At 37.8% G+C, this 72,089-nt stretch overlaps 1 protein-coding gene across 2 annotated transcripts; it reads right to left on the bottom strand.

Annotated features, from left to right (window-relative positions):
- Nucleotides 1–26,762: 26,762 nt before the first annotated feature.
- On the bottom strand, nt 26,763–44,492 carry LOC122023552 (PTI1-like tyrosine-protein kinase 3). Of its 2 annotated transcripts, none has more exons than XM_042581704.1 (9): nt 44,224–44,492; nt 43,361–43,489; nt 42,550–42,794; nt 42,328–42,454; nt 41,940–42,213; nt 34,381–34,513; nt 27,470–27,556; nt 27,102–27,254; nt 26,763–26,993 (listed from the first exon to the last, which is right to left on the bottom strand). In XM_042581704.1, the coding sequence occupies exons 1-8, from the start codon at nt 44,240–44,242 to the stop codon at nt 27,105–27,107; spliced, it is 1,164 nt and encodes a 387-aa protein (XP_042437638.1). In that variant the 5' UTR covers nt 44,243–44,492; the 3' UTR covers nt 26,763–26,993; nt 27,102–27,104. The 2 variants fall into 2 exon arrangements, with proteins under 2 accessions (XP_042437638.1, XP_042437639.1); XM_042581705.1 differs by having other exon boundaries at nt 44,294–44,491.
- Nucleotides 44,493–72,089: the final 27,597 nt, after the last annotated feature.

Genomic DNA, 72,089 nt, shown 5'->3' with positions numbered 1-72,089 from the left:
ATACCTTATACGCTAACTAGTACATCGTCCTGAAGAGACGAACCAATTATCAAAATTGTTAGATGAGGTTGGTTGAATTGATGGATCAATTTAGTATATCAAGCAAATTTAGTCTGACAAATAATAAGAGTTAGGCAAGATGAGCATGTTGGTGGTAAAAGCACTAGATAATTAGATCTAGTTTTGATATTGGCAAAGAGTTTAAAGTTAAGTTGTGTTATGATCTAACGAACTTGACTAAGTGTGTAGGAAATGTTGGTACCCCAAGGTAGTTTTGATGTGATCAAACAAGTTAAGTTAGGTCTTGTTATGTTTAACCCTGTGTCTAAGTGTGCAAGAACTTAGGAGAACACGGAGTCGAGCAAAAGACGCAACTAGCGAGAAGGACGACATGGAAGAGATTCGACTGGCTTTGTGCGTCTCAGGGATGAGGTGCTGCGGAAGAGTACACTGACGGACGAGAAGGGGGCGTGTGGTGTTTCCGAGGGACGAGAAGCCGGAGTGGAAGATTGCTCGAGCAGCAAAAGACGCAGTTAGCGAGAAGGTTGGCATAGGAGAAGTCGACAGGTTCGGTGTGTCCGAGGGACGAAGAGCTGCGGAAGAGTATGCTGGCGGACGAGAAGGAAGCATGCGACGATTTCAAAGGACGAGAAGCCGGAGCGGAAGCTTGCTCGAGAAGACCGAAAGTTGAGTTCGGGTGAGTCATATTCCGGATGTCGAAATCACCCAAGCGAGCGGAGATGAAGCGGAAGACCCGAACCGAAGCAAGTGGAGCCGAAGTTAGAGGCCCGGATTGGAGAAAATCAACTTGGTTGACTTTCCTAGTTCGAGCGCCCAGAACAGGATTTTATCCAGATCGCGTTTGACCGTGATGCGTTGCGAAGGGGATATTGTATTATCTCCCTCTAGGCACTTGAAACCCTTCCAGGCGCCCCGAGCAGGGCTATATAAGCAGCTCTGCTCCTAGAAGCTAAAAAAATACAAGAAATTGTGAAACAATACTTGTACACATCCACTGTTCTATTTTAGCTTTCTATTTCTACGCTTCCATTGCTATAAAGAGGCTTCTCCGTCTGAAGGAGAATTTTAGTGCGCCTTAACTTCCTTTGACAAACAATCTCCCTGGTTGTAACCAAGTAAATCTGTGAGCCTCGTCTTTTTTACTTTATCTCTTATTTTGTTTATGCAAGTGTTTAATTTAATTAAGTTATAAGTCCGAGGAAGGTTGATTTGTGCAAGTGCTATTCACCCCTTCTCTAGCCGACCATCAAAGGGTCCCAACAAGTAGTATCAGAGCGAGGATGTCTCAGAAGGATTAACCACCGACTAAAGCAACTAGATGGTCGGAGCTAACATCTACCCACCAACGTTCGAGGGGGAGTTCGCATTTTGGAAGTGACAAATGGAGGTATTTCTTAAAACAGATTTTAATATTTTATTAATAATGAAATATGGTTATGAAGCACCAAAGAACACAAACGGAGAAGAAATTGAAAAACACCTCTGGATCAAAAAGCAGTGTGACGACTTTACGTCAAACGGTAAGGCTGAATATCATCTAATAAGCGTATTACCGATGGAGGATCACGACAGAATCGACAACTATCAAACTGTGAAAGAACTTTGGGAAAAGTTCTTGAAACTCTATGAAGAACCAATTGAAGCCGAATCCAACTCCTCGATTGACACCGAGCCATCTTCAGAAGAATCCAAGATCGAGGAAATTGCCGGGACAACCCTAATAGCCGAATTCCTTCCTAAGAACACAGAAAGCTCATCGCAGATGAGCATCAATGAAGGTGGAGAGACTTCAGAAGAAAACAACAGTTCAGGGGGAGCTACAGATAATGAAATCGACAAGGTAAGTCAGGTGCGATTTCTTCCTCCCGATAAGTTATTTAAATTTGTGAAATTATTATCTAATGACTGTTGCAAACTAAAAAAAATAAAGAATTAAAGTTAATTCTAGCCAAATCTTATCTATTAGAAGATTTTGAAAAATTAATATTAGAAAATGATAAATTGAAAATACAAGTAGAAGACTTGAAAAATCATGCATGCTTAAATGTTAAAAATCAAAACAATAAGAGATATAATAATTTGAACTAGTATTTTAAATACCATAAGGGGTAAATTAAGTAAATCTCACAAAAATATGCTCCCAAAAGTTTCTTGATTAATTCAATTGGAAGGAATCTATATTAGGTTCCAAAATATTGTCTAAATTAAAATTTAATTGGACTTAGGGCTTTCAGAGAGTAGATTAAATGTTTAATTTCCTTAAAAGGCTTTGTCTAGAAAGTGATTGTTGCTCCAATAACCAAGAAGGCCAAGTGTCTCGCTACAGCTTAGAAGCCGATTAATGAAATAAAATATTTAATTGACTAACTAATAAAGTATTTAAGTGTGATTAAATAATACTTTAAATAGTTACTCAAACATTTTTTGCAGTCTTTTTAACTTAGATTTTTTTTTGCAAATTTATTTTTACTTAGACATTTTTTGCAAAACTTAGAGTTTCTAAAAATATTTAGGTTGTTATTTTTAAAGTGATATCAAAATTATTTTTAAATTTTTTCAAAATTATTTTCAAAAAATTTGATAAGCTCTTCAAAATTGTTGGAAAATCAGAGTTTTTTTTTTAACTTTCCTATATTTTGAAAAGTTACCTTTAGATTTTTTTTTACTACCCCATTTTTTATGTGATCAAAGGGGGAGAAGGGGAAGATTAAGTCTAGACGGAGGTAGCTTATTTTTTTACTTTTTGCACTTTATTGTAAAATTTATTTCCTTCACTTTTATGTTGGTTTACCTTAACTTAACTTGAGTTGCTCACATCAAAAAGGGGAAGATTGTTGGTACCACAAGGTAGTTTTGATGTGATCAAATAAGTTAAATTAGGTCTTATTGTATTTAACCCTGTGTCTAAGTGTGTAGGAACTTAGGAGCACAGAGAGTCGAGCAAAAGACGCAACTAGCGAGAAGGATGACACGGAAGAGAGTTGACTGGTTCGGTGCGTCTGAGGGACGAGGTGCTGCGAAGAGTACACTGGCGGACTAGAAGGGAGCGTGCGGTGTTTCCAAAGGACAAGAAGCCACAGCAGAAGATTGCTCGAGGAGTAAAAGACGTAGCTAGCGAGAAGGTCAGCACGAGAGAAAGCCGACGGGCTCGGTGCATCCGAGGGACGAAGAGCTGTGGAACAGTACGTTGGCGGACGAGAAGGAAGCACGCGACGATTTCGAGGGATGAGAAGTCGGAGCGGAAGCTTGCTCAAGAAGGCCGAAAGTTGGGTTCGAGTGAGCCCTATTCTGAATGTCGAAATCACCTAAGCGAGCGGAGCCGGAGCGGAAGACCCGGACCGAAGCAAGCGGAGCCGAAGTTGGGGGCCCGGACTGGAAAGGGTCAACTTGGTTGACGTTCCTTGTCCGAGCGCATGGAATAGGATTTTATCTGGATCACGTTTGACCGCGATCCGTTGCAAGGGGATAAAATTTTATCTCCCTCCAGGCGCCTGTAGGTGCCCCGAGCAGGGCTATATAAGCAGCTCTGCTCCCAGAAGCTAAAAAAATACAAGAAATTGTGAAACAACACTTATACACATCCACTGTTCTATTTTAGCTTTCTATTTCTACGCTTCCATTGCTTTAAAGAGGCTTCTCCGCTTGAAGGAGAATTTTAGTGTGCCTTAACTTCCTTAGATTAACAACCTCCCCGGTTGTAATCAAGTAAATATATGAGTCTCATCTTTTTAGTTTATCTCTTATTTTGTTTATGCAAGTGTATTAAGTTATAAGTTCGAGGAAGGTTAATTTGTACAGGGGCTATTCACCCCCCCCCTTCCCCCCGCCTCTAGCCGGCCGCCAAAGGGTCCCAACAGGAAAGTCCTAGTTGAGACTAGGCAAAGAAGTCCTGGTCGAGTGGACTGGGTAAAGAAGTCCTGATTGAGTAAATTGGATAAAGAAGTTCTGGTCGAGTGAACTGGATAGAAATCTTGGCATATCGAGGATATCGGGCAGAAGTCCTAAGGGTTGAGGACACTAGGTAAGAAGCCCTAGGGTCACGGAAAATGGGCATAAGTTTAGGCGGGTCAAGGACCAAATAGAGGGAAGTCCCGAAGGCTAGAAAGGATGCTGAGCAAAAATCTAAATAAGTCAGGAGGACCATATGTTTGGTAATAATTAAACTCTCCTGAGAGGAGTAGGTGATGACGCGTCCCCGTTGAGGGAATAATAAGCGTCAGTCTGATCTAAGGTTTCAATGAAATATGAAAGTTAGGACCGAACAGTCCTAAGACCATCAAACTATTGTATTTTATATTATTATTATTATATTTTTTGTACTAACTTTGTGATATAGAAATCAAAAAGCTTGGAAATATTGATCTAGGTGCTTGGAAGGGATCTAGACACCCTAATCATCTCAGCTTGCAGCAAGATGAGGTGCCATACTCTAAATGGTCGGCACACATCGGCATCCAAGCGCTTGGAAGGGATCCAGGCGTGTGGGACGGAATAAACTAGACTAGGATAATGCTTAGACAAGGTGTCACCAAGTTAGCGGCCCAGGAGCCCAAGACCAGTTCTAGACGCCTAGAAGTGGATAAGTTGGCGACGAAGGTGGATCAGAAAGGCCTCAATGGAGGTGCTTGGAAGGGATTTAGGCGCCTAGACTAGCCTATAAAAGCAGCCTTGACCAGCAGCATCCAAAACCATTATTCTATGATCAAACGACTTCCAAGCTATTCTGAAACGCTATTACGACACCGAAACACTACTTTGACGGCTACACTCAAGGTTCTATTCTAAGTTGTCAGTATACTTGTTTCATTTAATTGTACTTTGAATTTTATATCTCTCTATAACCTTCATGCTATTAGTTAATTGTCCAACGAAAGCACCCAACAAGTGCATGCCCTCGACTAGCAGTCATCGAATTGTGAATCAAGTAAAAAAGAAACGGTGTTAGCTTTGTGTTTGTTTACGCTCTTTTCTGCTACATCATCTCTTGTGTTTTATGAAAAAGTAAAACAGTGACACCCACTATAGACCCCATCCTCCCCTCTAGGGTTTCTTTTGATCATTCAGAGCGAATTAGGCAAGTTAGATCTTTACATTGAATGGATTATTTGAATCAAATAGATTATATGAGTCATTGAAATGAAAATTAATTGAACGTAATTAGAGGGTTGTCAACCATATTAAATGGTCCGTGTTAGTCCCTTTCATTCTAACATATGGGTCCTAGTTCTATACGGTTTCATTTATTTAAAAATAAAATTGGTGATTCTACAAGTATAACATACGTTAAACTTGCTTAAAACTTGTTCTTAGGCTCTTGATATATTAAAAATAAATATTATGAAATAGAAACAAAATTCTCTACCTACATCAAAATTTTGTATACAAATAATACTCTTATGTACAATGGAATTTTAACCTCTCTTTCACCGGTCAACGTATGACCTTTTACCTAAACAAGTCATAATTCACCAAATCAAATGTGCATATTATATATACCTCTCAACAAAATTATGGAGCCTAAGAATCCACATCTATTCAATAAAAAAAATCCATGGGCTATTATATCTTTTCTATATATATATATACTAAACGACGCTTTGTGCGCGATCGTGAGCAATGACCAGACGTGGTGTTGCCAGCTCGATTTCTTTGCAAAAAAAAAATATTCCATTTATTCTCTCTCCTCTTCGATCGGCCTTCTTTTCAAAACATCACCGAGCAAAATTTCCCAATTTCTAAATTTCACTCGCCGCTCTCTCTCTCTCTCTCTCGCTCCTTCTTTCCGTCTTCTATCGCAGCTGACTGAAGGCCCCCAAATTACGCGTCAAACACAAAGGAAACCCTGGTGTAAAAGCCCCCCTTTCTCCATTCTCGATCGTAAGCCTTTCCCCTCCACTGTATGTTTTTCAGCTCTATACAATTTCTTTTTTTGCACCATATATATATCCTATCAAGCACAAGCCCTAACTGCTATGCTATCAGTTTTTCGCTAATATAATTTGTAGGAAACTTGCTTATATAGTTTTTTGTATTATCAGAAGAAAATATTTCACTTTGTAGCAGCTACTTGGTAAATCATTTCATTTTTCAAAATATTGTAGCTGCTACTTGGAATCATAGCTACTACATAGCTATAGCAGCTAACCATCGAGGTAGCTGCTACAACATTGTAGCAATTACTTGGAATATTAGCTGCTACAACGTTGTAGTAGCTACTTGGAATATAGCTGCTACAATGCTGTAGCGACTAACTTGATGGTTAGCTATACATTGTAGCGACTACTTCAACAATTAATTGCTACACCTTGTAGCAGTTAACTATCCATGTAGCTACTACAACGTATAGCGGCTAACTGTCCAAATAACTGCTACAACGTTATAGCAGCTCTTACGTAAGTCGTTTCATTTTAAATTATAATTTCCTCTCCTCTATTCATATTATATACCGTATAGCGGCTTAGTGACTAGGTCGGCTAAGCGTCCGGGCGGGGGAAGCCTAGAAATCGGTCAGGCGAGTGAACTGAGGAAATCGAGGAGCCTCTTTCCTCTCCACCTTTTCTCCATTCACATATATTCAACAGAAGATTTGACATCTATAGTTGATACTTTCAAAGTTTTATTTCACTTTAATACTGGATCTTGATAAATATAGCTGCTATAATTATCTTTGTTTTTGTAGGTTCTAACAACATTCCCTTTGAGTAATGAAACTAGGTTTACCAAACTCTCAGCTAGCGATAATTTTCTTTCTACTCTGATTCTTATGATGTTAGTTCATTAATCATCTGAAAAGTATTACATAAAGCCTCCCCGTGTGTAGTAACAAATTCATTAATCCATTAATCTTGCTTTCATCCCCGATACCTAATTCTTCCATTAATGAATTGACGAGTCTCCAAAAATCTATTAATTTCAAATTATATAAGTGACCATTGAATAATTAATAGGGATTGGGGCTTGTTAGCTGCATCGGCAATAGAACATATACACATTATAGCACCTCACATCTCTAGAGTTGCTACTACAATGTGTAGCAGTTAATCCACACTAACTGTTACACAGTGTAGCAACTACTTATAAGAAGTTGCTACACATTGTAACAACTCGCTTTAATACTGAATCTTGATAAAGTTCAACTTATAATTATCTTTGTTATATTGGATCTTGATAGATAGCTGCTACAACATGAAGTTTGTGCTGTAACAGTTACGGACCAGCAACTGCTACAACATCAACTTGATTAAAATTGAATTTCACCGACTCCTTCCGTTGCATTTAATGTGTTATCTAAAAATGATTTTTCAGTTGCTACAATGGTGTTTATGACTACCACACACTAGCTGCTACAACGTGGACCTCACGTTCTTTGTTCGTGAGCTTGATCAAGACTCATGAGTCCTCTTTAATTTACCACATCATGATATGACAACATACTTAAGAAATAAAATAGGAATAATATATACAAAAATAATTTTATTGGGTGATTAAAAATATTGGAGAACAAATTCAAGCACTGTGTTTAACATCTACCCACAAATAATCTCAACAGCTAGTTGACAGTAGCTACTACATCATGTAGCATCTACTCAAGAGTAAGAAAAGGTGTACCAACTATAAAATACATTTATACCTTTCTTGATAAAATATTGTTAATAAATTTACATTTCGATTACATCATAAGTTTAATATTGAACACAGTGTTCAGAACCCACATGAGCGCTCACATTGTTGTCATAAGTTGTACAACATCATTTTCATATTGGTCGAGATGCGTCCACAGTCTTTTCCATGAGCGACCACCCTTAATTAGCGTACAGAGTGTTGTGAACACCAAACAACTTCTATTATTTTCCATGTCCCTCGCATCCTTTGGTCGTGGCTGGAAAAAGTTCTTCGAGGTGATCATCCTCTCCCTAATTCAGGAGCATTCCTCAAGGCATTGCTGAGGCTCTTCGTCGACAACACGGAATGTAAAATACCGGAAATAGGCAAATATTAATAAGGGAATTTTTGGAAAAATTTTTGGAAATTTTTCGGAGCTCGTACGGACGAGTTAACGGGGATAAAAACGGGGTCCGGAAAAGCCTGTTGAGGCTACCCCATTTAAGTGAGGAAAAGTTTATATATTTAATTCTTTTTCGTTTTCCTTATTTTTCTTTCTCGTTTTCTTTTTCCCTCCCGCGAGCCCGAGCCATCCCCGACGCCTTCCCCTCGGACCCGACGACTGTGCCCTAACCGCTCGGCGCCGGTTGTTTCCTCCCCGTGTACAAAAGCAGTCGGCCAAGGAAGGCTTGTTTCCTTCCGCTCTGACGAACCCGAGCCCTAGATCTTCACCGGGAAATCAAACGTTGATCGTTGTTGTCTCCACTCGACCCGAGCCACTGCCGGAACCGATTTCCCAGCGCCGGGTGTCGTCGCCTGTGCCCTAGCATCGCCAGGAATCTGATCTCTGCCCACTGACGCCGGCTATCTTCCTCTTCATTTCTCCTTCCCGAGCCGAAACCCTCCTCTGCCTACCAATTCCTTCCTCCTCCTCTGGTCCAACGAGACACCGCCGGCAGCCTGAGTTCCTGCCACCAGACGCCGAACTCGTGTGCCCTAGATGTTTGGGTTCACAGTAACGCGCCGATTCTTCTCTGTGCCCGGCCTCTCCACCGCCGCACACCGCTGAGAGCCGACTCTCCTCCCTGTGTTCACGACCGCCGCACATCTGCACAGTGCCCACGTCGCTGCCCTAGTGTCTCTGCTCTTGATCAAATCCACGGTGAGGTTTAGTTTTGGTTGGAAATTCTGTAGGTTCAAGGATCATGATGAATTGTTGAATTGGCTTGTTTGTTTTGTTCCAACATCAATCAATTTGTGCTGGCAGCCACAGTCCTGGTGTGGATCAACAAACACGGCTACGAGTTAGCAATTTATTGTGTTGCTAGCAGCGACAAGTCGATCTCCAGTTGTGCTGTTGACAGAAGCTTTAGAGTTGTGAGGTAAGGATTAGATGTATTTGAATACTTGTTGTAGATCATGTTCCGAATTGGAGGATTTGGTTAGATGATCATGTGAATCTAGGTAAGGAACATGATTATGATACATGTTGATTTAGGTAGGAATTGGTACATACATAATTACTTATGTGTATGTTGATTAGGTTTATGTGTTTTTGAATTAGGGTTTTTGCCCTAATTTAGGGTTAAAGAGTTTATTTAGCTATTTATAAGAATTTAGCTAAATAATAGTATATCTATTGGATACAGGACTTTGACGCGAGACGAGTATCTCGATGTCGGATTTGGGCATTCCTATTGGAGGCGGGTACTTTTGACTTTATGTCTTTGATATGCATAGTAGTGATTTTAACAAATTGCAATAATTATGTTTCTCATTCGGTTTCGGTTAATCACTACCCAAAACTTGTTACATACTTGATTGATTGCTTGGTTTGCATCTCATGTATACTTTACCTGTTTATACATGCTTGTAGGGGTAGTGATATACCATGCTTCACTATGTTCAGGACCTAGATTGTATATCTTATCTGATCTGTGTACCGTTGTTTTGATTCATTGACTTATGGTACACTTTCTATATATATACATGGTTTAGCTCAGGATATTTTGTGGTTTGTGCCATACACCATTTGCATGATTGCATGCTGTGCGATAGCCCACTCCATTATTGTTGAGCATATCGCCAGTTACATGGATCTGCACACACCACCACTCATGGGTTAGTGGTCGATTCAGGCAGTGTGTGTTGCAGCAGGGACTTTGTTTGGCTCCGTTGGTCCGCTCATGAGTAGCGTGATACAACGTGTTAGCCGGCAGGGATTCCTCCCCGTCATCGTGTACCGGGAGTTGAGAGCATTGCGCTCCCCCATTTATGATTTGGGGTAGGAGGATAGGTGTACTCCGACAGCATCCCGTCCACTCGGTCACTCATCAGGAGTAGTGACGACAGAGTGCGCGGTTGTCACAGCCCTACCCACTCGGCCTCACTTTTGTGTGAAATGGTTGACTGCGTCAGGGGTGACCAGGACGCATCATTGGCATCATATGCATGATGCATTTATTGCTTGTGTTTGTGTTTGCTGCATTTATATGCTGCATATTGTTTGAATGCCTATGTTTGTCATGCATACAGGATTTCTATACCACTCAGACTGTTTGTCCTTATACCCAGGTCCTGGTTAGTACAGTTTCTCTCTTGTTTACTTCAGTTGCATTTTATCTTTCTTATATCAGGAGACTGTACGCATGATTAGTGCTAGGTGTTATTTCCCTACTTTGTATATCAGTTGTACCTGCTGAGTGTTGGACTCACACCGCCTCCATTGTTGCTATTTTTCATGTTGATGCTGTCAGAAGAGAGTTCCAGTTGCTGGTCCCATGCAGACCACGAGGACTTATTGACCTTTTAGTTTTTATTCTTATTTGACTATGTTTAGAATTAGTTTATTTTGATACTTGGATAATGTATGGGTTGTATTTGTCGATGGATTTTATTTCGATATGTTTTACTACATGTCTGCCTGGACGGAAGAAGAGGTGAGTAAATCAGATTTGTGCTTTATGGGTGTAGTGGAGTAGGGTTGATTTCGAGTCAGAGTATTATTCTTCTGTTTACTTGTTATATAAACTGCGTGGAATGTCTGTGTATTGTATTTTATTTCTGCTATTATTCCAGCCGCATGTGGCTGAGGTATGTGGATATGTAGAAAGTTTCAGATTGTCCGCCGTACAAGAGAGATGTTACCGAAATTTCTTCAAACAGGGACTCCTCCGGGGCGTGACACGGAATATTGGATGAACTTAAACCACTCCATGAGTGGCCTAACCTCATCAACATACATTCATCGAGGCTAGACGCTAGTGGCCGCTTTAAAGAAATTCCTTTATGAATATGGAAGCTTACACTAGACCGTGGAAGACAACAAGACCACTTTGTCATTCTCGATTTGGGAGCAAGATACACTTCAAGATTTACAGTGCATGCCATGGAAGAAATGACGAAGGTGGTGTCGAGAAAATGTCGGCAATCTATGAATAAGCTCCTCGTTTCCATTGGGATGTCATAAACGGAGGCACCCTCTGTTATATGGGAACACAGTGGCACTATACAATTCAATTTGGGAATAGGTGTATTCACGAGCCCACAGTTGCCTTTCTAACAAAGCAGGATTTTACTAGTAGTCACGGGTCATGATTTATGATAGCTATGACTAGTCATATGGGTTATGACATCTATGAGTAGTCATTCTATGGACGATGAGAGAGTAATGAACCAGATTTAGTAAGTTGTCATTAATTAATTTATGTGTCTCCATAAATTCATTAATTTCAATTTATATAAGTGACCGTTGAATTATTAATACAGATTAGGGCTTGTTAGCTGTATTGACAGTGGCTGCTACACATTGTAGTAGCTCACATCTCTGGAGTATCTACTGCAATTTGTATCAGCTAAGTGACACTAACTATAACACAGTGTAGCAGCTAGTCTTGAGAAGCTACTACATGTTGTAGCAGTTTATGCTAAGTAGCTGCTACAGGTTATATCCGTGATTATCTTTATTGGACGTTTCGGGTGATAAACTAGTAATTAATTCCATAACTAGCTGCTGCAACGCTGTAGCGGCTACTTGGAATGCTAGCTGCTACAACTCTGCAGTTGCTAACTCAACGGTTAGCTGCTACAACGTTGTAGTAGCTACTTGGAATGATAGCTGCTACAACTCTGTAGTAGCTAACTCAACGGTTAGCTGCTACAACGTTGTAGTAGTTACTTGGAATGATAACTGTTACAACTCTGTAGCAGCTACTTGGAATGATAGTTGCTACAACGGTGTAGCAGCTACTGCCATGGTAGAGTATATATTAGGTGCACGGAAGGAATTAAGGCCCGACGATTGGTTATCCTTGTCTTTACTGTCTGTCTTATCTTTTCATAGGTTTTGATGAGTTGTACTATCTATAATTTTATGACATATTTTTATGGTATTGGAAAGACGCTCTGGTTTGACTTGTCATTATCAAGAGTTAATGATGTTAAAACTCATTTTCCTATAAATTGTCTATCAACCTAACTCACTCTTTCATAGTAACTGGCCCTTCATTCTCTTATATATTGGGTTTATTGTAGCTGTTCAAGGAACATGTCTTGCTTTAGCAGGAAGACGAAACCTACTCTGGGTGGTGTAAAGAACCCCCTATTGAAGAGGATTCAAGCTCTATGTCTTCTTCCTTTGAAAGACCATCTCTATCAGTAAACTTATTTGCTTCTCGGTTTTTATTATCCATTCTTCTTCTATTATATATATCTTTCTTTCCTTGAATTTATGAATTTTCTAAAATAATCTTAACAGGTATCTCAGTCTAGCCATGGAATATCATGTTGTTTGTGGCTATATTAAGATTCCCACAGAACAACGGAACCAGGTGAGGAAGGAGTTGGAAGCTACCCATTTCCAAGAGAAAAGGAACCAAACTAAACTTGTGCAGCTGCGACGACAACTATCCCAAGTTAATGGAGCATTAGAGGATGCTATATATCAATTGAATGAGTGGAATATCATTCTTTGTGAAGTTTAGCCTAACATCTCCCTAGCGATGTTGCCCTTCTACGAGAGAAAAAGAATCAAACTGAATTTGTCCAAGTGCGATGATAACTATCCCAAGTTAATGTAGCATTAGAGCATGCTATAAATCAAATGATTACAACATTAGAGTTTGTAATAACCTTTTGGCTTAAGATCTTGTTTGTCTTATTATATCTGTTTAGAATATTAATATTATTTTTTTCATGTATATCAAACCCAACTATAGTCTCCAAGTCTTTCTTCCTTTACGCTCAACAAGATGTTACTCTGTCAATCTCAGTTTTTTATTTAGATCAATTAAATGAGCTTCTACACGTTGTATCAATTAATGTATAAATATTTAGAAGCTGCTACACATTGTAGCAGCTACTGCAGCACCTTATAGCAGCTAGCTGCTACAATGTGTAGCAGCTTCTCAAGAGTAGCTACTACACTGTGTAGCAGTTATGATGGATTAGCTGCTACACATTGTAGCAACTACTCCAAAGACGTGAGCTGCCACAACGTGTAGTAGTTACTGTGGATTAGCTGCTACACATTGTAGTTGCTATTCCAGAGACGTGTGCTACCACAATGTGTAGTAGTTGCTGCAGATTTGCTACTATACATTGTAACAGCTACTCCAGAGATATGAGCTGCTATAAGCTCTAGCAGTTACTAGTAATGCAACACATGTCCTACCCTCTATTAATAATTCAATGGTCAGTTATATATTTTAAAAATAATAAATCTTTGGAGATACGTCAATTAATTAATGGTGACCTACCACATCTAGTCCATTGATCCGTGACATCCATAGAATGACCACTCATAGTTGTCATTTGTCATAAATCATGACTCATGAAGAATTCAAAAACCTGCTTTATTAGAAGGCCAGCTGTGGATGCATGAATACAACTATTCCCAGATTGAATAGTAAGCGCCTTTGTTTTCCTATATAACAGAGGTATCCAGGCTCATTTCATGACATCCAAAGATAAATGAGCAGCTATTTCAGAGACGTGATCTACTACAAAGTGTAGAAATCTACTGCCGATGTAGCTAACAAGCCATACTCTTTATTAATAATTTAATGGTCACTTATATAATTTGAAATTATATAATTTATGGAGACCCTCAAATCCATCAATTAATAATTGGCAGAAAGAGGGATGGTGATGGAAGCAAGTTCAATCAAAAAAATTAATTTGTTATAACAAAAAGTTAGGTTTTATGTAATACATCTCAGATTATTAATGGAATAACAGCGTAAGATTTAGAGTAAAAGGAAAATCATCTATAATAAGTAATAACCACTCACCGTGAGTTTGGAAAACCTAGCCTCATAACTTAAAGGGCAAGATGTTAGAACCTACAATAACAAAGATAATTATACGCTGGAATTTATCTAGGTCCAGTATTAAAGTGAAATAAAACTTTGAAAGTACCGGCTATAGATGCTAAATCTTCTTCATATGATTCATCATCGTTGGTATTATCTTTCTCTGTAGCAGTTGATATGGCAATCGACTCATCATCAACTTTACTATTAATGGATAAAAAACATTGATTTAGGAATAAAATTGTACTATAAATGCATAATTAATAGATGCATACCCTTGCTGCAATAATAGACAGTTACACTTATCGTGTGACACACCTCAATGACTACATCCATGACATAGCTTGGACTTTGAGGTTGACATCTCTTTTGATGATTTCAATATTTTCCCACACCCCTTTGCCCTTACTAAAGAAGGATCAACAATAGAGGGGGGCCCATCGATGGCTTTCTTCCTTTGACTTTGATTGTCACATTTTCTGCTAATATTCATCTCTTGAATTTTATTGTATATACAATCGAATTATTCATCCAAGAAGTTTGTCCCCTCATTAGTCAAAGATGCATCATCAATCACTACTGAAGTTTTATAGGACAACCTCGAGTGTCTTGCCATCAATTTCGCATCTGAACTACCAATGAAAGTTTGCTAGCCAAAAGCATAGATTGCCCCAACCTTGGCATTTCTTGTCCATCTGTTGAGTATGTACTTATCAAACATTAGAAACACTTGGTTGATACGGAAAAAGCTAACATATGCCTACATGGAATGCCCTCGAACTCAAATTTTCTACAACTACAGGATATGTACTCTGTATGTTTGTCACGCATGAGGACCCTTAGTTTTGTGAATGAACCACGTTGAAAATTCATGACATGATAACCCACAAAATCACCACTTATAGATGCTTGTTTCATATAATAACCATGACTCACACTTACTTCACTTTGAAAATCCAATCATTTCCTTTTTGTGTACACCTTATCCATTTGAGTTTTCATAGGCCAGTTTGTCTTAATCTTTGGCTGCTTGATCATATCAATATGGTCAGCAACTAACTCAGTATGTCTTTGTTGTCCCAATGCCCTATTGAAATGCATGATAAAATCCATCAATGAGTTCTTATTTGATACATACTTCTTAAAAAATAAATGTGAGCTTTCAGATCGCTGACTACTTGACATTCAAGCAGAAAAAATATGGATAAAATATAATGGGACCCACCTTTGTCATAATTCATACATCAATGATAACCAATCATTTTTCTCCAAGCTAGACAATTTGATAACTTCTTCCCATGACTTCTCAAATTCATCAGGGGTTGAGGAGTTCACAATGACACCCTTTATGGTGTGGTAGTAGTTGCAAAAAACCAAAGGGGGTAATTTATCTGGAAATTTATTGAGTATGTGCCACAAACAATAGATGCACTATTTGAGGAAAAACTTGGGTAATGACCTTCGTCAACGCTGGAATATGATCAGTGATGATCACGGTTGGTGGACCTTTACGCATCGCTTCTATGAACTTCTGAAGCAACCAAATAAAAGACTTAGTTTTCTCATCACTTAGAAAGGCACAGTCAAATACAATGCTCTGATGATGATGATTAACTCATACGAAGGGTGCAAAAATCAACTCATATTTGTTGGTGTTATATGTGGTATCAAATACAACTACATCACCAAAGACATTGTATGCCCTCCTTGATACATGATTCGTCCAAAAACACTTAGTGAATCTTTCAGTTGAATCTGTCTCATTGTCACGCCCCAGAGGAGTTCCTATCCGAAGAAATTTCGACAGCACCTCCCCTGTACGGCGGACAATATGAAACATTACTACATACAAAATATACATCAGTCACACTCGGCTGGAATATATATACCATAGAAAATGGAAACAACACAACCACGCAGTTATTATACTCAGCCTACTCGGCTGGACAAAAAAAACAAAATAAACACAGCGGAAAGAAAACGAAGAGAAAACCCACAAATTGCAAAGTTATCAAAACATCACAAATACCAAGTCCACACCACAAGTATCAAAACCTAGTTCTCACTACACCAAATCCAACGAATACGAAATGCAAGTAAAGAGAACACAGAACCAAAATCAATTTTTCGAATATGACGCGGGACCCAGGATTGGCAGCCGGCATCTCTCCAAGCATCCATGACTCATCTATCTGTTACCTGGCGAAAGAAAACCATTTTACGGGGTGGTGATTATTGGAACTCAGCGGGTATAGAAAAGATAGTGCATGAACATAATTAACCAATAAAGAATACCCAAAAGGAATACAGTCTCATAAGGGAAGTAGCATATACAAAATGAAACCATAATCAATGCTCATACCTGGAACCATATCCTAGGCTAGATATAGAAGGTCAAGAATGGTACTAATCTGCTACAATACTGCTCGTAACTATAGAGGTAATGTGTCAGACATATAAACATTTCCAATAAATACACCAAGGTCTATTCGCCTTCAACGAGAGCATATCTCAACATAAGACAGCATATCAGCATAAGTGAACAACAGCAAGAAGCAACGACAACATAAATATACCACATCAGCATAAGTAAGCAAATATAACATACGTAAACAGCAGCAGCCAAAGCAGGCATAATAACAGCGTATGCACGGAACCCCGCCCACCTCTCTGCACCATGACCCCTGTATGGTCGAGAGGCTGGATCAATGACAACTGTACCACCCAAAGGTCGCCACTCCCGCAAGTGACCGGATGGACAGGTGCTGAGTAGCTAAGTAGCTACACAGCGAAGGGGGTCCCTGCTGATCACAACTCCTGCTACCAGTACCCACGCGTGGCCGAGTGCGGCACGACAGGACAAGCGGCATCAACTCCAGCTACCACTCTCTCGAGTGGCCGAGGATGCGGCATACATGCAATGACATGATGCATACAATGCAACAGTCATCATATATACATAAGCAGAAATAGGTGTGCTACATGAAGCCAGCATGCTCAATATCGTACATAAACAAACAACAGTTAAAGCATACAAATATGATATCTAGTATCTGCTACGAATCATGGACAACAAGAAGAGACTGTATGGATATAGAAATGAATTTCTCAAAGATTGCGTGGAAGTATCAAGCGCAGGAAAAATAAGAGTGGAGTCAAGGTAAACAGTCCTTATCCAAAATAATTCATGCACTAAGGTCAAAGTACTAAAAGAAAATAAAGCAAGAAGTACCCGCCTTTAAAATAGAGATCGTATCCACCATCTTCAATCAACGTCCTGCAAATCACGTGATGTACAATTTAGCTTAATTTCATAAACAACATTAGCTAAACCGAAACTCAACTTAATTAGGGAAAAACCCTAATCCAACTCATCCATGAATCCTCACATCTTTCTGAAACACTCCACATCTCATAATCAATCCAATGGTCTTTTATATCGATCATGAAAGCTTCTATTAATCACCCTTTCATCAACTGATCCATATATGGAAATCCACCCAATTAAATCACCACATCAACTTAGTGATTCTATTAATCATAATATCAATTTAGCTAACAATCGATCATAACAAATCATAATACTAATCTCATAATCCTATAAATGATCATGTAATCATCTACATCAACCCTACATCATAAATTAATTAATCCTTTACTTATCTACACATCTACTAATCCCCTATTAGTTGAAGAACTAATCCTCACTGAATTAAATTTAACAAAAGATATATGTTACCTGAATCAAACAATCCCACAGAACCTTCAGCAAACTAAACAGAATACTTCCTGCCAATCATCGTTAAAATTCCAGATCAAACAATATACCGAGTCTGCCAACACTAAATCCATTTCGAAGAATCAAACCCAAACAAAGGAACAAAGATGTCCACTGAACCCAAACAAAATCTTTCAAAACCCATTTAGAAATCAAGCAAAAACCTTGCACGGATACAAAATTAGCGCCCAAACCTCACTGCTAGCCTACCCATCCATTCCTATCTATGAAGGAACTACTTGCCGGATCAGTTAGGGCATACCTCCACGGGAGGAAGAGGGGTCGGCTGCCTTGGCTCGGCGGTGCGGCTTGGGAGAGAAAAGGAGACCGGGCAGCGTGCGACTCAAGGAGGAAGAGGAGATGGAGCATCTTCTTCTCTGGCAATGACCCGAGGCTGCAGGCGGTCGGCGCGAAGGGGTGATCGTGGTTCCTTCTCTCTGCTTGTGCGGCGGCTAGGGCAATGGGTCGGCGCCGACTGGGTCAAGAGGTGGCACGGAGGAGGCAGCGGCGGTGGAGAAGAGTCTCGTGAGGGAGGAGGTGGCTTGTGAGGACTCGGCATGAGAAAGGGCTGAGGGGAAGGAGGTCGGGAGAAAGGAGCTCGGCGGAGGAGGTGAGGGCTCGGGGAGGAACAGGATCGCTGTCTAAGGCTAGGGCACGGGAAAGCTTTTAAGGAAAAGGAAAAATAAAATATTTAAGGAAATTAAAGATTTCCTCGTTTAAATCGGGTAACTTAAACAGACTTTTTCTTGGTCTAATAATTAATCCCCTTAATGTACCTCATATGAGCTCCAATTAATTCCCAGAAAATTTCTAAAAATTCATAAAAATTCCAATAGGATTATTTGCTCATTAACCTTATTATTTATTTATTATTTGGGGGCCGTATTTTACATTCTCCCCCACTAATAAAAATTTGGTCCCCAAATTTCCTACCCACTCAGGGGAATCCTCATCCAAGGGTAACCACCAAATAACACACCCATATACTAGTTTATCATAGTATCATAATCAAATCCTTATCCGAAAAAGATGCTTCTGTGGGTTATGGACTCATCTTGCTTCCACTGTGCCACTCTGATATTTTGCCTTCACTTGTAGACGCACATAGAATCAGACTTCAAAGTTCACAATATCATCCTCTACATTTCCCTTTCCATAATTGTTATATATACAGGGAGCCTTAGATCTATAAAAGAGTAAGTCGGTCTCCTACTGATCAAGCTAATAAGAGTGAATTAGTCCTCTACTAACCAAACCAACGCGAGTAAATCGATACTCTATACATCGGGCCCATAGAAATATCTAGGACATTGTAAACCTAAATAGCAATAACAAGAACTCCTCATGTCCGTACAACAAATATACCAAAAAATAAGATCACTTGCACAAAGTCTGTAATCTATTTTTCAACTAATATCACTAACTCCATAGTTATCAAGGCATCGTACTCCTTAAGTTACCATCAACATCAAAGGCTAAATAATGGACCATCAAGTCTAATATCCACTAATAGATCATCAAAAGACAATATATCACCATATCTTATCTAACCAATGACCGACCCCACAAATCATACATGGTATAAACATATGGTACAAACAACTAAAAAGCACACATGGTATAAACAACTAACCAAGTACTAGCAAAAGTGTACGATAACGGTATACCACATACCTCCTATAGCTTGGAGATTCCTGCCGCTGCCTGGTCCCACAACTCAAGAATCACATCGAGGGATCAACTTACAAAGGGAAAAACAAAACCATCGGAGCACCGAAAATCATAAATCGAAACGAGATCGAGATCCAAAACACTGAAAATAAAACTCGTAAACCTATGGTTATGATACCAAACATTGGTATCAGATTACTTGAAAATACAAAATACGAAAACAACAGACATCGTATAACATCGCTCTGATACCACTAAGTTGTCACGCCCCAGAGGAGTCCCTATCCGAAGAAATTTCGACAGCACCTCCCCTGTACGACGGACAATATGAAACATTACTACATACAAAATATACATCAGCCATACTCGGCTGGAATATATATACCATAGAAAATGGAAACAACATAACCACGCAGTTATTATACTCAGCCTACTCGGCTGGACAAAAAAAACAAAATAAGCACAGCGGAAAGAAAACGAAGAGAAAACCCACAAATTGCAAAGTTATCAAAACATCACAAATACCAAGTCCACACCACAAGTATCAAAACCTAGTTCTCACTACACCAAATCCAACGAATACGAAATGCAAGTAAAGAGAACACAGAACCAAAATCAATTTTTCGAATATGACGCGGGACCCAGGATTGGCAGCCGACATCTCTCCAAGCATCCATGACTCATCTATCTGTTACCTGGCGAAAGAAAACCATTTTACGGGGTGGTGAGTATTGGAACTCAGCGGGTATAGAAAAGATAGTGCATGAACATAATCAACCAATAAAGAATACCCAAAAGGAATACAGTCTCATAAGGGAAGTAGCATATACAAAATGAAACCATAATCAATGCTCATACCTGGAACCATATCCTAGGCTAGATATAGAAGGTCAAGAATGGTACTAATCTGCTACAATACTGCTCGTAACTATAGAGGTAATGTGTCAGACATATAAACATTTCCAATAAATACACCAAGGTCTATTCGCCTTCAACGAGAGCATATCTCAACATAAGACAGCATATCAGCATAAGTGAACAACAGCAAGAAGCAACGACAACATAAATATACCACATCAGCATAAGTAAGCAAATATAACATACGTAAACAGCAGCAGCCAAAGCAGACATAATAACAGCGTATGCACGGATGGTCACCCCGTCCACCTCTCTGCACCATGACCCCTGTATGGTCGAGAGGCCGGATCAATGACAACTGTACCACCCAAAGGCCCGATGTAGGGTTGATATGACAATCCTTTACTTAATCACCCTTTCATCATACATCTCCATATTCACACTTTTAATAATCTAATTGCAACCATGAATATGGAGATGTATAAAAAATATGGATAAATATATACTTACGATTTTACTTGTGTTGGACCCAGGATTGTAGATACGTCAAAGTCTCTTGACATTAACTATTGGAGCCCTAGATACCACATATCGTAGTAAGATGGGTCCATATTTTAAAAAAAATCCACCTGCATTAAGATGAAGTTTGTAACCAATACACACATAAATTCAATACATAAAATTTTATTCAACATGGAAGGTACTTACATAACTTTAAAACTTAGATGTGTAGAGTTCTGAGGCTCCAAGGGAGTTATAATGCATATAGTGAGCTTCTTGGAGTCTATGATCAGTAGGTGTCAGTAACTGTCTGCATTATTTAATGGACAGAATATATATCTAATTGGCTTGTCATTGTTAGTGCTTGTTGATAGACCAAATGCCTCATAAGACACCATTGCAAACAAATCCTATGTATGCACACAAACATTGTTGGAGGAATATATATGGAGAATAAAAAACTCGATAGTAGGAGTTGGTGTTATACTTACAACAAAACCAACAGGACAAAATATAGATGACCAATAAGGTATGCCAAAAGTTTTGACTTCCTCTGTAATGATTACAAAATATGCATTTATGCAATCGCCATCTCTACCCACAATCCAATCAAAAACACACGGGAAAGATGACATATCCAATGAAATCACTCTGTTGGACCATATTGCCTTTGTCGTAGCCCTACATAAAAAATTAAACATGTCCATAAATTATGTTTTTCAGCAATAATGCCTATTGCTACTACAATTGGAGCAGTTACAAAAATTATATGTGTTATAGCAACTTCTAAATCAACCATGGTTGATTTTATTCAACAATATGAAATGTTTGTTTGACTATACAATAAGAAGATAATTCCAATGTAATTTATCCTTATGTTTACAATAGAAATATTAAGATAATTCATCATATATTTTCATTACAGTAAGTGTATAACTCAACAAACATTCGACTCACTTGAGCTGACTCAGTTTCAACAATGCCTCTGCCACCACATCATCTTTATTTTTCTTAAAATATAACTTTGCTTGCTGAACAAATATATAGAGACAAGTTTTCTATGTGAGTAATTATATGTGATATAGGAATAAAAGACAAAACATTAAACCAACCTAAACTGTACCTTAATGATTTTGGATTTTTGTTTGACGAGCGTGTACAAGAGTTTAGTTGATGAAGAGTTTAGTTAAACCACCAAATGAAGTGTACCTTGGTTGGTCCAAAAAATTTCTAAAAACTCCTAAAAATTTCCTTAAGGTTATTCGTTCATTAAACCTTATTATTTTATTATCATTTTGTTATAGTATTTTATACAATCTCTCTCTTTTTGATGTGAGTAGCTCAAGTTAAGTTAGGGTATACCATAAAAATAACAGTTATAATTTTTTGAAAAAAAATTACAAGTAAAAAAAAATTAAAAATATATACTAACTACCCTCCCCCTAGACTTAATATTCACTACTCCCCCTTTTGATCACATTAAAAATGGGGTGCTCTTAAAATGACTTTGGAAAAGGTAAATATAGAGTCTAAGGGAAAAAAAATGAAAGGTTAAGCTTCAAAAACTCTAGTTTTATTAACAAGTTTAAAAAAAACTTTAAATGTTAAAAAGATCTAACAAAGGTAAAAATTTGAATTTTAGGAAAAAAAATTTACACAAAAAAACTTACATTTTGATAACTAATTCATAGAAAATTTTCTAACATAAATTTTGATAAGCAATTTAAAGCATTAGTTAAATGTTTTACAGTAAGTCAATTAAACATTCAATTAAGTAATTGACTTCCAGACTGTGGCAAGGCGCTAGGCCTTCTTGGTTATTAGAGTATCAACCACTTCTAGACAAAGACTCTTAAAGAATTAAATATTTAATTTTTTTCTGAAAGCCTTAGATCTAACTTAAAACAGGTCATGCATCAGAAAATAATTTTAATTTAAGTATGATTTTGGAACCCAAAACAGATTCCTTTCTACCGGATTTATCAAAAACTTTCTAGGAACATACTTTTGTGATATTCTTCTAATTTGACCCTTATGATATTTAAGATAGCAATTTAGGTTTCTATAATTTTTTTAGGTATTTTAACTATCATATGCAAAGTTTCTTGATTTTTCAATTTGGTCTTTCAATTTTTTATTTTCATCTTTTAATTTATCATACATTTCTAGGGGGGCATGTTTTAGTTAGGATTGTTCTTAATTCCAAAACTTCCTTTTTCAAATTAATATTTTTTTATTTTTAGTTTACATATGGATCTGGTCATGGATTTAATACCTGAATATAACTGGTTAGGGGTAGTAAACATACCTCACTTACCAGATTTGTTCTAAAGTTTGTTTCTTCCTCCTAGTTGCTACTTTCTTCTGAGGAGCCTCCCCCTTCATCTATGTTCTCCTCCTGGTGCTTGCCATCAGTGCAAGTCCAACGTACTCCTCCAGATCTAACTCTGATGACGACTCGTCCCATGTCACTTTCAGGATTTTGTGCTTTGTTGTGGTTGGTCCCTTCTTGTTTTCCTTTTTCAGTTTTGGGCAGTCATCCTTAATGTGCCCCTCTTTAATGTAGTTATAGCATCTTACATTCATTGCTCTTCTTTTCTTTACCTGCACTTGATTAAACTTATTAGTTTTAAAAAATTTATTGAATTTCCTTACCATATATACTGTTTCATCGTCGTCAAAGGAGTTGTCGGCGTCTGATTCATCCTTCTTGGCTTTTAGAGCAATGATATTTGATTTCCCTATTTCCTGAGAATCTATACAGCAAGACTCGTGAAGTTCAAAAGTTAGAATAAGCTTTCAAGAGTACATACCTCGAGGTCCTTAGAGATGTAGTAAGCATCTACTAAGGCTGACCATTCTTGAGTTCTCGGAAAGGAGTTAAGTGCTTATCTTAAGGAGTCATGATTTGTTACCTTTTCTCCGAGGTTGTTGAGCTGGGTGATCAGGTTTTTGATTCTTGCATGGAGTTGGGCTACCTTTTCTCCCTTGTTCATCCAGAGGTTTGTCAGTTGGCTTCGGAGGATGTCCCGCTTTGCCAGTTTGGATTCTGAGGTACCTTCGTGAAGCTCCAGGAATTTCTCCCAGAGATCTTTGGCGGAGTCATAGCTTCCGATTTGGCTGACCTCCTGGGGTGGAAGAACGCTGAGTAGATGGAACTCTGCTTTTCCATTAGCCACAAAGTCGGATTGCTCCTTCTTCATCCATGTGTATTCTTCTTTCTCGGCTCCATGCTGATCTGTTGTGCTACAAAACCGTATTTTATACTTAAGAGAATTTCGAAGTCGGTTTTGAAGAATACCTCCATACGCTTCTTCCAAGTTGTGAAGTCTCCCTCAAATTTCGGGGGGTAGATGTTGGATCCAACCATTTCTTTTACTTTGGATGACAGTTAGTCCTTCTGAAGTGGGCTTGGTTCTAATACCAATTGTTAGGATCGGTGCGGCCGGCAAGAGGGGATGAATTTCCTGCATAATAATAATGAAAAAACCTTTCTCGATCTTTTTAAATAATAACACACTTGTATAAAAAGAATTAATAAACTAATAAGAAAGAGACTACCGATTTTTTACTTGGTTACAACCAGGAAGGTTGTTAATCCAAGACTCTGAAGCACTACTCAAATTCTCCTTTCGTCGTAGGCGGAGAAGCATCTTACAAGCGTTGGAAGCACACAAAGTAGTAGAACACTTAAAGAAACTCATATACAAGTTATTCTTAACCATTGGGACCAGAGTTGTATTTATAGCTTTGGTTGGGGCGTCTGGAAGGGTTTTAGGCGCCTGGGAGGGGATAAACTTTTATCCCCATCACAACAGAACGCACCACGTTGCGTTCCACATAATTTTCTGCTCCAAGCACCCGGAAGGGTTCCGGGTGCCCCAGACCAGCTCAGGGAGCCCCGGACCCAAAAATCAGTTTTTGTTGATTTTTTGGTCCCAGTCTTTCGCTCCATTTCCGCTCGCCTTGGTTTGGGTCTTCCGTTCCGGCAATGCTCGCTTAGGTGATCTCGGCCATTCGGAATAATACTCAACCGAACCCAACTTTCGGCCTGCTCGAGAAATCTTCCGCTCTGGCTTCTCATCCCTTGGAAAAGTTGCGCGCCTCCTCGTCCACTCGCGTACTCTTCCGCAACACCTCGTCCCTCAGATGCACCGAACCCGTCAGCTCTCTTCCGTGTCGTCCTTCTCGCTAGCTGCTTCTTTCACTCGACTTCCTGTGCTCCTAAGTTCCTGCATACTTAGACATAGGGGTTAAATATCAACAGGACTTAATCTAACTTAGTTGATCATATCAAAATCAACTTGCGGTAATTACATATCTATGATGTCCCTTCATCTATGGTGTCCCTTCATGTTTTGGATACCTTCTCCAAAAGACATGTCCTACGGAGAATATGATTCAAACTCTATAAAACTCCATTCTGATCAAACATTCTACACCTACGTAACATAAACCTTTCTCTTTTTACTTGCTTTCAAAATACTATTTGGATATTGTGATATTGCAGAAACAATATATAAACATTCAGTAGTTTTAACAAATTCAAAGTATTTGAAGTTGTTGTCAAGCGTGCACTTTAGAAACAATACTATTAAAAGAATTCATTGTATCATAGAAAAACATTTGCTTAATCCGAATGTATCATCATAGTGGAAGCAAATAGTTTTTTTAAAGAAAGCAAATATACACGCTTTGGATTCGTTCTTTGATATATTGAAGAATTTACGAGGTTCCTCGACAACAGCAAGATACAACAAGAATTCCTTGACAGAAGCAGAATTAAAGGAGTCATCTCGCCAACAACTTGTCTAAAGTCAGTTCCCATTATTCTATAAATCAGAGTTAGCAAATGTTTCCATATAGATCTCAAGAATGTCTATTTCTATGGAGGCATAGAACCTTTAGGTTATGCCGTCTCAAAAAGGAAATTTATGTTTATAAACGAAGTCCTCCAATGTGGTTCGTATGGTTCTCCAAGGAAGTAATGCAAGTTAGCTACAAGTATATCAAAGTATATATATCATTGAATTTTTGTTCGACATAGCACTATCAGAATTCTAATTTAGAAGTCTATATTGATAACAAACTCATAACCAGAAGTAAAGTATAAGGTGTCATAGAAGTCTAAAGATTTAAAGATTAATACCCATTATTGTTGCTTGTGTTTTATTGAGTGATAATTTACTTTGAAGGTATTTTGGGGTGTATGACTAAAAAAAATTATGGGAATTAATTAGTTATCCCTTCTTGATGTTGATTCTAAGATAAGATAAGCTCCTTATTGTGAAATTTAATTCATGCTATAGAGCCATAATGAATAATTGATTTTATTATATAGTGGTTAGAGGAGCATAATGATGCTTTAGAGCAATTAATGATAATGTGGACCTTCTTCATCAGAGGAAGGTGTTCTTGCTTGCTTCTTTAAATTTACCTAGTGCGTGACTAAATATGTGAAATTGATGATATGATACAAATATGTTTATTGCTATCTTTCTTTCAATTTTGTTGCTCCCTATATGTTTAATACTTTTAGACTTACCCCTGGCTAGGATGCAATGATTAAATCGCCAAAATGATTAGCCAAACATCTAAGATTTAAATCTCAATTACGATGTACTATAAAAATTTTCTTTCAATGGAACAAGAAACTAAAAAACGTTAGTTGTTTAGATAAATTTTTACCGGCGCTTCCCGATTTACCTTTATAGTTAATGGAAAATTATTTTTAGAACTAAATTGATCACCTTCAAAATTAATAGATTCAAAGAGCAAGATACTTGATTTTTTTTTTTAAAAAAAAAAAAAAGACATCATTTAATTACTTAATTTCTAAGCCATATTAATCAAATAATATTACTTAATTTCTAAGCCATATTAATCAAATAATATTTGAAATTGAAATTCATGCTAAATCAGTCGATATGCGAATTCATGACAAGGCTATTACCCTTTAAAGATTATGATCATGCAACGTTACATGATTGAACACCTATCATGACAAGTGAAACATCAAATAGCCAGGAACAAAATTCAATAAAACCAAAGTCAAGAAAACTCCACAAGAACAAACAGAATCAAGAATTCATTAAAAGCATTACAGTTCTTTGTTATGTAGAACGCTCATCAAACAGCCAAACTGAAGTTACTCGAATAAATATACAACAGAAATCTTCCATCTGCAATGAACTGAATACAATGACTACAAAATGCCACGAACTAGACGAGAGCGTCGAGAGGCCTACCACCTGTGTGATTGTGAGCATTTTGGTCAGATTTTTTTGCTTGAACAAGGCGTGGAGGTAACAAGAATGCTTGCAAAATTTAACAACAAAGACAATTTGAATTACGCATACTGATCATTGCATCTCTCGAGCATCTGTTGAAGGGTCAACCGCAGGTGGTGGAGCTTGCTTATTTAGAAGAGGAGAGAGTGCCTTCACCACAATGCTCATATTGGGTCTAAACTCAGCTTCATACTGAACACACAGAGCTGCAACAGCTGCCAGCTGCAAGAGAAAAAAGAAGGAAATATAAATAATAATAATAATGTCTGATTTTCCTGAGGTATCCCACAGCTATAGTATTGGTAACTGCTATGTATCTCATAAACCAGGCAAACATGGATCATGCTATCAATTAGCGTGCAAGAAATTTCCATTAAGTGCAAAACTTTTCAACAGAGGCAGAAAATTCAAGGCATATAGTGAAAGGAAAAAAAGACCTTTGCGACGCCTTTTGGGGGGTAATCTCCCTTCAATTTTGGATCTACACATTGTTTGACTTTGTCTTCGCTCAGTCTAGGAGTTGCCTGTGGGGCAGGAAAGGGATCATTGTCAGAAAAGGTAAGCAAGTACCAGTTTAGTTCATGCTGTAGTGAACCCTACATGCAACAAAACCAAAGCTTTATTGGTAATGATTGTTGGACAGAGAACCTGAGATATTCACAACTGGCAGACAAGGAACTAGTGACTGCCATATAATTAACCTGCTTCCATAAAATCAGGGAATAGCAATGTCACATATGACAATGAGTTGCTAGTATTTGTCTTGCCGCTGTGAAATTATGAACTAATTAAGTTTCTAGAATGATTTTCACTGTAATGCAATACAAGGAAATTCATGGCTTTCCAGCTCACAGCAGTCTGCATACACAGCTATCAGTAGTAGGATTTGACAAAGGCATGAAGTTACTTGTGTCAAATAAGCAGCCAACCAGCCATGTAAATTCCAGCAATCACAAGAAATAATGCAATAGGTCTTGTTTACCTCTCAACTATTGGACCTCTATTAGCTGATAAAGAAGGAAACTAATATAATGTAGTTCACCTAAATGAGATTAAGAAAACTAAAGGTTTAAGCTCAGCCTCTTGGGCAAATGTTACATTTAGGTTTCAACCAACCAGCAATGCATACGGATTTAATTAAAATGAACCTAGATCTTTAAACTCTGTATTCCAACTATCTGTAGCAGATCACCTCTTTTACAAAGTTTCGAAATTGAAACTTGGAACATATAGTATTTGAATTACTTGGTCCATCAAACTTGTGTATTTAACATAACTTGGATTCAAAAGTTTGATTTGGCTCTAAAATATAGTGTTTGAATGATCCAACATCAATTAGGATTTTGGAAATTATTATCAATCGATGGCCTGAATTGAAATTTTTGGAACATGTGATGGCATGGTGAATTGTTGTGGACTTATCATAAAGTGATCAATCAACTTATAATAAGATGGTCACACACAGATTTTAGATCATACAAAATAAAAAAGGGCAAAAATCAAAAGGCCGCCCCTTATTTCCATTATTGTCAAAAGAGCACTCCATTTTGAAAGAATATCAAAAGAACCTCAAAAACTCTTATTCCAATGCTAGTGTAGTAACTATGGTCGTAGCTGCTATAATGTGTAGCAACTACAACCATAGTTGCTACAATATGTTAGAGTAAAGAGGCTCAACTTTTTCTTTTTGCTCCAACTTATCAAAATTACTAGAATTAAAGCTATTGTTATATCAAAATACTCTTTTTTGGTAACAATTTGGTTAAAATTACTCAAACTTGACCATAATCGCTCCGACAGGATCATAATCGCTTTAATATTATTGTAGCAGCTATGATCATAGCTGCTACAACTTACAGTAGCTATGGACATAGCTGCTATCGAGAAAGTTGTACTACCTATGGTCGTAGCCAAATTACTCTAACTTGGTTAAAATTATACAACACTATCAAATCAAAATACTTTTTACCAACTTAGTCATAATTGCTCAAACTTATCAAAATCACTTCAACTTGGTCAAAATCACACACAACAATGTTACAACAGTGTTAAAGTGATTTTGATCAAATTTAAGCAATTTTGATCAAGTTGGTAAAAAAGTATTTTGATATAAGAGTACTCCATCTGCTGTAATTTTGACCAAGATAGAGAAATTTTACTTTCTATTGTAGCATCTATAGCCACAAGTGCTACAACAACATTGGAATTGTTAGAACCTGTGCGAGCTAAAGGAGGGGGTAAATAACTCCAATCACTTCGTCTTGATCTTGTGTTCGTTGTTAGAATGCGCAGTGGAGAGTTGAATCCAAAATCCATGTCACATGTATAACTCCGGAATTTATTTGGTATTTGCCTCTTAGGTGACTAATCTAAGGCCTACTCCTAGTGATCTCCCTCCACTGTGAACTTTCTCCTTCTTGGAAACCTTTCGGAGGCAGACAAACCTCTTACAAGCTTGTTCTTACAAGCACACCACAATGCAACAACAATACAAGATATACAAGCAAATACAAGAATGTATTCACTTTACATGAATCTTGCTTTTGATCGTTGTTGATTGCTTGAGAATGCCTCTTGTTGATCCAAAAATGCACCAGCACTTCGCCTCAATCTCCAAGGCCTTCTCCAAACGAAACCTTACTTGTACGGTTGCAGTTTGGGCTAATTTCTGCCAAATCGTTTGTCACGTCAATTCTGACCGTTTAAACCTATAGAATGACTATTTTTACTTGAGCAATCGAATGCACCAATCGGAAAGTCTCTAATCGATTGGGCTAGTCGATTTGAGAGTGTTCTGTCCACCCAAAATAACTACCAATCGATTGCATCGATCTATTGGTCAAGCAATAAACCCGAAATTTCTAGTTTAGGGTTTACAAATCGATTGCCACTTCCTACAATCGATTGCTAACCCTGGTTTTAGCCTTTTCAAGGTTATATCGTGTCTTTTTTGGTATCCAGTGGACCTCAATCTACCAAGATTTCCTTTGCTCAATATCTGATTACCTTTAACCTGTTGAGGCTTTTCGTTGCCCAATATAATATCAACCTTGACCTAATAGGACTTCATCGTTGTCTAGTATCCGGTTGACCTCAACCTACCAGGACTTGTTGCCTAACCTCCGATTAACCTTGACCTACCAAAACTTCCTCACTCATGCCAAGTTTTCAGTCTTTTGTGACCCACTTGGACATCTGATCACCAAATGTCCAATCAACTTTGACCCACTTGGACTTTCCTTTTGTCAACTTCCCGTTGGACTTCCGATCACCAAGTGTCGGGTCAACGTTGACCCACCTGGACTTTCCTCTACCGTCAAGTATCGAGTCAACCTTGAACTACTTTACATCAAACTAACATATTGATCAAATATCGAAATCCAACTCGAATCAACTCGAGCTTGTTCAACCTGGTCAACCTTGACTTCGATTGCACCAATAGGAATAATCATATATTCAAGATGAAAAATATGATGAGATGCCCTTTTGATACTTTTTCAAAATGAGGCACCTTTTTGACGATAATGAAATAAAGGATGCTCTTTTGATTTTTACCTAATAGAAAACAACTTACAAGGCTATTAAGTGTAGTTCTCGAACAAAATAAAATGAGAGAAAATAAATTGAGATGATATGAGCATCCCAAATGTAGCCACCAATATATTATATAAAATTAAAAAAGTTTCATTTATTATAATAAAAAATGTAAAGGGTAGAGAGACCAAAGAAAACAATACTTTATAAAAATAATTTAATTAAATTGAATATTTCTACTAATATAGCTTTGCAGGGAGCCTAACGGAACAATACAATTTATGTAGCAGACTCCAAACAATCGGGAGCAATACAACTTTTGAGAAACAATTGAGAATAATACAACTTTTGAGAAGGATAACTATCAATCATGAAAGATAGGTTAGTTTTATATTATAATAGTTTCATGATTCTCTATTGTGCATAACATGGTTTAAGGGAGTTGCACTATGAACAATGATTGGAGGATTTTTCTATAACACACGCTATCAGTACTTTATATTCTATTCAGTTGTGGATTGATGCATAAACAACTAAAGGGTATTGTAGCTCCAAATTATTTGAGATTAGTTAAACACAACATTTCCCACTAAACTATGTCATAGACATATTTCAATTTCAACCGAAGTCATCAAATCAATCATCATGAATCAATCCAATGTGACAGTCTTAGGCTTTCGCACTTAGGGGTGATAATGTAGGTCGACAATTCATAAAAGGGTTATGTCTTATTGACATGCGGTCCGTTTAATCCAAACCTAAACTTCACAAGATTCTCAACACGCAAATGACCTATTCATAAATGGGTTGGACTAGACATGTCATGTAACATGTCTCCTCTAATTATATGGGTCATAAATGGATTGTATGACAACTCATTTACAAAAACTTCTAAAAAATAAATGTAAACTACATATTAACTATTTTTAATTATACAAAAACAAGATAAAATCTATATGATCTTACATGATAATTTATATGTTAATATATTATAAAGATTAAATAATATAAATAATATAAATAACCATATATTTATAAACATGTCATCAATAGGTGACCCATATGACCTAACCTGACTAGTTTATTTGCGGATCATAAATAGATTGTTTGCAAACCCAAACACAAAATTGCCGATCAGGCCAAATTGTGTAAATGTGTTGTATCAAATGTTGCCATCCCTATTCACACTAAGTTGTGAAGCAAAGGAGAGAAAGGGGTGTCTGCGAAGGACATCTAACCAATATGTAAAGTGCCACCTCACCTTAATGTTTCATCTTATGGTGAACCAAGAGTTGGCACATTCAGCAACAAGTTGAACTATGTGTTCCTCTCTTTCCAAAGAGGAAAGCACCAAGGTAGGTGCACTATATGCGCACCTTACAGGTTGAACCAGCACACTGCCTCTGGAACAAAACCACCATGTTCTTTGGTGATCCTGATTGGGGTTGTTACACCCCATGACCAAGGAAGATCTCGCCTTCATGAATGCGAAAAAGTTCATTCTGACTATGTTTGCTTAGCATCTCACTAACTTTCGAATGTCTATGCTGCCAAGAATCATCTTGTCTGCAGACTCACCTTCTTCTGAGATAGGGTGCCAAAAATATGCTCTTTGACACTTTGATGGAAGAATTGATGCCAATGAACCTACTTCAATTGGACTGTTAAGCTAAAACTGCCTAGGGCAATACTTTTCATGGGTCTGCATGTTGGTCAAATCATCCTTAGCTTTAGAGAGCACCTGTTGATTATCCACAGTGGATCAAAATCACATTTTGAGAGGCCAGCACAAACTTTTCTGCTGCTTATAAATTGCAGAACAGGTTGCAAACACATTTTTATTCCATTCCTTCAATTCGTATATAAACCTCTTTAGTTTCCCCAAAAGAGTGTATGGCTTACAGCCAAAGTTGTCAAATCAAGATTCTTATTGTGAATTATGTAGAAAGATTTTTTGAATCATGAATCATTCTAAATTTTGAATCATAATCTGCAAATAAACAAATTACAAAACAAGCAAGGATTAAACTTATTTGGAGTAGTTTTTCTATGTACACATAAATGGAGTACAAGCTTAAGGAAAAAAATATCATTCATTTTATCTCATTGAGAATTGGAATCAAACGTAGAAGACATTTCACCACATATTGCTTTCTATAATAAGACAGCACTGTTGACTCAATTCTCACCACTGACTTGATGACCTAGACCATGAACACACTAATGCAAGTGAATACTGAATAGAGGAAGTGGAAAACGATGCCAACTAAAGAAAGAAAGAAAAAGGAAGATGACTTTGATGTGAGAAGATTACTTTTCTTCTCATTGTGAACATCAAATCCACCCTCACTGTTGACCCTTAAGACTTCACACTACCAGATTCCATCTGCCCTGACCGTCGCTTGTATTCCTAAGCAAAAAATTATCTTTTCATTCTTTAAAGTTGTTGCCATGTGACCAAAAGGTCACGGGTTCGAATCCGGAAAACAACCTCTTGCAAAAAGCAAGATAAGGCTGCATACAATGGATCCTTCCCCGGGACTCCGCATGGAGGGAGCTTCGCGCACCAAGCTGCCCTTTTTTTTCATTCTTTAAAGTGGATTGAGCTTAACTCCATGCGTTGATTTTAAATTTAATGTGTCAAGTTTAATCTTTGATAAACTTTCTTTTGTCTTTTTTAATATATAAAATTAAATCTGATGGTGTCTTCTACCAAGTAGGTAAAGACTTCAGGAATTGTTGCCAAAGTACCAGGTTGGAAACATGTTTTCACCAAATATTGGTTTGGCTTCCATTTCTACTACATACATACATACATATATACACACCATTAGCCATTCCCTTTCTAAAGACCATGCAAACCACACACAGGGAGGTGTGCAGACACACACCCATAATATGCAATTGAAAGTTACCTTCAGAGTTTGTAAGAACTTTGGATGTTGTTGCCAAGGTCCTATGTCCGAAGCACATGTTCACCAAATGTTGGTTGGCTTATTTGGGCAGGACATTGGCCTCACGGCCCTCACCCTTCCTCACAAACATTTGAATTCTATCTAAACCCATGAATCTTAAGCCTAATTTTTGTGAGGCTAGGTCTTAACACGCAAGTGACTCAAGGGTGCTACACTACCAAGGTAACTTAAGAAGAAGAGAGAGATCGCATAAACATACTAGCCGATATAACAAAAAATAATCTAAATGGATATTAATAGTAATATCGTCTTGCATAGATCTCAATGGAGAGAGAAAATTCATGTGGCCCATAATAGTTGGGAAAATTGAATGATGATAATATTATATTCAGAAATTTTGTATATCCATATATAATATGTAGATGTTACATTGAAATTGTACCATAGGGTACAATTCATGAATTGAGCAAGTTTAACAGCAATGTTTGTACCAAAGACCTTTGGAAATAGAGTGAAAGAGAGGAAGATATTGGGAAGGTTTATGAGCAAAATTGCCAACTGTCCAGATATAAGCTTTGCCAAGTTTTCTGGGGAAAAAAATTCTAGATTAATGAAAAGGGTAAACCAGTTGAAACTTGTGCCCTTGATATCTGGACCATAGGAGAGAAAGCAACAATCATGCAATTAATTAAAGGCAACCAATATGTTTTAGATACTAATGGGTTTCTCTACGTTCTTGTGTTTTCTAATTGGTAGCTTTATGCAATTATCTTGCATATTATGGATCTCATTATGGCCCCATCTAATCAGCTCCTTTCTTTCTCTAGATTGCATAAGACATTTGCAAGTGGAAATAACACTATTCTCAAACAGCAGCAACTTTGGTGGTAAAGGCTTACCCAAGTAACCAGACTTTGCTGCCCTCTAGGCATTGTATGATCCACAGGCTTCCTTCCTGTCAGAAGTTCCAAAAGAACCACACCAAAACTATATACATCACTCTTTTGTGTCAGTTGACCCGTCATAGCATACCTGCACAATATTGAGCATATCAAACTATTAAAATAGAAGCAAAGAAAAGGTGAAGTGACATCGAGGACAAGAAATTCCTTATAAATTGTATTCATGATTACGTCGACAAACAAAATCATTTTTTAGCACTGAGCCGTAACTTTTTCAATCAAAATAAAAAAAAAAATCATAATGGTCATTAGAATATGAAAGATTCAAATGGCGAGCTTTAATTGCATCATTCAAGTTCCAATTTAACAATGTTAAGCGTATCTCTTTATACATACAGAATGTAGCCAAAAAAGAAACTATAATCCGACTTTTAACCTTATGTAGTGAACACAAGAAAACATAATGAGGTTAAGATAATTAAATTGCATAAATAATTGTGCCAGATCATGTTTCCTGTTGCAGATAGAGATTTTCTAGCATTCTTTTGAGCAATGGAATTACAATGATCTTGTTTTCTTCTTTTGTTAAGATAAAAACACCATACACTTCGAATACATATGAAAAATGGGAGAACTAAAGAAAACATCACCTCAATCTTTTTTTATTGTCAAGATCAGGTGTTGGAAATTGTTTTGAAACGGTAGTAATGAAACTAACAAATTAAATGCACATGGGCTCATATGGAACTTGGTTCAATAACACTAACACAAGACACTACATAAAATTGTACATGCCAGACGTCTAAATTTATGGTCGAATATATAAGTATACTTAAAAAAGAACATCTAGCAGTCTTAATTCTCAAATTAAATTTAATGTTAATGCTAAGTAGCTTGAAATAAAAGTCACATCGTCTAGAGGGTTCAATTGCAAAGTATGTTCATGGAGTCATACCATACCAATAGATTTTGGTAAAGAGCTCAACTTGTAGATTTAGAGTTCAAAATCTCCCACTCACAATCAAGCAGTGACAATGTGTACACCATGAAGAAATGACTTAATTAGCACAAATAGGCCCATCATAAAATGAAGAAATAGAAAAAAAAAAAAAAAAAAAAAAAGGTAATAGAAGGTCAAGCTAAGACTCATATTAATCAACTATAATATGTTGTAAATATTTGATTAGGACACAATTTAGTCCAAAATTTGGCCTGTATTACTCAGAAAGAGCTCAATCTGCAGATTTTTGGTTAAGACGTCCTATTAACACTACAACAATAGATCATAATAGCACAATTAGGTTTTTGATTTTTTTTAGTGAATAAGAAATTCAAAGAAAATTTAAACTTCAAATCTTTTTTAGCCATATCATAGTTAATTTCATATTGACCAGGAGCTAAATGACTATCATCAAGTTGTGTTACTCCCAACTACTTGGAGTTGATTACGTGGATCTTATTCTTCAGTACTATAATTTTCATTATGTTAAGTCTCAACACCTTCCCCTCTAGCTTTGATAGATTCTACTTTTTTAACTGTAGAATCAATTGACCATTTTTTGAATATCTTCACACCAGTTTAAACTATTTCCTATAATTTTCCATCTGTTGGAGTTGCACCTACTTGCTCTTGGATGATAATATATAATTTATTTTATTTTTCTAGTAATACCATTAACCACCTTCCTATTCTAATCTTTGCCGCATTCTTTTACCAACTACTCAACATTCACATCCATAAGATATTGTGAGTTATAACAGTTCCATAAGTTTTCCTTTAAGCTAAGAGACACGTGATAACCACACACGGCTACTAAAGCTCTTTTCCATATCAACCATCCATTATTTTCCAATGATTGATGCCTGATTCAACAACTTAAACCTCTATAGACAGAGCAACATTTTATGTCAAAACTTTATTCTTATAAAGTATTAAAAAAATTTCATCCATTCCTTGAGCATTTCTTAATTCTGAAAATTTTGTAAAATAGATTAATTAACCAAATTATACCTATTGGGACAGTTGATCGTTTGCATGTGCTTGACTACAAGGAGTTAGAACGCAGCGGAAATACAAATACAAAGCACAACACAAACCATTTTTATGTGGTTCGGAACCTCCAGTTTCTACTCCATGGCCAAGTTCTAATATACTCCATGGCCTAGTTCTAATATATTCCACTAGCTTTCTCCTTACCGAAGACTTTCCAGAGGCGGGGAAAGCTCTTACAACATGTTCTTTGCACAACAACACAAAACAAAACAAAGATACTAATAGAAATATAAACAATGTAAATGAAATGTTTTACAACAATGAATCTTTGCTTTGATTGTTGTGGGTTGTTTTAGATTGCCTCTTGAAGGTCTGGAATGCAGCAACATTTCCCTACAAAATCTCCAAGAACCAACACAAAATCTACCCTTCTTTTATAGCCTTCAAGTCAGGGTTGATTTCCACCCAACAATTGACTGCTAACGCCCATCAGTTGATTGCTCAGCTGAATTCGAATGTTGTACCTGTAGAACGATTCTTTCTAGCTTAGCTTTGACCATAATAGTCAGACCATTAATTGACTGTTATCTAAACAGCCAAGTTCAAAACATTATGTTTGCTACAACATTGTCAACAGCCAACCGTCCCACACCAACAATCGACTGATCATCTTTAGTTGAATTGATAAGCCGAGTTCCAAATATTCCGTTTGCTACAATAGTGTGCAATCAACTGATGTGCAGTCAACCCCCTTACACAACCTCAAACCTCTTTTGGGGTTTATCAGTCGATTGTTACTACCTAGTAGTAGACTTGACCTGTTTCAGCCTTACCAAGGTTGAATTTTTGCCTTGCCTAGTATTTGATTGACCTCAATCTAGCAAGACTTTCTTTGTCTAATATCCAGTCAATCTTGACCTGTTGAGACTTCCTTTGCCTAACATCCAATCAACCTTGAACTGTCGAGACTTCACTATTACCTAAGATCCGGCTAACCTTAACTTGTCGGGACTTCCTAACATCTTATCAATCTTGACAACTTTACCATTGCCAAACATTCGATCCTCTTTGACTTGTTTGGATTTCCTTTCTCATGCCTAACATCCAATCAACCTTGACGTGCTAAGATTTCCACCATTGCTAAGTGTCTGGTCAACTTAGACTTCACGTCTCATGCTAAATGTTTGGTCCTCTATGACCCACTTAAATTTCGCTCTTGACAACTTCCCGTTGGATTTCTAACCGGCAAGTGTCTAATCAACCGTGACCCATTTGGACTTATGTACTTGCCAACACTTTGTTAGACTTTCAACTGTCAAGTGTTCAATCAATTGTGATCCACTTGGACTTCTCCATCCACTTGACGTCTCACTCTTATCGATAAATATATTGATCAAACATCGAAACTCAAATTGGGTCAACTCAAGCTTAGTAAACCTTAACCAGAGATCGATTGCACCAACAATACTTGTCATCTTTCTAAGCATATGTCTAATTTTTTAGGGTCTTTTCTTAGAACTCTTTCTAATTTCCTATCATTAGGTAAGGTAGTTTTAGCATGATATGATCTAAAATGAAGCTTAGAATTATCATGCTTTCTATTTTCATGATAATAAACTCTAAATCATAAAACATATTTCTAGCATGCTTCTGATTATGACACAAGGAAATTTCATTATAAAATGATACCTTAGGAGCTCCTCCTAAGTTTGAGCTTTCTCCCTTATCTTACTTGGATGTCTCCGCCTTAGACATTGATTCAAGTAACATCTCAATTATTTGCATGAGAAGCACACTATGTGCTCCTCACTCTTCCAATGGTCTAACTTTTTTCCGCACCAAGGGTCTGACTTCATTCGACTTCTTCTTTGCCTTGGGTGCCACTAGAGCCTTTTTCTTAGTCAATTTTGGATACTTACTCTTATAGTGTCCCTTCTTCTTATATTCAAAACACATAATACTATCTTTATCTTTATTAAATGAAATTGTTATACCTTCTAGTGTTGAACTCTCTAAAATCGTAGAGGTGGCACAATCTTCCTCATCAGTTTTGGATGTTGAGGGTTCCTCTCTTTCAAGCATCAATGGCCTAACCTTCCCTTAGAGTTGTCAATTTGAGTTGAGTCTATCAGGTTGGCCAGCCTTGTCAAACAATTTAAGCGAGTTGGGTTTATATTTTATCAACCCATCATCTAGCGGGCCTAAACGGGCCAACCTGAGCAGGTTGCGGGTTCAAGGTTGGCCCACGGGTTTGAAAAAAAAATCAATAAAAAATTCAAAACAAATCAATTAATCAATACTCAACCAAAGACAAAAGAAACTGTAAATAGGGATTGGTCTCCTCTATTCTCTGAAATGATTCCAAAATCTAAACCGATCAAATGAAACAAAAGCCCTAGTCTTCTCATGTTTCTCTCATAAAACCATATCCCTACCCCATTCCACACCTTGCCGACGTCGACGTCGTTGCCCTTAGACCCTTACCTTCCTATATCTAATAATCTAAATCGCGAAACTAGAGAGAGATCGGCAATTCGACAATCAGCAATGACAGTCTAGCAATTGCAGATCTCCAAGCTCGAATCCCCACCAGTCCGGTACCGACAATCCCTGATCTCCATTCTCCAAGCTCTTGTTTGAGGTGAGATTTTTTGCTTCCTTTCCTTCTATTTCCGTTCCTTTTTTCTACGTTTGTGGTTTGCACGGCCTTTTGCCTTATTTGCTTGTAGAGTTTGACCATTTGACATTTTTTGGTTGAGATCCAGAGTTCTTTTGTTTGCATTTTTTGTATTTGATTCTAAAACCAAAAACTGTGAGTTCTGTTGTAATGTTGTTGTCATTTTTTATATTTGATTTTGAAACAGAAATTGTAATGTTCCTAGTTAACGAAGTTAATTCATGCTTCTCCTTTGTTATGTACTCTTTTTTTTCCTTTTCAATCTGTAATTGAAAGTGAGTGTTGGAAATTTTCTTCTCTTTTTCTTCTTATATGTGAATTATATGTTTCAACAATGGTGCATTTTTTGTGCAATAGTTCTGATGGAACATTATTTTTGTTTATTTTTATTGATGAGAGTATGAAATTTATATCCAATTATAGTTTTGATAGTGTTGAATGTTTCAAATAGCTAGATTAACAGAGCTAGATGAATGATGTGGAAGGATCAAATAAGGTGGGCTGATCGAATAAATAAGGCAAAGCTTTTGGGTGTTTTGAATGAAGTATAAAGTTGAATAGTTTGAATCACAACGTGAATATACTCTCCGCCAATTTTTTTTAAAAGCTTGTGGGTTGGCCCACCTAACTCACAACTCGCCTTAAATTGGGTTAGGTTGGGTTGAGGATTTCCGAGCTGCTGAGATGGCAGGTCGGCCCATGCCGCCCCTTCATATGATGGGTTTTTGGCGGGTTGGCCAGTCCCGCCATGGGTTGGCCCGTTTGACAGCTCTAACCTCTCCTCAATCGTTGAGGTAGAGGCTTCTTTATCTTCCATCTCAAATGTTGAGCACTTCTTAAGAGTTTACTCCATATATTGCTTGCATCCTTGTATTTACCTAATTTACACAAGATATGATTAGGCACCAAATTAGTCAATCTAAATTACCTTGTCATGTGTCTTTGAATCTTTAGACTTGCTTCTTGGTCCATTTTCCCTTGTTGAGAGATCTTCCTCTTTTGTCTTTTGGAACCTAAAACCCCTTCATTAAAGCGAACCACTCCTCTCGGTTCTTGCTTTCCACTTATCAAATCCTCCCAATCCGAAAGGCGGTGGAACTCATGTGTCGTAACCAAATTCATCTTGAGGATTCATTCTAAAATCACAGCTTCCTCTAGTGTTTGCACCTTCGGTGGTTAGTCCAACAAAGAGCAGTCTCACTCAAATACCATTGTCGGGATCGTTGACGTCGCTAGAGGAGAGTGAATAGCGATTCGAAATTTTCATCATTCTCGATCGATTACTTGCATGTGCTTGCCTACAAGAAGTTAAAATGCAATTGAAATACAAATAATAGAAACACAACACAAACCGTTTATATGTGGTTAGGAATCCCCGTTCCTACTCTATGGCCTAGTCCTAGCGATACTCCACTAACTTTCTCCTTGCTAAAGACCTTCCGAAGGTGGATAACCTCTTACAACATGTTCTTTACACAACACCACAAAGCAAAGATACAAACAGAAATATGAACAATGTAAATTAGACGCTTTACAATAATGAATCTTTGCTTTGATAGTTGTTGGTAGCTTTAGATTACCTCTTGAAGGTCTAGAATGCAGCAACACTTCCCCTTCAAAGTCTCCAAGAACCAACACCGAAATACTCCACGAAACCATTCTTTTATAGCCTTCGGGTCAGCTGATTTCTGCCTAACAGTCGATAGCTAATGTCCATCAGTTTATTGCTCTGCTAATTCAAACATTGCACCTGCAGAACGATTCTTTCCAACTCAACTTTGACCGCAATAGTCGATTATTCATGATCATCTATTGATTGTTATCCAAATAGTTTGAGTCACGCAGTCGAGTTCAGAATATTCTGTTTGCTGTAACAGTGCCAATAGTCGATTGTTCCACACCAGCAATCGACTTCAGTCGAGTTAAACCCTTTTACACCCCCCCCCCCCCCCCCCCCCTCTCCCCCCCCCTCAAACCTTGAATTTGGGTTTTAGGAGCTTATCAGTTGATTGCTACTACCTAGCAGTCGACTGATACCTCTATTTCAGTCTTACTGAAGTTAAATTCTTGCCTCGCCTAGTATTCGGTTACTTCAACCTGCTAAGACTTCCTTTGCCTAGTATTTAATCAACTTTGACCTACCGAGACTTCCTTTGTCTAACATCCGATCAACCTTGAACTACCGAGACTTCACTGTTACCTAGCATTCAGTTAACTTTGACTTGCCGAGACTTCACCAATATCTAGCATCCTGTCAGCCTTAACCTGCCAAGACTTCACCACTACTAAACATCCGAGCCTCCTTGACCTATTTAGACTTTCTTTCTCATACCTAACATCTGGTTAACCTTAACCTACTAGGATTTTCACCATTGCCAAGTGTCTGGTCAACCTTGACCCACTTGTACTTCACATCTCATACCAAGTGTTAAGTCCTCCATGACACACTTGGACTTCGCCTTGCTAACTCCTTATTAAACTTGCAACCGTTAAATGTTTGGTTAACCGTGACCTACTCGAACTTCTCTACTTGTCAACTCCCTGTAGAACTTCTAACTATCAAGTATCTGGTCAACCATGACCCACTTGGACTTCTCCATCTACTTGGTGTCTCGCTCTCGTCAACAAATATATTAATCAGACATCGAAACTCAAATCAAGCTAACTTGAGCTTGGTCAACCAAGCTTGGCTAACCTTGACCATTGTTGATTGCACCAAGAATACTTTAACTACTAGTGCACACATTAAGTTGACACTAGCTAAATTTCTTAATAAAAAGTACAAATAATTGATTTTATGTACACCATAAGCACAATGACTAACATGTGAGTAAAATGAATCTCCAACTAGCTAAGCCCTTAAAAGTATCTGAGTTAAGTGATTACTCTGGAGCATGATAACCAAAGGTACCCAAGACTCGTGTAGAATGTAGACGAGCTGCCATATCAGGAGCCTGATTTGAAAGGTTAAAATCTGCAATTTTGGCTCTAAAATCCTCAAAAAGGAGGAAATTACTTGATCTGATATCACGATGTATTATAGAAGGCTGAACCTTCTCATGAAGGTATTCTAGCCCCTTTGCTGCATCAACAGCTATCCTCACTCGTTGTGCCCAATCCAGTGCTGGACCAGGTTGTGCCCCTTGAACTCCTTTTCTTCCTGCAGTTTTAAAAAGAAATAAAAAATGTCAAGTTCCTGTCATAAAGCTGCTGAAATAAGTAAATTAGCTAAGCAAAGAATAACAATGGAGAAGTTAGTAAAACTATCCTGTACCATGTAAAACATCATGCAATGAGCCCATGGTTGCAAACTCATAAACCAACAAACGCATATTCTCCTCAACACAGTATCCCAGCATTTCCACAAAGTTTTCATGCTTCAACCTTGAGACCATAGAGACCTAATGTCAGGAAAAAGTGCTGTAGTTATTATGCCTTTCCATGTTAGGGTACATGTTTATATCAGGAAGTCTATTGTAGACAAGTAAAGGAAAACCTGCATTAAAAATTCAGAGGAGTTGTCTTCTGATGAAGAATCAAGCTTTTTCACAGCAACCTGCTTTCCATCCTCTAAAGTGGCAAAGTACACCCTTCCATATGATCCTTCACCTACTAAAGCTTTTGACCCAAAATTATCAGTCTTCTCTTTCAACTCTTCAAAAGACAACACAGGCACCTCAATAGTTGGAGGTGCTTTTGGTGCTTCACTTCTTGGAGTAGTGTACTTTGAACCCTTCACACCTGGAATATAAAAGGAATTCAGCTATGATGCAGAAGCAGCTTGCTAATATCTCAAGCCAAAAGCAACAGATCCAAGATTACCTAGTATAAGTTCAGTGCATGAACAAATTTAAATAGTTGTTTAACTGCATACGAATGGTTGCACTTATGCAGCTTAGCACAAGTAAGACTTTTATATTGCAAATGATTTATTTTACAGAAAGAAGAGATTAAAAGAAAACCTTTCTATTATTAAAGTTTACTTAAACTAGAATTTTCTGTGATCAAGAAGCGACTCCATGTTTTTTTTATACAAATTAATATTTAAATCAAATTAATTTATCTACACAATCTTTAGAATTAATTGCCTATGCCTGTTGTTCAAATATATCCTAAATTCTCCACCACATTCTCCTTAAACAAAACCTTGCATATTAAAAAGAAATAAAACAGCAAGAAAACCTCTAAATCTGTCCATTCAATAACTATAGCTAACCAACACATTTTTCAGAAAGAAATATGGTATTAGTAATGACAATTTTTCCATGAGAAAGTCATTTCTATAAATTGTAGAGCAAAATGCATACCATCTGCATTATTGGTTGGGTCCTTCAGGTGTTCATCTTCTTGGGCATGATAAGACTCAGCAACATTACATGAACAACACAGCCAGCGTCGCATTGTGTATCCTTCGTTAATATACTTCTTAAATGTGCCTTAATATTAAACAACAGACAATCAAAAATAAAGAAAAGCTTATTTGAACTACAGTAGAGCAAACAAATATCTAATAATATCTTGTGGAATTATTACCTGGAGATGTGTCTAAAAGAGTATTTGATCATGTTCATGTGCAAGCATTCTACCTAAACAAATTAAGACCCACTATCATGCTACCTAATATGACAACTCCTCATAATACAATCATATTGTTAATTATCACAACCAATTACACGTAGGTCCCAGTCTTCTGCTTGATTATGATGAAGATGCATACAGTTACGGGTAAGTATTTCGTGCACCCAATTGTGAAGTAGCTGAGCAAGTATTCCTCGGGGCAGTCATCATTAAATCATGCATAGGAAAAATAATGTATATTGACTAATAATTAATCTTGATATCTCCATCCGATAGTGGAATCAATCTCACACTAGTACTGGGAAGGAATGGGAAAAAAGGGAACCTCACTCTGTTTTCCTAATAAGACAATAGCAAAAATAGCGACAGACATTTTGAATTAAGCATCCTAGCACGAATTCCCAGCTATGCCAAATTTCAGCTAGTTATATTTCAGCAAAAATTCATGCATGTATCTTCGGATCCAAGACAAAATTCTTTAAAACTGCAATTTGTTCGCTTTTAAACAAACAACTCATCCCACGAAAAGGAATATCTATTTTACTCTCGGCGATGAGAAATTAAAAGATAATCTTCATGAAGAATCCAATACCAACGACATCAAATGGCATCCGCAAAATCGTTCGCCGACGCGATGAATTGATCAAGTGCAGGGATCTCACCTGGAGAATGACCCAGGAGCTGCAAGTCAGTCAGCTCTTCACACCACTAGGATTAGGGTTTTTCTTGAAGTCGGCAGATAGATCAGGGAAAGGACGAGAACCGTGTGAGAGAGAGACATTCCGGAGATCGACCAGTTACGAAGGAGATGCTGGACTTTTATTTTGTTGTGGGCAAAGTCGAAACAGCGTCCTTATTTTTCTAAATCCGATTAAAGGACGTCCCATTTTAATTTTTTTAATGGGTATTCATCTTATCGCAGAACGAGATAATTATCCAATATTATTCTCCTAATTATTCCGATTATATTTTTCGTCTAAATGTTTTTAAATTGATAGTGCATCTTGTAACACTAATTATAGGATGATTTTCTATATACACTTTTCTGATTTAATCATATGATTGATAAAAAATTTTAATGGAGCCAGATTAGTTACCTCAAAATTAATCGAGCTGAAAACTTAGATATCAATGTCAACTTAAAAAAATACTTATAATAATTATAGTTTATAGTTATAATATAAAAATAATAATAAAGAAAACTAAATTTATCCATGTCCGAAAAAATTTTAAATGATATTTTTTAATCAAAAGCTGAATCATTATAAGGTACGCATGATAATAAAGGTAGATAAGTTTATAATTTGATATATTATATGTCTATGATTCAACCAGTCAAAAATTATAATTTCTCAAAACTTAATTAATATTTATGTTATAATAATTATGATTTTATAATTGTTATAATTATGTGACAATTACAAATCCATAACTATTACAATTATGTGGCAACTTAATTGTAATATTTATAAAATTATAGTTGCTACAACTACGTAATAATTATGGGTTCGTAGTTACTATAATATATCTCCAAATTCAGAATTTAAAAAGAAAATAGAGGCATAATAATGAAAATAATATAGAAAATGACGATAATTATATAAAAAGAAGAGACGTTTGTTGATAAAAAAAATTTAAAATGAAGCGCTATATTTCAAAATTAAAGGACGTTTGCTCTTCGTTTTTTACTTTTTAATAATGCTTTATAGCGTCGTGAATGAAGCGTCGACTCAGAACACGACCAATTCGTTAGAAAAGAGAAAAAGATGTGATAACTCCGTGTTCCCTAACAGAAGCACCTGAAGGGAGCATCATATAAGAGTTAAAATAATTTCTTTTATTTATTAGTTGTAAAATTAGCGAGAGAATAGATTTTATTAGATGTTCTTCGGTCTTAGATACACCCCACACCATTTGTTGTGAGTCTCATAGTGAAATTGTATGTAGATGTTGTCATCATGAAATCTAGTATTCAAATTTCGATAAAGTCGAGATAAATATATCCCTTATGTGTTAGTCACTATTCCAAAGGCTAGTAGCCGTCCATGATTTACCTCTTCTGTGTTGATCCTAAGACGAATTGACGAAACGCTAGAGGCAAACGTATTCATCTTTTACTATCATAATAAAATTGTATGCATCACGGGTCACGTAACTCTGATACAAAAAGCTATTATGTTAGATAAAATCTTCGTGATTTACCCTCTTTTAAATCAGACAATTTAGAGATGCCCTTAGGGTAAGGTTTATCATCTTACGCTGTAATAGTGAGATTGTAAGTTTGTAGTCGGCTACCTAGACGTGAGCTCAAAGCCATCGCAGGGCCGCGAGCGGCATGCATCATGCATGCCAATGAGCTTGCAAGGAGCCCTCGAGCTCATGACCAAGAGATTGCCACGAGCTTGGAGCTGGGAGCTGCCTCGCAAGCTCCTAACCAGACAATTCCAAGCTCATAACCTACTTGAAATTTCACGGCCAAACCTCCACGAGCCGTGAGATTTCAGTCGCTGCTTGGCTGCAAACTTGTGATCTACTTGCCAGCCCAATGACAGCCTAACTATAGGAGCCTGTTGGTTGATCCAAGCTCGTCGGTGTCGATTTGTTTTCTCTTTCATGGTGAATCCTTATCTACAACTACAAGGATTATCAATTCTTCCATTATTTGTCGTCCCGAACAGGAGGACAGACAATGACATCCAAAATGGTGCAAAGCGTGGATAGGGTAGGCTATATATGGTGAAAGGCATCAAAAGTGGAGGTAGATGTGTTGGGTTATAGTTAAAGGGGTTGCACGAGATAGAAATGGATCTGAAGTGATTAACCGGTGAACGAAATCAAGAAGAGTCAAATTCAATTGTTATTTATATTTACACATGACTAGTAAGCAAAATATATATTAATATATAGATGTTAAATGTTAAATCAAGCAAGCATTGATAAATGATGCGTTCCTGTACTTTAATCTGTTGATATATAATTAATTAGTGAATATAGATAGATGAAGACGTTATGACAACAAATTGTTTAATCACTTTAGCAACAATTTAGATGGTTTGCTAAAGCCTCGTTAGATGAAGTTGTTGGGATGAGTGAAGTCGTTAAAGGGGGTGAATAATAATAATTTTTAATTTCATCGTTCTGATTGATTGTGTTCAGCTATAAAACGTTAATGTACAACAAAAAATAAATTAATTAAACAAACATAGAACAAAACACTAGCACAAACCAATTTTATGTGATTCAAAATCTCTTATTCTACTCCATGGCCTAGCATCATATTGATGCCACCACTATCGTTGAGAGAGAGAGAAATCTCTTACGATGCTTAATTTTACCAGCAACATAAAAGCATACAAAGATAAAAATGAAAAATAAAATATAATGTAAATAATAATTTACATAAGTGATTTTTGCTTTACTCGTTTGATTATTTTGGATTACTTTCAGGAGGTTTTAAATGCAATAACACTTCCCTTTCAAAAATTCAAAAAATTGATGTTTCCCTTTCAAAAATTCTAAGAATTGAAGTTTGAAATCTTCCAAGAAATCCTCTTTTATAATGTTATTGTTGCGATTGAAAATCACATAATAGTTGACTGTTCATCACCATTAGTCAATCATTCCTTCATAATTCAAATGTTGCACCCGTAAAACCATTGTTCAAAATGAGCATTTGCCACAACACTCGATTGATATACCGTATTAGTCGACTATTACATCTATATTGAATTCCCGAATCGTCTTAAAAACTCTCGTTCACTCTGATTGTTAGAGTAGGTACCCTATAAAGTCAACTATTGGCTAGGGTTTTATTGGCTCTTGTAAATAAATAACCTTTATTTTAATATAATTCAATTCAGTTTAACATTACTTTATCTTTATACTCAGGTTAGATACATAGATAAAGTCCTTGAATATACTATAATGAGATGCAGTGGTACATATGATGATCATCATGAAATACATCAATATTCACTGTATATTCTAAATTTGTTCCTGGTCGATTGGGTTATCTAATAAACAAGGATAAAAAACTGCTTGAGCTAGAGACTAGCATCTATGATGTAATGTACCATATTTCATTGGTAAGGGCATAAAGATATTCAAACATACAGATGGGTAATCATATGATGAGTTCATCGAACATCCCTCTAGACTTTCCAAGTGGTTATTATTTATCGAGTGGATAAGTCTTTGGTTATCGTTGTACACTAGTAGTCTTTATGACCTGGGACAATACTGAGACTCTATATGCTGGGGCTACACTTTGACTCATTTACCAACTCTATTAAAGTCATCAGGTGGTGAGATTAGATGTAGTAACGAAATATATAGGAGTCAGTGTATTATCAAGGATTCACCACACATCCACAGGTATGGATATCCTATGTAATATATTATTTTATAGTATATGAAGTTTCTGATCAGAGCTATAAGATGTACTTTAGGAAAGGAGTTTCCTAATTACACATGCGATATCACTATAAGATATATCACATGGTTGTTGAATCAATATACAACCCTCGATATACCAATGGTTGTAGATTCGACAAGGACATATGAGATGACTCGATTGACTTTAACCTATCAAGACTTTCTTTGCCTGACATAAAGTCAATCTTTACCGTTGGGACTTTCTTTGCCTAATATCTTGTCAACTTTAACTTATAAAGACTTCACCATTTACTAGTATCCGGTCAACTTTGACATATCAAGACTTCACAAAACAAACATAGAATAAAACACGGGCACACAAACCTATTTTATGTGATTCAAAATTTTAGATTCTTACTTCGTGGTCTAGCGTCCTCTTATTAGTGCAGCGGGGCCAGCAAGAGAGGGTGAATTGCCTGTGAAAAAGTAAAAACAAAAAACTCCTTTCTTGATCCTTTAATTAGATTAGACCAGCAAAATAATAAAAATAACTTAATTGAACAAGTAAATAAAGAAAAGTAAGAGGACAATACTATTTACTTGGTTACAACCTAGGTGGTTATTAATCCAAGACATTGAAGAAAGCTCTACTAGAATTCTCCTTTGTTGCAGGTGGAGAAGCCTCTTACAAAAGTTGACAACTCAAAAGAAAGACTAGGAAAGTGTACAATACTTGTTGTTCAAATTGTTGAATATTTCCTAGCTCCATGGGCCTTTTATAGCTCCTGAAAAATCCTATCCGTGGGTGAAAGGCGACTTCAAAAGAGTTCAAGGCGCCTTCAAGTGCATAAAGCTTTATCCAAAACTCAACGGCAACAAACGGTTACTTTAGGCTGACATTGTTCACTGAAGGCGCCTTCCAAGCCTTTAAAGGAGTCTTCGTACTGTTCATGGAAGGCGCCTTCCAAGCCTTTGAAGGTGCCTTCGGTACTGTTCATGGAAGGTGCCTTCCAAGCCTTTGAAGACGCCTTCGGTACTGTTTATGGAAGGCGTCTTTCAACCCTTTGAAGGCGTCTTCGACACTGTTCATCCGAAAATGGTTATCTTCTCTTGTTAACCATTTTTGCCCTGCTAGCTTGGGTGATGCTCCAGCCGTCCAAAATTGAGCTCACCCGAACCCAACTCCGGAATTTTCCTCGAACAACCTTCCTCCCCGGCTTCTCGTCCATCGGACCGCTATGCACGTCCTTCTCGTCTGTCGGTGTACTCTTCCGTAGCATCTCGTCCTTCGGATGCACCAAGCCCATCAACTCCCTTCTTGTGCTATCCTTCTCGCTAACTGCGTCTTCTGCTCGACTTCTTGTGTTCATAAACTCTTCAACACGTAGACATAAGGATCAAACATAACAGGACCTAACTGAACTTGGTTGACCACATTAAAACTATAAGATATCACAAAATAAATAATAAATGTTATTGGACGAAAAATCTTATTGGATTTTTTGGGGATTTTTAGAAATTTTTCTGGAATTAAACGGAGTTCGTATGACTCGTTTTGAGGGAATTGATTCGGGGTACAGAGGAAATCTATTTAGAATATCCATTTAATTGGGAGTTGATTAAGGAGTGAATTTTAGGTTTAATTAAGCAAACCCTAAGTACTTAATTGATTTTTTTCCCCGATTCCCTCATACGATACCTCATTCTCACACGAGCCATCTTCTCCACCCGACTCGCACCCTCTCCTCTGTCTCGCGATTCCTCTCCGGCCAATCGTCGACGCCGACAGAGGCTCTTCCCCGACCTTTCTCTTCCTCCTCTCTTTCGGTTCCCACCGCATCTCCGCCTTGATGCCGGTGATTCTTGATCGCGCCGGTGATGTCCATTCCGATCGTCGATGTCGAGCCTCCCTCCTCCCTTTCTCTCTCGTACCACTGCAATCCGTTGACCGTTGAGATGTCGGAGCCATGCCGCCCCTCTTCGGATGCTATCGTCGTTCGACCACCCTCGGCTGAGCCTTCGTATCTCAGCGGGCATCGAGCACCCGAGCCCCTATTCGGTCATGCCCTAGCTCCAGATTTCCGTTGCCATCGCATAGTCGACTGCATAGGTTAGTCTTCGGCCAAGAGGGGGGATAAAGGTGAGCCCTAGCATGGATTGTTCCTTGTTTTATATTCAATTATCACATTTTGGATCGTCATCAGCAGAGATGGATCGCGCGATGCCGTTTGTAGGCGATGATTGAGGTAAGCGTTGGAAAAAAAAATCTTATGGATTCAAAGATCTCGGTTTATAGGGTTCCAATGGTGATGCTTCTCTTGTCTTGGATTAGGGGAAGGCATAGGAACAACACCTTGATGGATTTTCTATGGCAGATCACTGTCCTCTGCAGCTAGCAGCTGATAAGGTCTCGGTGAAGGGTGGAGGCTTGGTTGAGGTGAGTAAGACTCTGTTTACTAAGGTTCAGCAAACCAAATTTGCTTTGCAATTAGATTTTTGTGTTTGATCTTGGAAAGAATTGATGTAGGAATTCTTGGTGGTTGTGTGCAGAGATTAGTAGAGGGCTGTTGAGCTACTGGATTTGCTGCCATCCCTCAAGGTAAGTGTCTACCACTAGTTTTCTTCTTAGTGTGAAATAAATTCATGGTTGTTTAGTTGCATTGGATTGATTTCATTATGGAATTGGAAGTCAGTTTGTATTTCGGTGATGAATTGGTGGAGTGTTGATGATGGTATTGGGTTAATATAGCGTGTATCAGATTTCATTTAAGGTTGTAATCTGTGTAGTTTGGTTGATGAGTGTTTAATTGTGCAAAGTCATGGATTTAAATGATGGATTATGTAGGGTGGATGAATATCATGATTTCATGTTTGTCATTGGGATCATTAGATTGATTATTAGATGTGGGGTGTTTAGTTTATGATTAGAAGGATTTATGATGAGTTTGGATTAGTGTTTGATTGATGATGAATTATGTGAGTTGAATTTAAGATGTGTTGATTAATGAGTTTTGGATTGATTAATAGATTATAGATTATGTTGGGATCTAGAAGGAGTGTGATCAAGGATTATTTGGAGGATTAATCAGAGATCAGATTTGAGTGGAGTTATCCTGATTGGGTAGGGATTTTATTTAGCTATTTTAATTCATATGAATTTAGCTAAATAAAATATATATATATTGATTGATGCAGGACCTTAATATGGGACGATTATCACGACGTGAGATTTATTTTGGACGCGATCTACAGATAAAGGTGGGTATTTCTTCCTTGGCTCTATGTAGTTTTTTTATTGAGCTTAGTGCATGGTTTTATGTGATGGATTAGGCTGCTTTTCCTTATATCGTATTTGTTGGTTGACTTCTTGCTTGATACTTATGCTTGATCTTTCAGATGTCCTAGTTATATCATATACAGTCTCTACTCTTGATTTCTACTCTGTTGTGATTACGCGTGTAGAGTATGTATTGTAGGGATTGTCGAGTGGTTGGATTTATCATGCTGATTTTGCATATAATGTGGACTGTATGTAGCTTGGTATGTGTTCTAGGAGACATCATGTTGACCGTAAATTTGCATGTTGTATGTACACACGTGTTTGGTTATGCACTTTTGGAGGAGTTGTGTTGATTATATGTTTGTGGTTTATACACGTGTCTGATGTGTTTATTATTGGAGGATACATGTTGATTGTACTTACGTTCTGTGCATATGTGTCCAGTGGGATTATTGGAGATTTTTGGTTGATTATACATGTGTAGTTGTGTACATGTGTTTGGTGGGATGTGTGGATTTATCATGACGATTATATTCATGTTATGGAGTGCTTATGTGGAGTTAGAGTTTGCATGGATGATGACGGTGTCTGTATCATGATTATATATATATCATGTTATCATTCATTGCATACTGACGACTATCGTCTCCTTTGTAGTTGAGAGGGTTGTCAGTTTTTATAGCTGTCCACTCTACCACTGATGGAGAGTGGTAGCTGGGAGTGGGAGTGGAGCTATGTCCTGTCGCGCTCATTCAGCCGCTCAGTGTTCTGTCAGCTTCGACCACTCTGGAGTAGTGGGTCTTGAGGGTACAGTAGTCAGAGGGTTTGAGTTATGAGTGGTCAGGGACCCTTAACTATGTAGTTATACTACTTAGCTGACCGTCCGCTTCGACCGCCTATAGCGGTGCATGTACTGGAGGCTAGTACGGTTTGTCACGGACCCAAGCCTCTCGGCCATACAGGGGTCGTGGTGTCTAGAGAGGTGGCGGGGGTGACCATGGAGCATGCATGCACATTTGCATTTGATGCGCGGTGCATCGTTGGAGATATCTTTGCATACATGCCTAGTAGATACTAGTTGCATGTGTTTATGGTATGTTGCATTTGTTTGCAATATGATTGTTGCATATGGTTGTCATGTTGCATACATGTCATTTATTTTACATGTATATGCAGTCGTATTTATATTCACAGGTGTCACGGGTATGTCTGTTGCAGATTCGGTGAGTTTACTTATCATTGTACCATGTGTCATTTCCAGATTGGGTATGTGTTTATCATTTTGTCAGTTATGATCGTTATACCATGTGTGATAGACTAGTACTGGTAGTTGTGTTCATTTGATATGTTAGTATGATCATGTTCTTTATTCCCTACTGAGACTGTATACTTGTGATCTCCATGTTTATTTATGAACCATGCACTATCTTGTCTATTACCCGCTGAGTTACCTATACTCACCACCGCATGTATACATTTATGTTTTCAGGTAGCTTGTAGATGGTTGGTGTCGCTCGGAGTATCCTGTCTGTCGGTCCTACGTCACATCCGAAGACGGATTCATCTCGTGTTTGTTTCTTTTTTTGTATATCCTTTTATTATTTTTGTCATTGTATTTGTGTGTAGCCATGTGGCTATCTTATGGTTTTGGTGTTGTATTTGTGTTTGAGTCGTGCCGGCATGCATTGTATTTATTTGGTTTGTGTGGGCTTTCCTTTGTTTTTCCGCTGTGTTTTTAGTACAGCCATGTGAGCTGTTTTATATATAACTGCGTGGTTGTTATTGTTTCATTCCAGCCGAGTGGGCTGTGATTATAACTGCGTGGTTGTGTATATAAATATTCCAGCCGCATGTGGATGATGTATTTTGTTTGTATTGATGCTTCAGATTGTCACCGGTACAGGGGAGATGCTGTCGGATTTTTGTCTGGCAGAGACTCCTTTGGGGGCGTGACAAAAACTATCTCAGGATATTTACAATCTCCTCATTTTTAATGTTCATTGACCCAAGTTCAAGTTAGGGTTAAAAATGCAATAACATAACTAAAGTAAATAACAAATTACTTGCAAAATAAGTAAAAATTCTAAATTTTAAAAAATGTTCTAACTCCCTCTTAACTTGTACATATTTCTCTCTCATTGATCACATCAAAAAAATAGGAAAAAATAAAATAAAATAGATAAACAAATTTGAAAAAATTTCTAGAGGTACATTACTAATATTACTAGTATGCTAGTATTTTTCATAATTAATTTTCAAATATATTCTATTTTTAATAACTAAGCAACTGTTTTGACAAAATATAATTTAATAATTACTTTTCGATTTAAAAAAATCTTGAAAATTTTTGTCAAATTTAAGCAGAGTAAGATAGACTAGTAGAAAAATTTTCACAGAAAGATATTATTTATTTTAACAGAAATAATTTATTTTAGTAAAATAACTAATTTTTAAAAATAATTCTTTCAAAAATAATTTTTCACTTCTGAAAATTTTGCAAATTTTTCTTAGATATGGTAAATAGATTGTCTAACAAAAAAAATCAAAGTTCTCAATTTCTATTTCCCTGAATTTTTTATATTAAAAACTAACTTTTTGAAAAATAATTCATAATAATCAGATAAAATTTGAAAAATATTAAAAATTTTTGTTATGATAGAAGACATCATGTTTTATCCTAGAAAAATAAAAGATTTCCAAGATAAGTTAGAAAAGTATTTTTAATACTCAAAATACCATATTTGTTAATAAATTCATAGAAAATTATCCAACAGTCAAAAATTTTCATAGTTAAAGAAGATGATATTATTTCACAGAAAAATAAGTTTTTGCAAAATTAACTCTGCAAAATATTTTTTAAATCAAACAATATATTTTTTTTGTAAAAACATTATTCAACAACAAAAAAAAATTGAAATAATTTTCTGTTAGTAGATCAAATCATCAGATAGCATGGTAAAAATTATTGGGACCTTGACGTCGCTAGACGGGGGGTGAATAGCAATTCACCCAACGTTTGCTTCCTATAATGGTTAGTATGCACAGTGGAATACAAAAACAAATACTAACAAGAGAAAACAAACCTAACACGTTGACTTAACATGGTTTGGAGATAAAGCTCCTACTCCACGGCTATCCGTAAGGTGGACGATCCCGATCCGTCAGTGAATGACTCCCTAAAAAACCTCCGACTAGCTCATATAGTTCCTTGTGGGTGGAGAAACCTCGCCACAAACTCGCATAAGCACGCTAGGCACACAAGAGCACTTTGGAGACTCTAATAGGGGTTAACCACCTCTATTTTCATCAACCATGGCCAAGCACCCCGAGCTCTCTTAAATAGAGTTCGAGAGGAAACACCTAGCTATATTTTTCGCCACCAGTTGATTGGTACAACTATCAGTCGAAAGGTCTTAAGTGAAATTCGACCGTTATAAGCCAACGATCAACCACCAGTCGACTGATGAAAATATCAGTTGACTGCTACAGTAATGTTATAATACTGCTACAGTATACACTGGAATTTTACCCTAAGTACAGTCTCTCATGCACTCGTCCTTGCCCACACAACCTAGACCTAGCCTTCTAGCCTCCTCCATCAGCCTCGCATCCCTCGGATACCTCCCCATCCTTCACGCCTTGCCTTCTAGAACTTCCATCGACAACATTGTTCTCAGGTCTTCCTTTGCCAAGAGGTCGTGCCTCTGAGACTTCATCCATTACCAAGTCACACTTGGATTTATATTGTTGTACCTGTATCCTTTACACTCACAATGCATATCAAATACAACAATAAACCTAACTTAAACATTTGCTTAAACATCAAAACCTAGGGCACCAGGATTGCTCTAACAATCTCTCCCTTTTTTATGTTTGGCAATCCGTTTAAGTTACGAAAACATAAATGCAATAACAATACAAAGTAACTATGCAAATCACACATGCATAAACATGGAATCTAACCTTAGGCTCCCCCTTCACCTAAGCTCACTCGTAAAGGCAAACTTCTCCCCCTTTGCAAATAAATGAGCAATCACTCCCCTTTCACCTAAGCTCCCTCTTGAGTTAGGATTTCTTGCAAAGGTATTTTAAGTTTCCCACTTAAACCTAACACTTCTCCCCCTTTGCCATACATCAAAAAGAGCTCTAACAATATCTCAATTATTGGACTCTTTAACCTCTAATGACCATAAACATCATGTATTAATCCCCCATAAGATTACATACATGTTCACCACTCTTTTGGTCATTTTCGAATGCTGAAAAATATTTTTCAGACTGTATCAGTCGATTGCCATAAGTCCCAGTCAACTGTCATCATCAAAATGAGCTTATAGAGACATTCTATGCTCAAAATTACTATTACCAGTTGACTGCTCTCATTAAAACGAGCTTACAAAGACCTTCTGTGCTCAAAAATACTGTTACCAGTAGACTGATATAAGTCCCAGTCGACTACTCTCATCAAAATGAGCTCACAGAGATATTTTATACTAAAAAATACTGTTACTAGTCGACTGGTAACTGCACCAATCGACTGGTACTTTATTTCAGCAAAAATCAACCTTTTCGACACAATTTTAGAAATGCACCAGAAATTCCACAAATCTCCAAAAATTCTCAAATTTTATGGAGATGTTTGTTTTACCAATGTCTACTTGGAAAAAATATATATAAAGTATATTTATCATAGATCCCAAGATTAACACAAAACTTGAAACTCTCTAAATAGTTCAATTAAACCTTGACTTAAAGTCCTAGTTTTGACTTCCTCTTGATGTATCTGTCCATACTAAACCATAATGCATCCCTAGTATTAGTTTATATGGTATCTATACATCAAAACTAATTTTCATGCAATATGAACTCAATTCACATTTTCATGCATGAAACACATCTCAATTGTGTCAACCCACTAGGTTAGAGACTTAAGTTCGTCTCCTAACCACTTGGTACATTTGATAACCCATCTACCATGGGTCTTAGAGGCTCTTCCTAACCTTAGGAATCTTAACCTTAGTCGCCTCCCTTGGTGACTCATCCACTATGGCTACACCCACATGGTGTACCATAGGTGACACTTGGTCTACAAACTTGACTTTCTTAACCTTAGACACCTTGTCTTTGGTTAATTTCTTCTTGTCTTTCACCTTGGACACCTCATTCTTGCCATAATTATATGCCACCCTAGCATATTCCTTCTTATTGGCCTTGAATGACTCTCCCTTGTCCTTTGTCACACCTCTCTTACCAATGTCATGTGTCACTTTAGCACTTGACCTCCTTTTGGTCTTGGAGGGACCCAATTTGGCATTTTTGGGTCTTTGACCACCCAAATATATGTCAAGTCTTTCATGTCCAATAATGAACCTCTCTAGGACTTTCTCCATTTCCTCAAGCTTTGCCTTCAAGACTTGATTTTCCAACTCTAGGGTTCTAACCCTAGAGTCAACATGTCCACCTTGGACATCCCTAGACCTACCAACCTTCCTAGGCATATGTCTCCCTTTCTTGGGATTATTAATGCTTAGGTTTTCACTCACTTTCCTTCCCTTAGGCAAAGTGGTTTGGGTCTTATTAGGTCTAACTTTAGTGTATGATTTCCTAGGATTATCTACCATTTTAAACTTATTCCTATCATTATACCTAAATCCATGATTATACTTGGGTAAATAATCTACATTATTTCTAACAAGCATATAAGAATTAAAGCTTGGATTAAACTTCAAAATAGAGATTACCTTCCCTTTTACCTTTGAAGCTCCCCCTTGACTTATGCTCCTCTTCTTTTCCAATTTCTTCAAGTGCGCCAATTTTTGAGCTCTCCTCTCCTTGGGCACTTAATGTGGTAGTGACCATACTTACCACACGTGAAGCATCTAATATGCATCTTCTCCTTCTTCTTCCTACAACTCACATTAGTTAAATCAACCTTAGTGAGTTTAGGGTTTACCTCCCTTACCTTTTGGAGCGATAGACACCTACTCTTGTGGTGCCCCATCTTACCACACTCAAAGCATTTGATGTGGCTCTTCCCGCTCTTCTTGGTGGATGTGGTGGAGGATTGAGCTTCCAAGATCTCTTCTTCCTTGGATGACTTCTCTTCCTCTTCACTCGAAGATGTGGATGGTTCCACTTCCTCTTCTCTTGAAGATGTGGATGACACTTCCTCATCTTCCTTCTCCTCCTCAAATGTTGAGCACGTGTCAACGACCAATTGGTCCTTCTCCTTTTGAACCAATGAGCCCTTCTCCTTGGGCCCCTCCATTACTTGGAGTTTTGTAGGATCCTCATGAAGCGCAATTACCTTTTTTCAAAGGTCGCTTGTATTCTTGTATTCACCTACATTCAATACTAAATTAAGAGGTAATAAATTAATCAAAATTCTAGTTACCTCCTTGTCCGCCTCCGATTACTCCCTTTGCTCTTCGGTCTAATACTGAGGCCGGAGGCGCTTTTCCTTCTTGTCCGTTGGAGCTTTAAACGGTTCCTCCAACATAATCCATTGGTTCCAATCCATTTGGAACCAAGTCTCCGACCGCTTTCTCTAATACTCAAAATCATCTCGATCGTATGGAGGTGGGATTCGGATATCCCATCCTAGAGGTCCTTTGGACTCCATCTTCCTCTAGTGCTTTGCTCCCTCAACGATTAGTCCGTAGAAGAGCGACCCACTCTGATACTAATTGTTGGGACCTTGACGTCGCTAGAGGGGGGTGAATAGCGACTCACCTAACGTTTGCTTCCTACAATGATTAGTATGCACAGCTAAATACAAAACAAATACTAACAAGAGAAAATAAACCTAACACATTGATTTAACGTGGTTCGGGGATAAAGCTCCTACTCCATGACTGTCCGTAAGGTGGACAATCCCAATCCGTCGGTGGATGACTCCGCGGAAAGCCTCTGACTAGCTCACGTAGCTCCTTGTGGGTGGAGAAACCTCGCCACAAACTCGCACAAGCATGCTAGGCACACAAGAGCACTTTGGAGACTCTAATAGGGGTTAACCACCTATATTTTCATCAACCATGGCCAATCCCCCCGAGCTCTCTTAAATAGAGCTCGGGAAGAAACACCTAGCTATATTTTTCGCCACCAGTTGACTGGTACAACTACCAGTCGAAAGGTCCTAAGTGAAATTCGACCATTATAAGCCAACGATTGACCACCAGTCGACTGATGAAAATACCAGTCGACTGCTACAGTAACGCTACAGTATACACTAGAATTTTACCCTGAGTACCGTCTCTCATGCACTCGTCCTTGCCTGCACAAACTAGACATAGCCTTCTAGCTTCATCCATTAGCCTCGCATCCCTCGGATACCTTCCCATCCTTCACGTCTTACCTTCTGGAGCTTCCATCGGCCTTGCCATTGTTCTCAGGTCTTCTTTTGCTAAGAGGTCGCGCCTCCGGGACTTCATCCATTACCAAGTCACACTTGGATTTAAGTTGTTGTACTTGTATCTTGCACACTCACAATGCATATCAAATACAACAATAAACCTAACTTAAACTTTTGCCCAAACATCAAAACCTAGGGCACATAGATTGCTCCAACAAAAAATTCCAACCAAAAAATATTTTTCTAGTTAAACCAAAAAGATTTGAGAATTTAATCTAAAAAGATTTTGGAACTCAATATAGGTTCCTACCTACTAGATTTATTAAAAATTTTGGTGGAACATAATTTTTAGGAATTTTTTAATTTGATCCCTATGGTTCCTTATATACTAATTTTACTGCTTGTAAACTCTAAAATTTAAATTTGGAGATGAACATGCATAGTCACTTTTCAAAGATTCTATTTGTTCTTTGAATCGAACATTTTCTATTTTCAAATTATCAAATAGTTCTAGTGGGCATGCATTAGCTAATTTTCTTTTTAAATCCACATTTTCTTTTTCTAATTTGCATAAATTTTTAGAAAGTATTTTGATAAAATTAAAAGATTGTTCTGGAGATAGTGCACGTACATCACTTACCTCATGACCTGATGCTCCCCCTTCATCGCAGCTTTCTTTTGATGATCCTTCCCCTTCATCGATGATCATCTTTGAGTTGCTTTCATCTTCTTCTTTGTGGTCTGCCAGTAAGGCTAGTCAGGAGAAAGCTTTGATCTCAGACTCAGAGGACGACGATTCATCCCATGTGGCCTTCAAATTCTTGTGCTTGGATCTTGTTGGTCTATCTCTCTTGTCCTTCTCCTTTTTCTTTAGTTCTGGACAGTCATCTTTGATGTGCCCTTCCCTTTGGCAGTTGTAGTATTAGACCTTTCTCTTGCTCCGAAAGTGCTTCTTTACCTATGACTTATTAAATTTATTAGATTTAATGAATTTACTAAATTTTCTTACCATTAGAGTCATTTCATCTTCATTAAATGACGCTTCGGAGTCTAGATCATCCGTTCTTGCCTTCAGGGCAATGTTCTGACTAAGCTCCCTTTTTGTCTCTACACATCTAGATTCATGAAGTTCAAATGTGGAAAAAAGATTTTCTAATGAACTGACTTTGAGGTCTTTAGATATATAAAATGAGTCAACTATAGAGGTCCACTTAGGTGTCCTAGGAAATGCATTTAAAGTGTACCTTAATGAATCTAAGTTCGTTACCTTTTCTCCGAGATTTATTAGTCCAGTAATGAGTTCTTTGATCCTTGAGTGTAGATGTGCAACTGTTTCACCTTCTGTTGGTTGCTACTCGGAATATCATACCGGTTCCCCTGTACAAAAATTTTGTACAAGTCCTGAACCTTTCCTAACAACCTATTGTGTTCTTTAGAAATTAAATTTGGAATCGCAAACAGAACTTAACATTATTGATTCCAAATTCAACTTATTTGTTCTTAGTGGTTTAGACTTGGATCGCAAACGATACTTAACATTATTGATCCAAATCCACCCATGTTACAAATTCAATTAAATACTAATTTCAGATATCGACTTCCAGGTTAAACATGGCAAGGCACTAGGCCTTCTTGGGTACGAGAGCATCCACCACTTCCTAGACAAAGCCTTTCAACGAAATTTAATATTTAATTTCCTTATAGCAACCCTAGGTTTAACCAAAAAGAACAATCGAATCACAAGTTCGAAAAACAAAAGAAACACAAAATCAAAAACAAAAATTCGATTACCTAGATTCATTAGTCTCTTGTGTTTGGTATTTCAAGATCTAAATAAAAGGATGAACAAGTTATGATCTGTTGGGTTTTTCGGGCCGCGAAAACCGCTTTTCGCATCGCGGAAACCCCGAATCACCCAAAGCCGTAGATCCGTGCAAAGAAAAATTTCGAAAACACAAATACGAGTTTTATACTACGATCTACAGTAGATCTACAAAGGAAAAACCATTTTACCTTCGATGCGTGCCCTTCGTTTAGTCCCGCTCGTCCAAGGAAGCGTTGGATCTCGAGAGTGTCAATGTAGACACTCCTCTAGTGATATCCACACGAACAAGGAGTGGTCTTCTACCACTCAAAGATGGAGAAGAGAGCCCCAAGTGTGCTAGCACTTTTCTAGAGCTCTCGGATGGGAACAAAAAGGAGAAAAGAGAGAAATAGAAGAGAGAATCACATACACTCCTTTAGTACCCTCCTTTGTGACCTTCACTTTCCCTTGTGCTCTTGGAAACAACTCAACATCTTCTCCTCACCATGATAGCCACGACCACAACAACTCAAGAGGAGAGGGGAACCCAAGGAAGAAGAAGGAATAATGACATCACATCAATCCCCAAAACAAAAACCTCCACACCATCTAATGTGTGGCCGGCCACACCATAAAGCCCCTCATTAATGTGGCCGACCACATTAAAACTAATTGGATGTGTAACCTCCAATGAGGTGGCATACCATTATGAGGTGGTGATGTGGCTAATGATGTGGCTAGGTTGGTCATGCCAAGTAGGATGAGTCAACCTTCATGATGATGTGGCAAGACATCAAGTCAAACTTGATGTTTCAACTTCCATTTGGTCAAGTCAAACTTGACCAATTCTCTTCCTTGTTGAGTTAAATCCAACCTTTGATTCAAGTCAATTTTAATTTAATGAATCTAATTCATTAATATAAATTGACCCAATGAATCAAATTTAAATTAGACTCATTCAACATTTGAATCTAATTGAGTCTAACTCAATAAGTCTAATTTTGAATCCAATCTTTGGTGCATCATATGAACCTAATCCAATTGGTTTATCATATGAACCTAATCTCCATCCACATGTTCTTTGTGTGTGACCCAATAGGTTCTTGTAACGTTGGCAATGTTTCTAAACTCTTTTAGAAACATAAGCAATGAGCGGCATCTAGCAATACATCATTGCTACCCAAGTTACAAGAAATGTTAATATCCAACATCACCTTGTGACTACTAATTGTGACTCCTCACAATATGTGACATTGTCCTTCTATCCTAGACATCTAGATTGATCAATATGAGGCATAGACCGTGTCATCCTCTAATCAATCTAAATCTTGAACTTCAAGTAGACTCACTCGATCAAATGAGCTCAACATCTAATGTTGACTCATTTGGGCATGGCCATGCACTTCGTGGTCTAACTCTATCAAGAATATTGATGTCGCTCCCGTCATATGGGAGGGATAGATCCCATCTACATCACTCACATCCCTCTGCATAATTTGTTACATACCCAGTAATCGCCTTTATAGTCCACCCTGTTACGGGTGACGTTTGACGAAACCAAAGTACATAACTCCTTATGTAGGGATCCATGGTGACTTCAGGTCTAAGGACTAATAGTCATACTAATAGCCACATGAGAAAGTATATGACACTCATATAACGATCCATGATACTTTCTCATGGCGGGTCATTCAGTATACATTCTTTAATGCATACCCATGTGTCAGCTTGATATCTCTATATCCATGACTTGTGAGATCAAGTCATCGAGCTGACCTACATGCTAGTCTTATTGTATTAACATTATCCCTGAATGTTAATACTCGACTAGGAATAAATTAGAGTAGTGTTCCCTATATCATCTCACTATCGATTCAACTAATCGATTGATATAGGTATGAACCTTCTACTCAAGGACGCTACTATACTTATTTTATCTGGCACTAATACAAATAAGCATAATAACCAAAAACCAAATGCCTTAATATATATATAAGAATATGATATACATGAGTTCATACAATCATCAAATGATTGGCTCTAGGGTTCTAACTAACAATCTCCCACTAGCACTAGTGCCAATCAGTATAGGCTCTAAGGCCTAATGACCTAGTGTGACCATCATGGTTCCTCTGTGCCAAAGCCTTGGTCAAGGGATCTGCGATGTTAGCCTCTGTAGGTACTCTACAAATCTTCACATCTCCTCTATCGATAATCTCTCGAATGAGATGGAAGCGTCGTAGTATATGCTTGGTCCGCTGGTGTGAGCGAGGTTCTATCGCCTATGCTATAGCTCCATTGTTGTCACAATAGAGCTCAACTGGGTCAGTGATGCTAGGAACCACCCCAAGTTCAGTGATGAACTTGCGGATCCAAACTGTCTCCTTTGCTGCCTCTGATGCAGCAATGTACTCGGCTTCTGTTGTAGAATCAGCTACTGTATCCTGCTTCGAACTCTTCAAGCAAAACACGAACCCCGACTGCGATCTATAGTCATCCTGGTCGGTCTGGAAGCTAGCATCACTGTAACCCTTTACAGCTAGCTCATCATTGCCTCCATATATCAAGAAATATTCTTTAGTCCTTCTTAAGTACTTAAGAATATTCTTGACCGCTATCCAGTGACTTTCACCTGGATCTGACTGGTATCTGCTCGTCATGCTCAAAGCATACGAGACATCAGGTCGAGTACATAACATGGCGTACATGATCGATCCTATGGCTGAGGCATAAGGGATCTGATCCATGCGGTCTCTCTCCTCTCTAGAAGAGGGACCTTGAGTCTTCAAAAGACTCACGCCATGTGGCATCGGCAGAAATCCCTTCTTGGAGTTCTGCATGGCAAACCGAAGGAGTACCTTGTCAATATATGTACTCTGACTTAGGCCAAGCAATCTCTTAGATCTATCTCTATAAATCTGTATCCCTAGAATGCGGGATGCCTCACCTAAGTCCTTCATTGAGAAGCAACTCCCTAGCCAGGTCTTGGCAGACTGAAGCATAGGGATGTCCTTCCCAATGAGTAGTATGTCATCCACATACAATATGAGGAAGACAACTATATCCCCTACAACCTTCTTGTAGACACAAGGCTCATCTTCGTTTTTGATGAAACCAAACTGTTTGATTGCATCATCGAATCGAAGATTCCAGCTCCGAGAAGCTTGCTTTAGTCCATAAATGGACCTATGCAGCTTGCATACTCTGCTGGATCTAAAAACCCTCGGGTTGTGTCATGTACACATCCTCGAGTAGGTTTCCATTCAAATGCGGTTTTGACATCCATCGCCATATCTCATAGTCATGGTAGGCTGCAATAGCAAGCATGATCCGAATAGACTTAAACATCGCTACTGGAGAAAAGGTTTCATCATAGTCAATACCATGAATTTGCTTGAAACCTTTAGCTACCAAGCGACCCTTATAGATAAGTCCATCCATGTCAGTCTTTCTCTTAAAGACCCACTTGCACCCAATGAGTTTTACCCCTTCAGGTGGATCAACCAAAGTCCATACTTGGTTGGTGTACATGGATTCTATCTCGGATCTCATGGCTTCTAGCCATTTCTCAGAATCTGGTCTCATCACAGCTTCCTGATAGGTGGTAGGCTCATCCTCTATGAGCACAATGTCATCATGGTCAGACAAGAGAAATGAGTATCTCTCAGGCTGACGACGTACCCTATCAGACCTGCGAAGAGGTATGTCTACTTGAACTGGTTGTTGTTCCTCAACTCTTTGTGGAACATCATCCACAACACTTTGCGGTTCCAGTTCAATTTCCATCTGGGCATCAGTGCTATTGTTCGCATCTTGAACTTCTTCAAGATCGAACGCGCTCCCACTAGTCTTTCTAGAAACAAAGTCCCTTTCTAGAAAGACCCCAGTCTTTGCCACAACTACCTTGTGCTGACTGGGAATGTAGAAGTAATATCCCTTAATTTCCTTGGGATATCCAATGAAATAGCACTTGTCAGATTTGGGTCCTAATTTGTCTGAGACTTGACGTCTTACGTAAGCCTCACAGCCTCAAATCCTCATGAAGGACACCTGGGCATCTCTCCCAGTCCATATCCTATATGGTGTCTTTATCACGGCCTTTGATGGAACTCGGTTGAGTATGAAAGTTGCCGTGTCTAGAGCATATCCCCATAGATATGTCGGAAGATCTGTGTGACTCATCATAGATTGTACCATATCTAATAAGGTACGATTCCTCCTTTCGGATACACCATTCCATTGTGGTGTTCCAGGAGGAGTGAGTTGAGATAAAATCCCACACTCAGCTAAGTAGTCACGAAACTCATGGCTTAAGTATTCACCACCTCGATCTGATCGAAGTACCTTAATACTCTTGCCAAGCTGGTTCTGTACTTCATTCTTGAATTCTTTGAACTTTTCAAAGGATTCAGATTTATGTGTCATCAAATACACATAACCATATCTACTGAAGTCATCAGTAAATGTGATGAAGTACCTATAACCGCCTCTAGCATCAACATTGAAAGGGCCACATACATCACTATGTATGAGTCCTAACAAATCAGTTGCTCTCTCGCTATGCCCACTAAAGGGGGTCTTGGTCATCTTGCCTCGTAGGCATAACTCGCATATCTCATATGATTCAAAATCAAATGAGTCCAGCAAACCATCCTTATGGAGCTGGGATAAGCGCTTGTCATTTATATGACCTAAGCGACAGTGCCAGAGATAGGTGTGGTTCATATCGTTCGATTTGAACCTCTTGGTACTAACGTTATAGATAGGGCTCTCAAGGTCTAGAATATAGAGTTCGTTCATCAGAGGTGCATTACAATAGAACATATCGTTTAAATAGACAGAACAACATTTGTTCTTTATTATAAACGAAAATCCTTTCTTGTCCAAACAAGAAACTGATATAATGTTCTTAGTCAATGCAGGCACATAACAACAATCGTCTAACTCTAGTACAAGCCCAGAGGGTAGAGATAGAAAATAAGTCCCTACAGCAACAGCAGCAACCCGTGCTCCATTGCCTACTCGTAGGTCTATCTCGCCCTTTGTCAATGCTCTGCTATTTCTCAGTGCTTGTACATTAGTACAAATGTGCGAAGCACATCCGGTATCTAATACCCACGACGAAGAAATAGAGAGGTTGACTTCTATAACATTTATACCTGAAGTAGAAATCTTATTTCTCTTCTTGTTAAGATCTTCCAGGTATCCTGTGAAGTTCCTCTTCCAGTGCCCTGCTTGTCCTTGATATAGTTGACGAAGATGTGCAACCATATCGTAAGCACCCATCAACTCATGTTGCTTCTGAAGCTCAGAGTTCATGGTTGCGAGCATTAGACAGGACACATCGAATGCGTCATCTTGATGCTTCTTGTAAGCATCACGGTCTGCGGCAGTGGATGGAGGAGCCTCCGGAATGGGCTGCTCCAGAACGTACAGTTTACGTTCTTGGGTGAGAACTATTCTCAAGTTCCTGTACCAGTCCAGGAAATTTGCTCCGTTGAGCTTGTCCTTCTTAAGGACAGAACGCAGAGAGAAGAAGTTCGTATTCGACGTCATGGTTATCTACAACAGAAAATTTGCAGAAATAAATATCATATTCTTTTAAATCATCTAATTAGGCCTTTAATTAAATGATGCTCCCACTGAATTCTATAATTCTTGTGGGACAAGATCCACATCATACTAACCCTTGAGTTAGCTTTGGCTAATACGCCCAAGGCTTAGTATGATCGGTAGGTAACGATTACCAATTACATCTCTATGCAACTCTTGTTTATAGAATCAATATCTGCATTTATATTAAAACTCGAGTTAGCTTTGGCTAATACGCCCGAGAGTTAATATAGATGTGATTTTGACCTATCTTTTCCAACCGTTGGAATAATGCCTATAGTTGACTCGATCCAACCGAGTAACTAGGAATACTCAATCTAATTGAGTTTGTATTCACCCATGCGTTGATAGGCGGGACCAAGATTGTCCCTCCGTACCCTACCAAGATAATATGTATTGCTCTGCTTTGGCAGATTCAACAATACATGTGATCGAGGTAGTGATAGGTATCATGGCATGGTTAGGCATTTAGAGTTGGTTCGATCTAGATCTAATCTAATCGAGAAGGATGCATCTTGTGCATGACTTAGATCTAATCTAATCGCAAGGGTGCATCATGTGCACGACTTAGATCTAATCTAATCGTTAAGGCACTAATTAATTAATTAACTATTAAACATGCATCATATACATAACAATTAATTAATTAATTTATTTGTGATTTAGTCATGGCCCTACTACGATCTTCTCAAGCCAATGAGAAGATCGAATGGTCAACCTAGGGTCAACAGCTTCTCCAAGCTCCTCCCTTTGACCACCTTGTGTTGCTCGTGCCCGCCTCGGAACTCCGTCTCGTGTGGACCCTCCACCGCTCCAATTTGTACATTACAATTTGAAACTCGAGTTACATTCGAGTCTAAATCTAATTTACAACAAGAAAATAAGAGAAGGCACGACGCGCAGGTCGCGAATATAACAAACACATAACGGCACGCAGGCCGTATTATGAATTACAACACAACCAATCATATTGGGTTTTGGGCCATGACTATCACAAAATTAATATATAATTCAAAATTATATATTTTCATAATTTTATATAATTTTAAAACTAATTTTTACAATTTTTTATGAGTAAAATTTCTCGGCGGTCCCGTTTAGCGGTTTCGAGCGCAATCGCGGAACGGATCCCCTTGCGGGGCCCAGGGGCAGCGCCCCTACCCGCGATCTAACCATCGCGAGGGTTCCTTTGCGATCCAACAGCGCCTAAACCCGCTGTCCCAAAATGATTTGGGCCGAGACATTGCCGTTTCGGAAAAATCTTCCCGACGGGTTCGTTTTTAGCGATTTCGGGTGCAATCGCGGAGCAAATCCCCTTGCGGGGTTAGGGGCAGTACCCCTACCCACGATCTAACCATCGTGAGTTGCTCCTTTGCGATCTAATGGCACCCAAGCCCGCTGTCCCAAACGGATTTGGAGCAAAACGAAGCCGTTTTGGAAAAATCTTTCCGGTAGCCTACAAGTGCCGAGACACTTGTGCTTCGCTTCTACGGAAAAATTACCCATAAAAACTATAAAATCATAATTTTACAGAAAATTACAGAAAATTTAGTTTTCATAAAACCAAAAAACAAACTCGTATTCGCCTTGCACGTGGCTCTGATACCACTGTTGGGTTTTTCGGGCCGCGAAAACCGCTTTTCGCGTCGCGGAAACCCCGAATCACCCAAAGCCGTAGATCCGTGCAAAGAAAAATTTCGAAAACACAAATACGAGTTTTATACTACGATCTACAGTAGATCTACAAAGGAAAAACCATTTTACCTTCGATGCGTGCCCTTCGTTTAGTCCCGCTCGTCCAAGGAAGCGTTGGATCTCGAGAGTGTCAATGTAGACACTCCTCTAGTGATATCCACACGAACAAGGAGTGGTCTTCTACCACTCAAAGATGGAGAAGAGAGCCCCAAGTGTGCTAGCACTTTTCTAGAGCTCTCGGATGGGAACAAAAAGGAGAAAAGAGAGAAATAGAAGAGAGAATCACATACACTCCTTTAGTACCCTCCTTTGTGACCTTCACTTTCCCTTGTGCTCTTGGAAACAACTCAACATCTTCTCCTCACCATGATAGCCATGACCACAGCAACTCAAGAGGAGAGGGGAACCCAAGGAAGAAGAAGGAATAATGACACCACATCAATCCCCAAAACAAAAACCTCCACACCATCTAATGTGTGGCCGGCCACACTATAAAGCCCCTCATTAATGTGGTCGGCCACATTAAAACCAATTGGATGTGTAACCTCCAATGAGGTGGCATACCATTATGAGGTGGTGATGTGGCTAATGATGTGGCTAGGTTGGTCATGCCAAGTAGGATGAGTCAACCTTCATGATGATGTGGCAAGACGTCAAGTCAAACTTGATGTTTCAACTTCCATTTGGTCAAGTCAAACTTGACCAATTCTCTTCCTTGTTGAGTTAAATCCAACCTTTGATTCAAGTCAATTTTAATTTAATGAATCTAATTCATTAATATAAATTGACCCAATGAATCAAATTTAAATTAGACTCATTCAACATTTGAATCTAATTGAGTCTAACTCAATAAGTCTAATTTTGAATCTAATCTTTGGTGCATCATATGAACCTAATCTCCATCCACATGTTCTTTGTGTGTGACCCAATAGGTTCTTGTAACGTTGGCAATGTTTCTAAACTCTTTTAGAAACATAAGCAATGAGCGGCATCTAGCAATACATCATTGCTACCCAAGTTACAAGAAATGTTAATATCCAACATCACCTTGTGACTACTAATTGTGACTCCTCACAATATGTGACATTGTCCTTCTATCCTAGACATCTAGATTGATCAATATGAGGCATAGACCGTGTCATCCTCTAATCAATCTAAATCTTGAACTTCAAGTAGACTCACTCGATCAAATGAGCTCAACATCTAATGTTGACTCATTTGGGCATGGCCATGCACTTCGTGGTCTAACTCTATCAAGAATATTGATGTCGCTCCCGTCATATGGGAGGGATAGATCCCATCTACATCACTCACATCCCTCTGCATAATTTGTTACATACCCAGTAATCGCCTTTATAGTCCACCCTGTTACGGGTGACGTTTGACGAAACCAAAGTACATAACTCCTTATGTAGGGATCCATGGTGACTTCAGGTCTAAGGACTAATAGTCATACTAATAGCCACATGAGAAAGTATATGACACTCATATAACGATCCATGATACTTTCTCATGGCGGGTCATTCAGTATACATTCTCTAATGCATACCCATGTGTCAGCTTGATATCTCTATATCCATGACTTGTGAGATCAAGTCATCGAGCTGACCTACATGCTAGTCTTATTGTATTAACATTATCCCTGAATGTTAATACTCGACTAGGAATAAATTAGAGTAGTGTTCCCTATATCATCTCACTATCGATTCAACTAATCGATTGATATAGGTATGAACCTTCTACTCAAGGACGCTACTATACTTATTTTATCTGGCACTAATACAAATAAGCATAATAACCAAAAACCAAATGCCTTAATATATATATAAGAATATGATATACATGAGTCCATACAATCATCAAATGATTGGCTCTAGGGCTCTAACTAACAATTATGATGTGGAAACTAATAACTAGTTATACCTTTTATAGCTTATAGACCTCACGATCTTCTGTCATATTCCTCTTCTTATCTCGGACGTCGTGTGAGCGACGATCTACCGAGACGAGAATCCACCCAAACTTCCTTCTTCTTCTTGCAAGTTTCAACCACCAAGAGTCTTTTAGAGATGAAGAACTTTTGTCACCAACCAAGCTCCAAGGGATGTTAGGAAACAATGCCTCCTATCTCTTCTTCTCCAAGCAAAATCCGGCCACCAAGATCTCTCCAAGAAGATGATGCCGCCGACCACTTAAGAAGAAGAATAGGGGAAGAGGAAGAAGAGAGGGTCGGCCACCACCAAGGAAGAGAGGAATAATAGAAGATATGTTATGAGGTGAGGCACCTCTACCCTCTCTTTTATATTCCTTGGACTTGGCAAATAAGGAAAGTTTTAATAAAAACTTCCTTATTTTCTTTGCCATAGAAAGGAAAATTTAATTGATAAAAAAAATTCCTTTTCTTCTATTAATATGGTCGGCCCCTACATGTCCTCCATACAAGGAAAGTTTTAAACACAAAATTAAAACTTCCTAATTTGTTTCCGGAAATTTTTAAAATAAAAATTTCTCTTTAAAAAATTTCCTTCATGGTTGGTTATAAAAGGAAACTTTTATAAAATAAAAAATCTCTCTATTAAAACATGTGGACGATTACAAAAAGGAAAGTTTTCTCCAAAATTAAAATATTCCTTTTAACTACAAATAAGGAAAGATATCAAATCTTTCTCTTAATCTTTTGTAGAAAACTATAAAAGGAAAGATTTATAATTTTAAAACTCTCTTTTAAAATCATGGGGATGGTTATAAAAAAGGAAAATTTTATCAAAAATTAAAATCTTTCTTTTAACTACAAATAAGGACAGATATCAAATATTTCTCTTAATCTTTTGTAGAAAGCTATAAAAGGAAAGATTTAAATTTTAAAACTCACTTTTAAAACCATGAGGATGGTTACAAAAAAGGAAAGTTTTATCAAAAATTAAAATCTTCCTTTTAACTACAAATAAGGAAAGATATCAAACCTTTCTCTTAATCTTTTATAGAAAGCTATAAAAGGAAAGATTTAAATTTTAAACTCTCTTTTAAAATCATGGCTTCCACGTAAGGAAAGATTTTAAAATAAACTCCTTTTATTTTTTATGTGGCCGACCACCTAAGCTTGGGCTCCAAGCTAGGGTCGGCCACCACTTGGTCCATCCAAGGCTTACCTTGGCTGGCCCTTGCTTGGGCTCCAAGCTTGGCTTGGCCGACCACCTAAGGATGGGTAAGAAGGTGTGTATAGGTGGGTATAAGACTTTATAAATAAGAGGCTATGACAGGGACCGAGAGGAGAAATTGGTTTTGGCCTCCCGATGAACTTGAGCTTCCCGTGTTCATCCCGAACACCTAACTCGAGTTCATCAATAATATCTTATTCCACTAAAGAGTTATTATTGAACTACCGCACCAATCTCATCTTACTATATGGGCTCCTTCTTATCATGAGTGTGTTATTCTCCTTGTGTTTAAGATATTGAATGTTTACTAATTAAATGAGTTACTAACAACTCACTTAATTAATATCTAGCTCCAAGAGTAGTACCACTCAACTTCATTGTCATGTCAGACTAAGTCCACCTGCAGGGTTTACATGACAATCCTTATGAGCTCCTTAAGGAGGCATCATCAACCTAGATTACTAGGATACAGTTTCATTCTATAATCAACAACACACCATATAAATAATATCATTTCCCAACTTATCGGGCCTATTGATTTAACGAGCTAAATCACACCCTTTGATAAATTAAAGAAATAAGTATTAAGTATATTTGCTTATTATTATATGATGATTAAGAGTACACACTTCCATAATAACAGAGGTATTGTTCTTTTATATAGTCAGTTTAAAAAGATACTACCTCAAATGGTCCCGCTCAATACACTCAGAGTGTACTAGTGTAATTTTATAGTCAAGATAAACTAATACCAAATTACACTACGACTATTCTAATGGTTTGTTCCTTTCCATCTTAGTCACGAGCTACTTTTTATAATTTATAAGGAACTGATAACATGATCTTCTGTGTGTGACACCACACACCATGTTATCTACAATATAAATTAATTGAACAACTACACTTAGCATATAAATGTAGGCATATGACTAATGTGATTCTTTATTTCAAAATAAATGTTTACAAAAAGCTAGGCTTTTAGTATACACTCTAACACCTTCTTCCATCCGGAGGTTTGTCAGTTGGTTCTAAGGTAGGTCCCATCTCGTGAGCTTTGCTTCGGAAGTTCCTTCGTGTAGCTCCAGGAACTTCTCCCAAAGTTCTTTTGCTGAGTCTTAATCTCTGATCTGATTTACTTCTTGGGGTGGAAGTACGCTGAGTAGGTGGAACTCGACTCTTTCGT

Source organism: Zingiber officinale, chromosome 9B (assembly GCF_018446385.1).
Source record: "Zingiber officinale cultivar Zhangliang chromosome 9B, Zo_v1.1, whole genome shotgun sequence".
In the NCBI taxonomy this organism is placed as follows: domain Eukaryota; kingdom Viridiplantae; phylum Streptophyta; class Magnoliopsida; order Zingiberales; family Zingiberaceae; genus Zingiber; species Zingiber officinale.
The sequence above is the reverse complement of the archived record's forward strand: the minus strand, read 5'-3'. Positions and strand labels throughout refer to the sequence as shown.

Bases quoted from the DNA above. Each gene is read 5' to 3' on its own strand.
- LOC122023552 (XM_042581704.1), bottom strand. The intron at 42,214-42,327 runs GTACAGGATAGT...TTAAAACTGCAG, and splicing joins ATTGCATGATGTTTTACATG to GAAGAAAAGGAGTTCAAGGG. The intron at 34,514-41,939 runs GTAATCACTTAA...AATATTGTGCAG, and splicing joins TTTGGTTATCATGCTCCAGA to GTATGCTATGACGGGTCAAC.